Genomic DNA, 72,089 nt, shown 5'->3' with positions numbered 1-72,089 from the left:
GTCCCAGAGCACCACTCCAGCACCTCTCCGGGCCGGCATCTCATCAGGCCACACCAGGCCAGCATTTTATTGGGCCACTTCGGGGCTGCAGCCAATTCAGGGCCATTCCAGCACCTTGCAGCAGTTCAATGTGGGATCAATGGACAAAATGGCCAACTTCCTTACCCATAATCCCCTCCAGCTGGAACCAGTCTGTTAGTGCCAGCACCAGGGAAACACAGAGTGGTGTGGTGTGATTCACAATTGAGAGTTCTGTTAGTGTGGTGGGGGGGGGGGGGGGGGGGAATGAGAAGAGGTGGGGCCTTTTGCTTACTCAGCTCAGCCTAGCACCCAGGTGGGAGTTAATCACTTGTAATAAATTACAACGCAACATGAGAAATGTACAAGGATATGTCTGGCGGCATGGTTGGTGTAGCAGTTAGCGCCAGCCCAATTATGTGTGAAAATTGCCCAACTGTCAACTTTGTGAGATTTTTTTTTATAAACGGGAGGGGGATGGGGGAAGAGGGGTGTGCAATTTCAGTGATTTCCATAGGCACTATTTTACCTATGTCAAGAAGGCCTGCAACTGAGGTAGTGGGAGGGGAAGAGAATATCAAGCAGAATCACCAGTTGGATAAAAAGATTACGAACCATTGTGGGGTTAAACGGTGCTTGGAGAGGGCTTGTTGGGCGTGCACAGCATAGAATTGGGACGCCATTGGGCAGAAAAATAAAGAAAGGCCGTTTGGTGTGGTTGGAGAGTTGGACATTGGCAGTGAGGGAAGGAGTGAAAAGGGCACTTACTACTGGAGGAGGAGCAACCAGCTAAAAACTACACTGGAATTATGGGGCTGGGATGAGGGCAAGTTGGCCAAAAGCATTAGACTTATCGGTACCTTTCCCGTTTAGATGCTGTATTGGCAAAAGTGGTAATTTCTGGGGCAACATAATCAACCTTCCTTTGAAATGCTCCAAATGGGATGTTGCACAGGAAATAATGTCATCCCATGTGCCGCAAATAAGGAAATTATAATTTGTCCACGAGGACAGTTGATGCCAGGAAAGATCCAGTCAAAGTTTCCAGAATAACAAGAAACTATCAGCAAATTATTCTTATCATGTTTCATTCTGCAGAAAAATATAGCAGTTTGATTTCTGGGTGCATTTTCTGAAAAAGTGCTCCTAATTATTAAAATTGAAAACTATTAAAAATATAGTAAAACCCCTGGTATGCAGAATTCAAGCAACTGGCCGGAAAAAAAAATCAAGGAAAATAAATAAAGCAACTTAAGATCAATGAGAATAAAATAATATGTAAAAAAACACATCAGTTTAAAATTGTAAAAGTTAATATTATCTGAAGTAACACAAACTTTGGTGAAGATGGGAACAAATATTCAGCCAGCGAAGGGCCTTGGCCGTGTTTTGCCATAGCAGTTGTTTGAATAAAGTTATGTGAAACAGCAATGGTGCCGCCCAGGATGAAGAGCCAGTTGATGCCGCTCGCCGCTGGGGTGACTCTCTTAAAGTTTCTCCTTATCCCTGCTGAGTAAGAGTTGCCCTAGACAGAGGCTTTATCTGTGAACTCTGGGGAGGGGGGGAAACCTGCAGATGCAATGACAATTAAACGTTTTCAAAGAATATGACTGAAAATAAGGTAAAAAGCTTTAAGGTTTATATATTCATGCAAGTGAAGTTTATTCGGTGCAAGTACAGTCTACTATTTTTGTCTTTTAAACTGTTTATTCTTAATGCAAGTAACCAGCATCTACCAATCCCCACAGGTGCCTGATACCAGGGGTTTTTTACTGTAGTCCTATTCAATGCTGAGATTTTTAAAAATTTATTATGTAGACATTAATGTCAATTTTTCTAAATTAATTCACAATGGAGTGTCATTGGCATTGCTTATACCAATTAGTCCGGAACTCAGAAATTTGTCAGGCTACTTCAAAGGGCAATTAAGAGTCAATCACATTGATACAGAGCTTGGGTAATATAAAAGCAGGCTGCAAAAGGGTTTCCTTCCATAAAGGACAGTCATGAACGTGATCCAACAAAAAAAGAGAAACAGAAGAAATGCATATTCTGGAATCGAGATCAATCAATAAGAAGCAAATGACTGAATATCAACAGGCTAAGTTGAAATTAGACATAAGCCAGAAAGAGTCTGTGGGCATTAGAGATAACAATATTTCAGATAGAAATATCTTTTGTCAGATAAAGCAGTGAATTTCCAATTTATTGTTTCATTTACAGTTCCCAAACTTCCCAGCTTATAACTGAAATGCTGTCAAGCCTTTTAATTAGGGGCAACGCCACCTATTTCAATCTCATCTCGACTGATGTCCAGATATGTACATTCATGCTGTGTGGGTGTCAGATGTCAGCCAGAAGAGCTAATTGCAGTTGCTGATCAAGCCTTGAGCCCAAGTAGGTAATTTATAAATGCCGAGGTAGGTGTTATGCTGGCACGTCCCCCTAAATGGATTCACTCCCCTTCCCCCATATTCAGCGATCCATGACCCTTCCCTTCCCATGTGGATTGTGGAGTGGATGACAACTGGGCAGTGCAGTCAGTCCACAGGCCCTGTGCCTGAATGATTTAGATAGCCCTCGACAACTGGCAAAGCCTGAGACGAGCCTTTGACAGGTGTAAAACCTGCAGGTGAACTTAATATTTCTTAAATGTCTTTCACATTTAAGGGCACATAACATGATTAAAATTGACAATTTTAAAAAAAAAATCTTATTATTTTTCAAATCATGTCAAATACAAATACATAAATGGACAGCCATTAAGTCATGACCTTTTCGCTTCACTGCATATGTAGCTTAATAATAACAATGAATGTGAACAAGATGTGTATCTTCATTACCAGTAGAAACATTGCACATACATAATACCAAAGTTAAACAAGGTTATCTCTCACAAATAAGCTTTCTGAACATTTATTTTGACTTAACTTCCAACCACATTTCAATTTATCTTGATTGGTTTAATATTCCACGTTAAGGGACCATCATTATTGTGTTTTGTATGTTCATGTAGGTAATGTCAGTCTGTGTTGTGAAGATCTGAATTGCCAAACGAGAGAGCAAAAATTGGTTTGAATAGAGTCATTTATTATTACAATATGACACAGTTTTCTATTCAATACTGTTAATAGCTTTCTAAGATTAGCAATTCGATTTTACTGTTTTTGTCTCTTCTGGGGAGGTGAAAGATCAATTTAGATCTTTGTTTTTATCACACAGCAGTCTTTCATCTGAAAATGCTGCTGTTCTGTACAAAGGTTTGTCCCAAAAGAGTTATTATCAGAGTTTGTTTTATTTATGTCAAGCAATGTATCTAATCCAAAGAATTAACATCCTATTTCAATAAAGCTGGTGTTCAATTCAATAATTAATCACTATTTTTAATTAACAATATGGATAACAACTTGATTAGCTCACAGCCATCAGGATTCTACTTTTTTTTCCCAGTCTCTGCAGATAGGTCTAACCAAATCCATTATGCATACGTTTCACAAATTTGATGATCTTTTGTAAAATAATTGTACAACTCCAGTAAAACTATTACAGCCAAAAATTAATTGAATCAAAAAAGCTATTTGAAGCGAAGTAAGGTATCATTAGCACGAATGGAGACTTATTTAGCTCGAATGGAGACTTATATAGGAGTGATGACAACACTAATTTCGTGTATCATTAATCGGTCAATATAACAGGGAAGCTGATCAAAGACCTCATACTAGTCATTAATTAATCAGCATTAATAATTACAGATAGATTCTCTTTGAGGAAAATAGGAAGATTTTGTGAGTTCTACGTTTCTGTCAGAAGTCCCACCTCATGGATGATTAAATGGATGGCTTCATCTAATGTGGAGTCTCTCAAAAGAAAGGGTCGCACATATTTAACAGCATCGAGAACTTTATGATGCCCAATATTTCTTCAGAACTAATGATTCAATTTACATTCAAGCCACTCTTCAGCGCAGCTTATTTGTGCACAAAAGACTCCTACAAATCACAATGGTATAAATATCTAGACATTCATTATTTTTGTTCAGAAAAATCTCCAGATTTTCTCCAATTTGTGCTATGGAATTTATGATGTTCAACCAAAAGGGAAGCGGGATCCTGGTTTAATATCTTATCCAAGGGACGTTGGCATGGGCAGATCTACGCATGGGCAGTTCTACATAAGAGTATTTAGCAAATGATGCACTGAAATCTCAGGAGCGACACTTACAACCAGGAAATGCTCACTTAATCTCAAGATTATGAATGTCCAGATTTGATTTCTGGTTCTAAGGATGTTGCAAAGATGAGAATGATGGACCAGATTGTGCTGCCCTTTGCTGGTGGCTCAATTCAAAACCAAATGGCGTTCAGCTTCTGAAGCTAACCCAGAATTTGCCTATCCATCCAGAGATTGGATTGAAGCTTTGGCACAAATAACACAAAATTTCATTTGACCCAAAGCAATTCATGCTAGTCATTATTTCCAAGTGAATCCATGCTGATTTTGAAATTAAGCCAGGCCCTTTATTGATATGCCCCATCTTTTCTTGAGATCAGGCAGGTAGCTGGATGATTCCACTGGTTGCACATTTCCACCGATAGATTTGGAACAGGAAGTTTGTATGTTCACCCCGTGTCTGTGTGGGTTTCCTCCGGGTGCTCCTGTTTCCTCCCACCTTTCAAAACATACGGGTGTTGTAGTTAATTGGGGTATTTGGGCAGCACCGGGGCCTGTTATCGGGCAGTATGTCCAAGTTAAATTAAAATTTCAACAGCAAAATAAGCTTAACATAATGGATGATTTTAATATGTCTTTCTCAATCACCTTAAACCATGTAACTTCCGACCTTTGACAGAAAAACATCTCTAGTTACGTTGTCATACAAAATTTACCTTGAAGATAGCTACTTGAACAGAAAGCAGATTTGTTGCAGAAATGAAAGCCTATCTAATCTCTTACATAGGAGAGTGTGATATTAACTTGTTTAGTCAATATGCTTATCAGTATGTTGTCATGAGTATGTCGATTGGAAAGCATCCTTTCACAATTATTGGGAGTTTTCAAAGGTTGATAGTTTTCACAAAAAAAATTTCCATTTGTCAGCAATTTCAACTTTTCCTTCACTCAGCAAGAGAACAAATTAAAAGAAAAGAAAATTGCTGGAAATATCTGTCACAAATCACTTAATAGTTCTTGCCCATTGGACATTATTTTGTTCTGCACCTTGCTGTAAGTGTAAGGTGGAAATTCCAAGGAGTGAAATGCACAGCCCAAAGTCATTGCAAAAAATTAATATAAATTAGATGTAACATTTTTTCCTATTCTCTTCACATTCTCATCGACTCCCCTTAGATTCCACCACTCATCTACACATCGGGAGCCACAGGGCAGTGGCCAATTAACCTAGTGAGCCATACATCTTCAGGAAGTTGGAGGAAGGTAGAGCACCCGGAGGAAATTCTGTGCTCACAGGCAGGAGGTATACACTTCACAAAGACAGTACCCGAGGTCAGAATTAAACCAGAGAATCTGGCACTGTGAGGTAGCATCTCCCTTGTCAGTGTCGCTGCTGCGCCCACTTCTCTTTACCAACCTGCTGGTGAGAAACGTCTGTGGGTAGGTGTTATGAAATTCAAACCTAACCTATTGATATTACTCTCCCTAGGCTTCCAATATCACAGCAATCGTGACCTTGGATCTCTGCCAGATGTCAGGCATTAACTCCCTTCCTTCAGCTGGTTGTCCCTCCCCATTCTACGAGGCCCTGATCATCCTGTCCTCCATTCCTATGCCTCTCTCTCGCAGGCATCCAAACATCGCACCATGTGATTGAAAACTGAGCTCACCACCCATTTCAATACACTGGAGAAACTCACCAGGTCATGCAGCAATACTTTATGTAGCAAAGATAATTTTTTTAAAAACATACATCACGATAACAGGCCATTTCTGCCCACGTGCCCATGCCGCCCAATTTACACCCAAATAACCTACAACCCTGGTACGTTTTTGAAGGGTGGGAGCCCTCAGTGAAAACACACTCAGTGAAAACTCCTAACACACAGCATGGGATTTGAATCCCATGCCCGACCACTGGTGCTGCAAAGACATTGTGCTTACCACTACGCCAACTGTGCCTCCCCAATAAATCACCAATGTTTCGGACCTGAGCTCTTCATCAAGGTATAAGCAGAAAGTCGACAGGCACTTAAATAAAATACCTCCTCCCCTCAAGATCCCCGCCCCCTTTCCTCTCCATTCAGAGAACTACCTCCTCCCCTTTCACTTCCCAGCTTTTCTGCCCTCCCACCCATATCAATCTATGACCTCTTGCCTGGGCTCCTCTCCATGCCCTTGCCCCACCATTTTATTCAGGCACCTTCCTGATTTTTGCTCACACCTTGATGAAGGGCTCAGGCCCGAAACTTTGGTTACATATCTTTGCTACATAAAGAGCGTTGCACGACCTGCTGAGGTTCTCCAGCATGTTTGGGCATTGAAGTCCAATCACGGTGTTTGCAGACTTTCTTATTTAACTCTCACAACCCATTTCCCTTTCCCAAAGGTGTGCAGGTTGGCTGGTTAACTGGCCATTACAAATCGCTCCTGGTGTGTTCATGAACAGTAGATCCTGGTGTATTCATAGAATATAGAAAGAATAGGATGAATGTCAGATTAGCATAAATGTGTGGATGATGGTTGGTGTAGACTTGATGGGCCAGAGTGCCTTTTTCCATATTGTATCTCTCTATGAATTATCGGTGCGGAGGTCAGGTGGAGAGAATCACAAGTGTGGAAGTGGTGAAGGTGAGGAGAAGGAGCTGGGGGTGTAAAATGAGAGAGAAGAAACAGTACCTGAATTTGGGGGAAGAGCATATTCAAGGTACAAAGAGCGAGGGTTTTGCAGCATTTGGTTGTTGGGTGCAGTCTAGGGGCCAGCTGAACACTGGGAAGGAAGGGAGAAATAGCTGACTGTGGGAACGAAAGGTTCAGAGCAGTGAGAAGGTGGAGGGAGTCACGTTATATGCAAGTTGATTACAGTTATTTGGATCCCAGGTAACCACTGAGGGATGAAGACCATGTTTTCCCGCTTGTGCTCAATGAAATGCTGCCTCGGTGCAATGTGGTCCATGTCGCCCAGCATAGCTCCAATGAGTAATGTCCAGGGAACGGCATCACACTTATTCCTAGAAAAGAAATTGCTTATGGATTGCAAAGGAGAAGCAACACTAAATACCCTGGTTGAATTTCAGAACTGGTGCAATTTGTCCCAGAAATTAGTTCAAACCTGATTTACTCTGTGTTAAATTAATTTTCAATCACCTGTCACTGAAAAAAAAAGAGCAGTCGTATCTGAACTGATGAGAGTAGTTTTTAAATCAAATGTATTTTATGATGCAATCCAAATTTATTTTTCATAGATCATCCAGTGCTCAAGATACTTTAAAAGCATTGGAAATCGAATCACAGAGAATAATAATGATTTTTATAGAAATAGATTTCATGGAATATTAATGTCAGAAAAATAAATACCTGTGAATAAGAATCAATACAAACCATAAAGGTAAAAATGCCAACTTACATAACACATTTTAGCAGAAGAATATTTGTTAATATATTTAAATAAGATATTGCTTCTATTTTTTTTAAAAAAAGCTGAATAGATGCTTTTCAAAGGAGCTAACACTTAAATATCAGTTTTCACAGTCCACCTACTGTCATTGAAAAAGTATTTCACTGGAATATGCGACATGCATAGAATCGTAATTGATCTTGAATCGGTTACGTGGTAACCACAGTGCCTTGATACTGTTGAAAATATAATGCAGTGGAAGATCATATTACTGCACTTGTCCAGCTGCTTTTATATTTATTTATGGTGTGTGCACATTTTTATATGTTGAATTTTCTCACACTTTCAATAGTCGGTGGTTGTATTCAATTCCCATTCTTTGTATGTTGAATTCTTTTAACCATTGTGAATAATATTGCATTCTGGATCACTTGTGGTCAGCAAATCATACATCTGGAGGGATTCACTGGCTATCCAATAGCAAAAAATCTTAACATTTACCTTCAATTCACAGGGTCAAACCCTCCATCTCCACAGTCTCTCTTTTTCTTTTCTGCAATCCCTCAGGGGATTCACTGAAACCAAGACTTCAACACGCAAGTCACTCTATCAACCTTTCTCAATATTAAATGCGTTAGCTATTTTTTAATTATGTAAAGTGGTATTGAAGACCTGAGTTTTATCTGTTAGGGCAGGCAACATCAGCAATTGTGACTCTTCACAGTTTCTACATCATAGGAGGTAATGTTGTAACAGATCCCAAGCCAAATGTCTTTGCCTTGCATTATCTAATTTCAGTAACAGTTAGCAAAGTAGGAAAGCTTTTCACCGTGTAACACAGAAATTGCATCGAACATTTTCAGATACTCACACCAACACTTTGAAAATGTGCAGTTCTGAGAAATATTGATACAAGGTTTCTAAAAGCCTTTTAGGAAAATGTTATTATATGCGGGATAAAGATTGCCAACAGCACTAATGAGATAACAAGCAAATGCCAGATGTCTAATTGCCTTTCAAGCTGGCTGTAAGTTGGATTAGAGCTACTTGAAGCAATAAGTCTCAGAGAGAAAAAAACTTTCACAATCAAACACTTGATCAACCTAATCCAGTTGGTTTGAATGAAGTATGACCTCTAAAGTGCCAAAGGTCAGTTGCGATTAGAAAGGCACATCTGTTCAGTTTTACTCCTTGCAGTGACCATTTAATTTTAACCCCCAGACTGATATTTCACTTCATTTAGTCATATTGAGGAAATGACTGCAAGACAGATAGCCACACAAACAACAAGGAATAAAAGAGGGGCATCAACTCATTTGTCAAATTAATGGCAACTCATCAAACAGTGGTTTCAGCTTTCACCTCAGGTCACCAGTAACAACCCTGTCCTCTGTAGGCAATCCCCTGTTGTCACTAACACCACCAAGATCACAAGCTGTTGTAGCGTTCATTTATCACATAAAGTCTGAACATGTGTTAATAACAGTATGAGACAAGACTATCAAATCTCCCAGATCTCCACCTCAAAATTAAGTATCTTCACACCTACAAAGTGGTGAGGTTAATAAAAATTAGAGTGTTGAGGCATTGAGAAGGCACTGAGATGAAAATCCATTACCAACTATATTTTCCTTCACCACCAGGAAAAATCCACAGCAAAGTTCAATGGAGCAATTGGCTCTATGATGCGCGACAAACACTCGTTACGGGAGACCAATGTCCCAAATCAATCTACACCTATAGTTAATTTGTGGCTGAGAATGGTGAGAATCAAATAGCACAATTTTGGCAGTAAATTGTCAGGATTAGCGATGCAAGCAAATCAGTAGGTTGTCAGGAAATCATGCCAAGAATTAACTCAAATGCCTCAATATCAAGACCAGTTGACCATGCTGTACTTGGTTGTCTCTGTCATTGACTATTGAACCAATAGAGTGTAATTTGTACCCCCCCCCCCCATCCCCACCCCGATCATGTCTGCTGTATTTTCCTTTGTGCACCTAGCGCTGGTTCAGTGGCGCTACTGAAGTGTGCAACAGTAAGTCACCAGCCATAGGAGGATTTGGAAACAAACCTACAGTCTGCTTTAGTTGGGGTACTGTAACCTCTAGTCCCACCTTAATTTAATTCAATGACTGATTTAACTTGTCACAGCCAAGGTTGGCATCAGTGGAATTAATCTTATTGAGAAGGATAGTGGCATCTGATAAGTGGTTGTCCAATAAAGCAATCTCAAGTCTGTTTTGCCTTGAGGATCTGACAGATAAAGCATTACAAGTTACATTTCATTCACAAGAGATTGATTCTTCCATTTTCTGTTTGGTGAGATAGCAACAACTGACATGTGTGGCTCAAATGGGATTAATCACAACCCTGAACCCTTTCTTTAATTAATTATTTTCTCTGGACATTGTAGGCAAGCCAGTTTTCATACTGTTAGTAGCCGTCATCCATTCCTGGTCCCAGCCAGGAACATTTGCAGTGGTTTCTCTTTCCATACTCACACCCATAGTTCTGGTATTTCTTGATGATCTATCCTTATCCTCTTCTTATTTTAAATTCTTCAACATCATTAACCAAAAGATGCATTAATATGTAAATATATTTCAATGAAATCCTGCTCCAACTCAATCCCTTTCCATGCCATCTCCATTGTTTCATTCCCACAGGTGTGCAGGATGAATGGGCATCCCCTTGGCACCTGTTTGAAAATGCAGGAAATTGTTGGCAACTTTGGTGCTCTGCATTAAGATGAGCTTCACAACGTACATGGCGCTTTCAGTTTTGTCTCCATATCATTGTCCCAGTTCATTTCTGCTTCAACAGAACTGCTGCTAAATGGTTCAATGCCAGACTGAGACCATCCACAAATTGGAGAAACAACACCTAATCTTCTGTCTGAGCACGCTTGAATTAGACGGCATTAACATCATCTTCTCCAGTTTCTGTTAAACACCACCTGCCCTTTCTTCCCCCTGTCGCCTTTCCCTCAGCTCCCTCTCTTTTTCTTTCTCTCTCCTTTCATGAAGCCACAATCAATTCTCACCTTATATCCAATTACAGCTTTTGCTGGTCTGGACTCCTCTTTAGTCTTTATCCTGATATTTTCCTGTTCTTGTACTCTGAAGAAGGGCTCTGGCCTGAAACATTGGTAATATATCTTCACCTCCTCTGGATGCTGTGAGAACGGCTGAGTTCCTCCTGCATTTTCTATGTGTGTTTGGTACTAAAACTGCCACCCTATTGCTTTTGTTTGAATCCTTTGAACAAAGTCAGATCAGAAGCAGAGAATAAAGCTAATTTTAACTTCCGGCGAACCTCCAAATCAGGTTGGTGGACTTCACACCCTACTAGTAAGAATAATAACCATCTTGCCACTTTGATTAAAGCTTAATATAGGACAACCAGAGCACTAGTTTGCTTCAGGCAGTGAAGATTATGGAAACCCGATTATCACTGCAAGCCTGAAGTGGTCAGAGGTGTCCCTAACATTCAAACACCACTCCTGCCAGAATGAATGGGCTTCCCAAGCATTACTCTCAGATTTTAGGTTCACATTTCATATTTATTCTCAGAGTACATACACGGCATCACATATAACACTGAAATTCTTTTCCTGAGGGCGAGGCAGGATTACCACTTATTGGTACTACAAAAATAAAAGATATACTCAGCGTGCTCATAAAAAAAATGTAAACAAACTGACTGTGCAGTACAGAGAGAAAAAAAAATCATTAAGGTGTAAAAGTACGAGCCCTTAAATGAGTCCCTGATTGAGTTTGTTGTTGAGGAGTCTATTGGTGGTGGTGCGGCAGGGGAGGGGGGGAAGAGTAGCAGCTGTTTTTTTAATCTGGTGATGCGAGTCTTCTAGCATCTATACCTCTTCCCTGATGGTAGCAGTGAGGACGGAGAGGGTGCTGGGTCATCAGCATCCTTGTCCATAGGCTCCACACTGTTGGACAACAAGTGAGTACAGCAAGAGCAAGATGGCTAAAGTAGCAGCTACAGCAGTGAATGGGGCAGCAGAGAAGGCTACATCGGAGGAGGAAGTGTGATCTCTCTCTCTCTGAAGGGATTTTCATTCTTCCTTTTCCACTTTTCTTTTTGTACAAGATATCCCCAAGTTTATCATCATCTGATTGTACATGTACGACCCGAAGAAACAGAGTTCTCCAGTCCTAAGTGCAAAGCACACAGATGCACAACAGGCAACAATACACAGGCAGACAAGAATTCATATGTACAGTATATAAAAAAATATTGTTTCATGAATATGAGTCTCTCATGGTTAGTGTGAAAGGTTCCTTTGGTCGTTCAGCATTCTCACGGCTCATGGGAAGAAGCCGTTCCTCAGCCTGGTGGTGCTGGCTCTGATCCTTTCTTGATGGGAGCAGCTAAATGATGCTGTGTGCAAGGTGGAAGATGGCAAAAAGGGAGGTCTGGTGATTCTTGGCTAGCATTTTTAAAAAAAGATTTTTACTGTATTTATATGACAATAATAATTAAATATTAATCAACAAGTAACACAGCAATATTTAATATTAACTGGGTTAATATTTTTCCCCTGCTCAGTGTTCTGGTTATCATTTTACAACATACTGGCCTTAATGGGAATACACACTGTTGGACAACAAGTGAGTACAGCAAGAGCAAGATGGCTAAAGTAGCAGCTACAGCAGTGAATGGGGCAGCAGAGAAGGCTACATCGGAGGAGGAAGTGTGATCTCTCTCTCTCTGAAGGGATTTTCATTCTTCCTTTTCCACTTTTCTTTTTGTACAAGATATCCCCAAGTTTATCATCATCTGATTGTACATGTACGACCCGAATACAGTTCATGAATACATTCATAATAGAAACAAAATGCACATATTTATTCCGCCAACAGGTAAATGTTTATAGTCTATATCAAAGCTTGTTGCCTATTTGCATGAATCATGTTTGTTTTTACTCTCATCTTATGTTCCATTTTATTGTTTGAGATATTACAATTTTTGTTAATACACTGAATATGATAAAAAAATCTTCACATCTGTAGTTTTGTGGAAATCTTGCTGGCAAAACTGGATTTCTATTAATGTGTGATCTCATTCAAATTTACTAATCCCGCCCTCCCCCCCCCCCCCACCCCCCGCCCGATAAACTGGCATGTTGAATGTTCCAGCTGTGATTAACCAAAATATTCTACAGGGAATTTAATAAAGAGAGCAGTCGAACCAAAGGTTCCTGTGTGTGATTCTATTGTACTTCTCTGGAATGAATCCTGCAGTGCAAATTTTAAGCCTCAAAAGACATTATCTTGAGTAATAATTTCCATTTAGAAGGTACATATGAGCTAATAAATAGCTTCATGATGCAGCCTTGACATTTGGTTAGAAGAGCCATACATTGCTGAGAACACTTAACAGATTAAAAAAATTATTACCATTGCACAGTATGTTGGAGATAACTTCAGATGTTTCAGTGTTAACCAGTATTGAGCAGGTTCTGGGTGTAATCAGGAGTCTTGGAAATTTATTACACAGGAGGAGGTCATTTGGCACATTGTATATATGTGTTAGACAAAAAAAAATAGTCTATTCCATTATTTCAGCTCTGAATATAACATTTCATTGTTTATGGCACTTTAATTGTTCATCAGGTATGGTTTAAAGCAGGGACGTAGTGCAAGGGCATGAAAGCAGTCTTTGAATGTTGACAATGAGACAATGCAGGCAATTCCTTTCATCTGTTTTGCCAGTTTCCGTCAGATGAAGGAAAAGAAATATGGAAGTTATATTTGAGGCGGGGAAGGGGGAAAGAGCATCAGATCAGAAGGGAAGAGAATGAGAATGGGAGGCAAAGGAGAGAGGAAGGGAGCGAGGTGGAGGGGCTGGAGAAAGCAGGTGAGGAAAAGAGGAGGAGGACTTGAGTGAAGAAAATGAAACGGAGGCGGTGGAGGGTATGGGTGTGTAAGTGGTAGTGAGAGATGGAGGGAGCTGAGGAGGGGTTGAGGAGACTGGCGGTGGAGGGTATGGGTGTGTAAGTGTAGTGAGAGATGGAGGGAGCTGAGGAGGGGTTGAGGAGACTGAAGGATTAGGGTGAGGTGAGAAAAAGTTTATGGGAGAGAAATGGTGTGTCGAGTAATACCAAATCCAGTGACTGATTCAACTATTCCCTCTAAACACATGGGTTTTCTTTGTTTCTTGTTAGCATAATTAGCAAATAATTAGTAAATTTCCCCAAGGGAGTTAGTAGGCAGAGTGTAATAGGTTAATGGACATGTGAGAAAGAATTGGCTGCAGAGAAATAAGTGGGTGAATTGTGTTGAAAAGATTGCTCCGAGAACATTTTATTAAAACAAAATGAAGCATAGGAAATGTAATATGATGATGTCGGATCCCAAATCTCAGAAGTACATCAGAGGGCATATTGGAGGGTAGGGATCACTGTTGCCTGGTTGACCATGAATCCTGAGCCACTTTTAAGCTCTTGGCCATCAAACACAGAATAGCCTACCAAAGACTTTGCTGATGTTGGATGCTTTATCTTGTACGAGAGAGAATGAGGCATTCCCTTAACATCCTTACGACAAATGCCCTCCACCATCTTGAACAGGTGTATAATGCTCTCTATTTATATCCTGTCAATAATAACAACTCAGATTATTGTATAATTTTCTACTGAATGATAATTGTGTTGTATCTACCCGCAATATATTTCCAGACTGAAGCAAGCGATGCCGGCATTTTTCAATCATGGCTTCGATGTTGGAACCTGTTCCTATCTGCCTTTCAGAGCTTGTCAAAGGTAGGACACTTCCAACTGAGCAATGTCAGGCAATTTCTTGAATATTAGCCAGATTAGCTTATTCTTGTTGAGAGGCAAATTTCCACAGATGTATGGTGGAAAGTGTGTTGCACCATGGTCTGGTAGGGAGCGCAAAGCCATGCAAAAGGTAGCGGACACAGCCCAGGACAACGCAGGCAAAACCCTCCCCACTCTCGAGAACATCTACAAAGAACGACACTGTCAGATATCAGCAGAAATCATCAAGGATCCACGTCTCCTGGCACACACTCTGTTCTCGCTACTACCATCGAGAAAGAGGTAGAGGTGCCACAAAGACATGCACCACCAAACTCCTCAACAATGAACCCAATCAGGGACTCATTTAAGGACTCTTACTTCTGCATTTTATTGATTTTTTTTTCCTCTCTATATTGCACAGTTTGTTTACATTTATTTGTTTACATGTGTACAGTTTTCTTTGCACTACTGCAGGAAAAAGAATCTCAGGGTTGTATGTGCTGTCATGTATGGACTAACAATAAATATGAAAGCTGAGTGTCTGGCCATATAGCCAGATTCATGGACACAATTTCCTGTTGAGTGCCAATAGCGAATGCCCAGCATTATTATCTGTGCAAACACTTCATGGATAAGATGCTTTGTTGTTTCAACAAAATCGTGCACTATTATAAAGTGCATTTTTAAACTTAGAAACAAAAATACGATAATATAATTGCCACTGAGCTATGAGAAGCAAAGCTGGATGATTTATTTTTAACATCACATTCCATATTATAATGGAATACAATTTTATAACAGTGGCATTTAACTACTGACATTAAACTCAGGTCTAATCTACATGTAAGATACTTTGAGATAAATATGTCATGAAGGGAAACAATCTCATTACTTATAGTGAAGTTATAAACATGCATGAAGAATGTAGTTGTAATATTGTAATTAATAATGAACAACAAGTCTTCTCCATAATCATGCATTACAGAATTTAATAAGAACCAGTCATCACTCCACTTGCCCATTAATGATTGGCTTAATTGGTGTTTTAGTGCTCCAGCATAAAAGATTCACCACCTTATTAAACTGATATTGTCAATCGTGAACCACCTTTACAAGCATGCAAATACACCCTTTCATTTGGTCAGCAATTTACTTCACAAGCAAAATGATTGAAAGTGAACCACGCAATTATTGAAAAGTTTTTTTTTTATGGTTGTACGATGATATGCTCCTTTTTACAGGGCAAAATGCTTCCCCAGAACAATGGCTCAGTGCTTTCGCCTTATCACGCATTCCTCAATGTATGTAAACTTAAAAACATTCCATGTAAAATGGCCGCAACACCTCTGTTTATAATTGGGATGCTCCGTGCCTTTTTAAATTATAAAGGCTGAATTTACAGTGTAGCGTGCTTATTCACATTCAGAAATAAGATATAGTAGATAGCGTTCAGATGGTTGACCAGATCTCTGTGGCATTGTAAGTAGTTTCAGAACAGATGTGAAAATGAATGACCTATTTCCTGTTTTGTACATCCCTCTGAGACCTACATAGAATATTGATAGAAGCTTATGTTAAATTAGCAACCAATTAACAAATTAAATTAGCAACCATCTTTTTTTTTCATTTTTAGAAGTAGATTTTATTTTTATTCTCAGAAGGCTTACAACAAAAAAATCATCTGTGGGAAAGATAAGCTTCGTGAATGAATTCTGTCTTTCAAATATCCAGCTCAAACAAGGATGGTTGGTGAAAGCATCATTATCCCACACAGGTTTTCACCTGCAATCCAGAATGTTCTCCACCTGAAACATTCTCAGAACTTTTAAACGTCACCAGAGAATTGATGCAACTCTACCTTCCTGTATCTGCAAATCTGGTACTGCATTCCGTCTGTATCAGGCATTTATTGACATAAATCCAGCATATGCAAAAATGGCTTATGTATTCACGCTACTGAAGGTTTACATCCCTAAATGTAGATGTAACACATCTAAAGTCATTTATTAGCCGACTGAGTGGTGGTGCTCGGGACTTATACTCACTAGCTTTTTGGGAGGGGGGGCAGGGGGAACATATGTCACAATATTTACATGCACATGCATACCCAAAATATTACTCCATAGATAATTTTTATAAAGATTATGGATGTAATGTTCCTCATACCCTCATTTGCCTATCCACTCCCACCCTCCCTGTGATAAATGAGTCATATGGGTTTCAAGAATTTAAATACAAGAACAGAAAATAACAATAGAAACACTCAGCGTTATGGAAAAAAAAACACCCGTAAATCCTCATTACATTGAATTCAAGCAACCGGCAGCTTCAATCAACTGGCAAAAAAAATTGCCAAAATAGGTTAAAAATAAGAACGTTTAAAATGAGCTGCCATAGAAATCAGTTTGGAAATCACAATCTCAAGCAACCAGAATATTTACTTATCCGGCATCTACAAATCCCATAGATGCCAGATACTGGGGATTTTACTGTACTTAGGATTCTGTTTCCACTGATTCCTGACCTGCTCAGTGATTGCAACATCTTTTTTCAGTTTTTATTTTAGATTTCCTGCATCTGCAGTTTTTTTAAAATTTTCATTTTGGCAATTTAACTATGGTTTCCTTTGTAATTCTAAAATATACCATTTTCTTACTGAAAGCATCCAAATATTTTACCCTGCTCCCAAAGAGAAATGCATTAAAATAAACATACCACAATAGCATATTTAAATTAAACTGGCCAGCAGGACTGAGGACAGCAATCCTCTCACTCACATTAATATTTGTCTTTAATGCCAAAATTTTAGGATCCAATGTGCATTTTATGGATTTTGGGCTACTGATAACGAAAATCACCTTAAAACTTTCTGATCATGTACTTTTTTTATAAGCTATAATTAATTTTTGTGATTTACTGTCATATTTTAAGTCTACTTCAAGCTCTCAAAACCATGAAGTGCATCATGTCATTGAAAATAAATTTTCTACATTCGCACTTGGATCTCTTCCGTACTGATCTTGGTGCAGTCATTGATGAACATGATAAAGGTGTCACCAGGACATTGTGACCATGGAAAAGCGGTATCAGGGCAACTGGAATCCATCAATGCTGGCTGACTATTGTTAAACATTGACATGAGAGGCATCAGATGCTGAGTACAAATTAAAATCAGCAGTAAAACATTTTTAGGTCAGTTGAATATGTCAGCATCATTATGCAATTAAACATGCTAATTTCAATAAAAGATAATTTAATGTTTTTCCAACTTCCTATGTGATACAGCAAATCTGAAAAAATCTGTGTCAGCTTGAAATTGTCTATCATAATCCCATTTTTTTCAGGTAGCAAACCATTGGTGAAAAAAAAATGTTGTCCAGTGTAATCTGGCACAAATTCTGAAACCAAACTGGAAAGTATTGAGGTAGTCGTAAAATTAATTCTGCAGTTCAAAAGGATTCACTTATTCCACTTCAATAAAGTTATTTTATCATTTCTTCTTGAAATATAAATGTGCAGATATTAACAATGAATGGAGCCATTTGCAGAGAATAGTGATTTAGTGCATCAGCAAGTGATTTGTGGCTTTTAGTCCCTTAGCACTTAATCGCTGAAAGTCTCATTCATCTTGACGTGCATTTGCTGTCATTCTATACCATTTCATCTTTTGGTTTCTATTTATCTTCACTGCCCAACACAATGCAGTGATCAGTTCCAAACATAATGCATAATGTGCAAAGTTATTTGGAGGCCGAGATCGCGATTGAAATCAGATTTATTATAAAGTGGTATAAATATCATGTGTAACTTCGGTTTATGGGATACAATTCTTAAAGAGCATCAAAGTTTTATGCTAATACATCAACTTATCAGCAGACCTAAAGATTCCAATAAGGAACAGAAATTCATATTCTTGTCTATAATTAAAGATTGTGAAACAGATACACACTGAATAAAATAAAGGAAAATAAGAGGAGAATTAGAAAAGCAAGGGCATTCCAGCTAAAAGAGTGAAAATTATAACTTTGATATATTTTCAGATAATAGTTCAAGGAGGACAAAAATTGACACCCAGGTATTGATTAATGCTTGCACCACATTGAATTTGCTTCACCCCAAAATTACGCCTCGACTATCAAAAGGCATAATTATCAAATTGCTTAATTTAGATCTACCACATTACCTGCAGTAACAGTTTAACTGGGTGCTTACAATGGATCTCAGCAGATGGTTTTACATTCACAGTGGCCGTGCAGTGAATGTTGATCCAAATTATTTACTGTAATATCAATGTAATCGCAGGAGTGCAGAATGACCTGAGAAAACCAAAGTAAAGAGGGTAGTGAATGTCGGAAGAACACAGATGATTCAGCTGCCAAAAGACGCCGTTGGCTGTCATATGCAGACCTCCAAACAGTAACTGGGACGTGGACAACGAATTACAGCAGCAGATAGAAAAGGCATGTCTGAAGGGCCTACTGTTATGGAAGTCATGAGGGATTTTAACATGCAAGTAGAGTGGGAAAACTAGGTTGGGACCTGGATCTCAAGAGCGAGATTTTGTTCAAAGTCTATGAGATGGCTTTTTAGAGCAGATGGTTGATGAGTCCATGAGGGGATCGGCTGTACTGGATTGGGTGTTGGGTAATGTACCCGAGGTGAATAGAGAGCTGAGAGTAAAGGAACCATTAGGGGGCAGTGATCACAATATAATTGAGTTAAATTTGATATTTAACAAGAATGTAAGCTCACACCAAGACACAAGAGCAACTTGTCCGTGAACTACTCTTTACAGACGATGCCACTTTAGTTGCCCATTCAGAGCCAGCTCTTCAGCGCTTGACGTTCTGTTTTGCGGAAACTTCAGGCCTGGAAGTCAGCCTGAAGAAAACTAAAGTCCTCCATCAGCCAGCTCCCCACCATGACTACCAGCTCCCCCACATCTCCATCAGGCACACAAAACTCAAAACGGTCAACCAGTTTACCTATCTCGGCTGCACCATTTCATTGGATGCAAGGATCGACAATGAGATAGACAACAGACTCGCCAAGGCAAATAGCGCCTTTGGAAGACTACACAAAAGTGTCTGGAAAAACAACCAACTGAAAAACCTCACAAAGATTAGCGTATACAGAGCCGTTGTCATACCTGTTCGGCTCCGAATCATGGGTCCCCTACCGGCATCACCTACGGCTCCTAGAACGCTTCCACCAGCGTTGTCTCCGCTCCATCCTCAACATTCATTGGAGCGACTTCATCCCTAACATCGAAGTACTCGAGATGGCAGAGGCCGACAGCATCCAATCCACGCTGCTGAAGATCCAACTGCGCTGGGCAGGTCACGTCTCCAGAATGGAGGTCCATCGCCTTCCCAAGATCGTGTTATATGGCGAGCTCTCCACTGGCCACTGTGACAGAGGCGCACCAAAGAAGAGGTACAAGGACTGCCTAAAGAAATCTCTTGGTGCCTGCCACATTGACCACCGCCAGTGGGCTGATATCGCCTCAAACCATGCATCTTGACGCCTCACAGTTCAGCGGGCAGCAACCTCCTTTGAAGAAGACCGCAGAGCCCACCTCACTGACAAAAGGCAAAGGAGGAAAAACCCAACACCCAACCCCAACCAACCAATCTTCCCCTGCAGCCGCTGCAACCGTGTCTGCCTGTCCCGCATCGGACTTGTCAGCCACAAACGAGCCTGCAGCTGACGTGGACTTTTTACCCCCTCCATAAATCTTCGTCCGCGAAGCCAAGCCAAAGAAAAAAGTCAGATGTGTCAGTATTCCAGCGGATAAAGGAATTACAGTGGCATGAGAGACAAACTGGCCAAAGTAGATTGGATGGTGACATTAGTAGGAAAGAAAGCAGAGCAGCAATGGATGAAGTTTTTGCAAGAAATGGGTAAGGTGCAAGATCAATACATAGCAAAAAAAAACAGAAAATATTTGAATGGAAATGTCATCACTGTGGCTGACAAGGGAAATTAATGCCTACATGAAAGCAAAATAGAGGGCATACAAGGAAGCAAAAATTAGTGGAGAGATAAAGGATTGGGAAGTTTTTTTTTTAACTTACAGAAGGTAATCAAAAAAATCATAAGGAGGGAAAAGATTAACTATGAATATAGACTAGCAAATAATATCAAAGAGGGCCCAACAAGGTTCTTCAAGGGTGGCACAGTTAGTGTAGCAATTAGCACAACACATTTACAATGCTAACATTCGGGACTGGGGTTTGAATCCTGCTCTGTCTGTAAGGAGTTTGTACGTTCTCCCCATATCCTGGGTGCTTTGGTTTCCTCCCACCATTCGAAACATACCAGAGGTGTAGGTTACTTGAGTGTAAATTGAGTGGTGTGGACTTATGGGCTGAAATGGCCTGTTTCCTTGATGTGTGTCTTTAAAAAAATATATAAAGAGCAAAAAAAAAAGGTGAGAGTAGATATAGGTCTGTAGAAAATGACAATGGAGAAATAATAATGGGAAATAAGGGAGTTAGCAGAGGAGCTAAATGAGTAATTTGCATCAGTCTTCACTGTGGAAGACACTAGCACTGTGCCAGATGTCTTTCACACCAGATGGATTGCACCCTTGGGTCCTGCAAGAGGTAGCAGTAGAGTTTGTGGAAGCATTGGTAATGATCTTTTAGGAATCAATCAATTCTGGCACAGTCCTGGAGGGCTGAAAAATTGCAAATGTCACCCCATTATTCAAGAAGGGAGGGAGGCAGCAGAAAGAAAATTGTAGGCCGGTTAGCCTGACGTCAGTGGTTGCGAAGATGTTGGAGTCAATTGTAAAGGATGACGTTACAGAATATTTGGAGGACAAAGCCAGCATGGTTTCCTTCAGGGAAAATGTTAGCTGACAAACCTATTGGAATTCTTGAGGAAGTGACAAGCAGGCTGGATTAGGGAGATGCAGTGCATGTTGTGTATTTGGATTTTCAGAAGGCATTGGACAAGGTGCCGCACATGAGGCTACTTAATAAGAGCTCATATAACAGGAAACATGCTAGCATGGGTAGAGCATTGGCTGATTGGCAGGAAGCAGAGACTTGACAAGACTATGACTCAGTGGTTCTCAACCTTTTTCTTTCCACTCAGTGATTAGTAAGGGATTGCTTAAGGTGGTATGGGAGTGGAAAGAAAAAGGTTGAAAACCACTGTGTAAATCATACCTCATTGACTTGTTATGTGCATGGTTTCAGAGCTCCAAAGGAAATGAGCCAATGACAATTTTTCTCAAGCAAAATATTTCAGTAACAATTGGGTCTAGAGCAGTGGTTCTTAACCTTCCCTTCCCGCTCATCTACCACCCTAAGCAATCCTTTACTAATCACAGAACACCTATGGCATTGGGATTACTCGAAGTGGTAGGTGAGTGGAAAGAAAAAGGTTGAGAACCACTGGGCTAGAGTTTGCTCACATGATTGCCACATGTAATCTACTAACATCACTGCTACAGTTGAGACATCTTATATCCTATTTCTTCACATTTCCTCTTTGCCCTGCTGCCTCCTCAAGTAGCAACAACCCAAAAACATTGCCTTTATATTGTCTGCTGGCTGTCTTTTTCAACTCCTTACAAAGGGAATTAACAGCTAAGGCCACTGATCGAACGCCCTTTCCATCAACTATGTTTTGAAGCCCAAACGATACAGAACACTCAGCTCTTATACAACACTTATATATATCTGCATATATTGCATGATGTTTCAAAAAATTTCAATGCCTGAATAGTTTTGTTTAACTTCATTACCACTTGTATGTTGAAACATTGTTTAACAGTTTAAAATTGATAACAAATTGCACTATTTTGGTCCATACAGTTGATATTCTTCTGACATTTATTAATAGCAGGATTGATTTTACTAAAGCACTGATGTCACGGGGGAGGGGGGGGTGAAGGGGTGCAGACTGCACGGGGTGACAACACCAAAATGACTCTCTATAAAATTTTTGTGCAGCATTTTAGCAGAAATTATTTTTTTTAATAAAAATATCCCTGTAGTTAGTTGTAAGAAAAAAAACATTTTTTTGTAAGCCCAGCTTACATGTATTAATATACCTACAAGGCTAAAAGTCTCGGCTAATTGACTTTTTGAACCTTCTAATTTGCTCCGGTCAGAACTGTCATCATTACCCAATTACAATGGCACTTTGAATCACGTGATTTCATCTGCACGTGGTTCAAGCAAACTCATTGCTGGTGGTGTTTTTATAGACCCTGCTCTTGTCAAATCTGGTGTTTGAGCTACAATATTGCAGAAATTAGTATTTGTGAACTTATAATCAATAACTTTTTTGTGAATGAACAATAATTAAAAGGAAAAGGAGAAAAATCAAAAAAAGGCTTCAGCTCAGTTACTAACAATGTTGTAACTAATAATGTAATTCAATGTAGAGAGATTTTACAAATGTTGTTAGTGTTCATATAATCTAAGAAATATTTAAGCAATTTACAGCTATTTATCACATATAACCATTTACGGTGCGGGAACAGGCCATGTCGGCCTTTCGAGTCTTAACCTTCCATTTTTGTCTCACTTCCCATATTTTATTTTTATTTCAAATTCTATTGTTTTCTTAACAAATTTTCACTTTAACCACATGAAACTATGTAAATATATTTAGGCTGTGTGTGCGATGGTGTAATTTTAATTTTGCCAGTTGTTTATTTCACTGCCATTGCCATTACATTCAGTGATCTACGGGAATTACGATTTACGAGTGTAACCTCAGTACAAAAAAACACTACTAAGGATTCTCTGCATGGTCTGGTACAGGAGGAGGTCCATGGTGGTTGGGGGGTGACCCCATGAGTTACCGCACTGGGTGACCCCAGTGGTCTTATATCCCATGTTATCAACATCCTGTGTAATTAGCCCTACATATACAAAAACATGGTGATTGTGCATTTTGAATGATTTTTATAGAATCTATGCTTGGATGCAGTGCAGAGCAGGCAGCAACGCTGGATGACCATATACAAATGTCTTCCTCCATGTGCAGTAACATGAAGCTATCTCATTTCTGTTTCAATACCTTTGGTTTAGTGCACAACACATCGATAGGTCATGGTCACGACTGTCTGCTCGACTGTTCTTTACTGATTGCTGTTCATTCCTAAATATGTGCTGTTATTGAGGAGGTGGGGAAATGGCTGGGAGCTTAAAGGCAAGCCAAAGAATTAACATTTAATGAACACCGTATTTATTAAAGGAACAGGTGGTAAATTGACATGAAAAGCACGAATCAAAAATGATAAAAAAAAACAGTAACACTGCATGAGTAATAAGTAACATTTATAAATAAAATAACAGCCTGCTTTTATATACCAACTATAATGCAAAATAATTCACCGAGTACTCTGTAGAGGCATATTCAAAAATAATTATCACACGAAGGAAAGGTGGCTTGGTAAAATAACTGGCTTCAGTGGATCTTACAGTCAGAAAGGATAATGACTAAAGCCTCTACTGGATTAGAACCACCAAGTGCATTTTCTCTGCATCAAAGGTAGTTCCAATATATCTGAATTGTTCCATTCTCTAATGAAACAATATCAATCGAGGATCAATATTCATGTACTTCTTAGTCAACATGAAAGATCACTCGTCACTACAGAAACAAAATAATCATCACTTTTCAATTCTATTCCCCCTGTGAAATGCACGTCCATGGCATCAGTACAAGGGGAGGTTGTCATGGCTCAGGCAGTCTCAAGAGCCCTGTGGTTGACAAGTTTTTGGTGTTCAGCCAATAGCACCTTGGGATCTGTGTAGCCCAGCTGCCTCTCTGCGGTGGGTGATGGTGTGTGTGCAGCACAAAGGTTTAGGAGGGACAATAACTATGGTGAAGACATGGGCGATTTACAGCCCTATTACAAGCCATCCACCAATAGAACAGAGGTCTGAACTTCCTCTATGGCAAATAGGTTTCAACAAATGAAACAGTGTCTTACCACATCCACTGTCAGATCAGATTGAACACTGATTCCTCAGCTCTTGAGTTCATTGTTTGAAAGGTCATTGGCAGTAGTTACCATTGTTTGAGCAGGTGAAACACAAGGTTAAAACATCACCAAACAACATACCATATATTTTGGGGTATAAGCCTTCTGACAGATAGGTCAACCCCACCCCCCACCCACATTTTTTTTAGCCTAATTTTAATGGTTTTAGGTTATATCCAGCATATAAGTTGACCATTTTTCAGGATGTCCGGGCCCTCATGAACAACCCAAAAATATTCTTAAACCACCCCCCCCCCCCATCGCAAGTAACCAAACCGTAAAAAAAGTAGGTGGGAAAAAAACCTCAGCCTACCAGGCTGCAGCAGTGACGGTCCACGGAGCTGCGATATCGTGCTCTCGGTGGGAGCAGGACACTCGGCCTACCAGGCAGGAGTGGTGACGGCGACCTCAGGGTCCCAGATAGAGGCGGTTATGGCAGCGCCTGGCGGTGGAGACTTGCCAGAAATGGCAGTGCCCGGCAATGGGGAGGTACTTCCAGCATCGACTTAGATGCCAAATCGACGCCAATCTGGTTTTCTTGGTGAAGTTAAGGACTCAAAAGTATATCCAGCGTATAAAGTCGACCCACCCCCCCTGAGAATTTTTTTAGCGTTTCACGACTCGACTTATACGCCGAAATATATGGCATATCAATTAAATAAAATATGGCGAACTTCAGTAAATTAAACATTTTGATTGGAGCCGTATCCATTTCTTCAGTGCATGCATAAAAGTGCTGGAGAAGCTCAGTAGCTCATGTAAATGTTCTTGTTTAACTCTTCATTTTATCAGTTATTCTCCCACACTTAGATATCCACGCTGCTCAGTGGAAAGCAACAAGAAATGTACAGTTCATCAGTGTTATTGATTATAAATGCTTAAGAAATGTAATTTAATTATGCACAGAAATTATGCATTCATATACAATATTATGTATTCAAGCTGCCAAACAAGAAATGTTCTCCAAACACAACTCAATGATGAAGATTGCAAGTACACTACAAGGATGTAAAGATGGAACTCGCTTCATTTCAAAGAAAATGGCGGTAATGGTTGCTCCTTTTAGTACAGATTCAAACAATTGACTCTTCAGGAATTGGAGGTTTCTGAGAACAAATCTTACGCAATATTAATAGAGAATGCAAGCAATATATTCCTATTAATTGGGACAGGCTTCACAAGAAATATTTGCTGAGATATCCATTAATATGCCTTACATTCCACACTGCTTGCCTAATAGGAATGATTGGATAAATAGATTGTTTTGCTTGCCATGGAGGTGTTTTCATTAAGATGTTTCGAAGGAATAGCATTTTTCACATTTTAATTACATAGTAGACAGGACAATTGCTTGAAACTCATTACTATATGCTTCTTTTTTCATCTTTTTGATGTTTGATCACAAACGATTGATGAAGGCACAGGTTCTTTTTTATATCTTCCACCATGCATCTTGTTTTGAGCATAACAGATACTGTTCATGTGATTTACTTAATTTTAGACTACTCTGTGAGATCCTTGTTCCTTACAAATATTTACACCAACAAGAATGAAACATTGAAACACAACTTGTTTTAGCCAATAATAATGCTTAATCCACTGTTCTTTTTTTTATGCTGAGGCATCTCTGTCACACATGAACATTCTCTGAATACCGATAAAGAGGTGGTAAAAAAAAAGGTGATTACCCTTCCAGATGAGTCCCAGAAGACCAGAATCCTCTTATCCTATTAAACATCTGATGACTTCCAACAATTGCAGTTAAAAGTCACAAATAATTTTGTTTGTTTAATTAAAACTAAAGAACAACAGAATATTTGGTTAAACAATAGTATATGTGAACAAAATCTCATTCTGGAAATAATTTATTTAGTATATTCTCCATGGTTCATCTACTGGTTAAGCGTTTCTGCATTGATTGGATTGAAATCCTGCCTTTGGAGGCAGTTACATTCTGTGTACACTTGTTATTTTTCACATAACATCTGAAGGAAAGCTGCAATTATGCAAAATATGAGTTAATTAATCTTTAATGATTGATTTTTTTTTAAACTGATCAATTGTTGCTCATGCAAACTTGTGGGGATTTTTTTGTGACCTCCTTTCCAAAAGCAATCGGAACAATTCTCCACGAGTTCACGGTTAGAGATAGACATTTGACATTGTCACTCCCCATTGAATTCGTTTAGCAATGGAAATCCACAGTAATGATCTCAATTGGTATTTTTGTAATCAATATTTTTGTTTTAGCCATAATTGATTCTTTCTATATTGGATGTATAATAGGAATAACCAATATCTGGAGTTGTTTCCATTCACACTTGGGCAGAAAATGGTACAATTCCATTTTATGGAATCTCTATCTCACATCAAACAGCAAGTGATTGGAGACGGAGTAATTTTAATTTCATTTTTAAAAAATATATACTGTATTTTCCTTCATGGATATATTTTGCCAACAGATTACTTGTTTTAAAAAGTATTACAGAATCAGACCTTCCAAAATACCAGTTGATATAATACAGTAGATGATAGAGCAGAGGGTGGATAAAAAAAGTTACTCTCCCCATTACATTTCATTCAGCGCCCTCACCTCTTCTTCGAAACTGCCTCTAGCACCAAAATCCTGATGTTCCAACAGACTACACGCTTCGTTTGCCTCCTGAAAGCAGTTTTATAGAAAACTCATTCTTCAGATTTCTCCCCAATCTTCCCCATTCTGCCCCTGCCCCTCTCTCACCCATTACCAGAGAGGCAATCAAGTAATATTACCCATCCATCTCACTGGTGAGCCTTGATGGCTGGTTCAATGCACAAAACAGCTATTTTTCAGTTTATTTGATTCACTAAAGTTTTGTTATGAATGACATTAGTTTAAACCAGGTTGTGGACAGCGTACAATATAATCAAATCTATGAATAGCTTCCTCATCCTTTTCAGTCAATCCTGTAAATAATTGTAATATAATCCTTTACTTGCAAAAATCAAGTATCTTATAACAGAACAGCAGTTGCATTCCATACAAATTACATACTTTTAATTTTATTTAAATTAATAATGAAATATCAAAGTGTGTCAAGCCTATTTCATATATTGAACATGAGGTAGAAATGATGCAATATTTGTTCATGTGACATGATAGAATTCTTCCCAAAAAAAATCAATCACAATGCGCAGTGGAGTTTCTTCTTTGCAATCTGCGACCTCCATTGTCACGGTAAATTTATTTAATGGATTCAAGCAGTGACATCCAAAAGCAGAGAAGGCTTTCATTCATGCAAAATTCATTGGTGCATCCATGGGTCATAGACCATGCAGACCACTTGCATCGAAACAAGAATTCACGATGCACATCTCTGGACAGAACTTTGAACCAGTTTCAGGGAGGTGAAGTGTAAGTAAAATCAATCTGCCCCTCTCAGCAGTTTTCCTTCAGGGACCACCAAGTACCATCGAAAACCTTTTTTTGTAAACACTACCAAACCCAACCTCATTGCAAACAGTCAGGTTCCCTCTGGAGTGCCCAATGAGAGTACCCACAACTAACTCTCCATCTGCAAAACAAGAGCAGAGGACAGATCTGACAGCACATTAAATATTCAAGTCTTTTGCCAAAATGCATCTCTTATGCACCTTTCAGGTGCTGAAGAATTTCTCAGGCTGTAACATTGCTCCTTCTGTGTAACATATAGCTAGTGTTGTACAAGATGACTATTTCATCTTAATTTGGATATGTCTCGTTGATGGTTTTGGAATTCCGCACATAATGTTTTGTGTCAGACTTGAGTCACCAGTAAATGTTGTCTGCTGAACAGAAATGTCTCTCATTTCCTACCAACTTCAACAGACCTGGAATGTTCCATTTTCCTGATGTTGAGTCTCAGGCTATAGAGACAAAGTGGAGCCTTCAGTTCAATCTGGAATCTTTATTTATGCTGTGACATGCAAGCTGGAAAAATGCCTGACTTTAGCTTTTTTATTATGTTTGTGTTTTTATAACAAATATTTTCAGATTTTGTTCATTCCTTTCAGAATTCAGAAGACAGTGAGACTACTATATGTGGCCACACCCAAGAGGCCAGTGTTGCTCAATACATTCAGCTAAAGCATATAATATCCAAAAGGATGAGTGGCTAAAGCTAGATTTTGCTTAAAAATATCTGTAAAGAGGCAGACTACATCCCTCATTGGCAAGCTATGGCACAATTTTAGAAATCAACATCAATATTTCTTTCAACAGTATGACATTATGGCACAATAAGGTTCTAGATTTACAGACTATAAGTCATTTCATTCTTGACCTGGCCAGCCTTCCTATATTGTTTCCAGATATGCAAGTCTTGATGTCTTGTCTTCCCTACTCCACACACACCAGAGGCAACGTGAAGTCTGCCCTGAAGTTCCATCCCCCAGAATGTCTTGACAGCCAGGAATTTAGAAGAATAAGAGGGAAGCTTGTAGAAGCATACAAAATTCTGAAAGGCATAGATAAGATAGAGGTAGGTAAGATGTTTCCATTGGTGGGAAATACCAAAACAAGGGGGCATAGAAACAGAGATGAGGAGGAACAGCTTTTCCCAGAGGGTGCTGAATCTGTGGATTTCTCCGCCTATTGGTATTTAAGACAAGGTTGGATAGATTTTTGCATTGTCAGGGATATGGGGAAAAGGCAGGTAGGTGGAGATAACCCTCTCATCAGATCAGCTATGATCTCATTGAATGGCAGAGCAGGATTGATAGGCCAAATGGCCTACTCCTTCTTCTATTTCATATGTGACAATAATCCTTTGGATTTGTTCGGTTTCTTGTCGATAAGACCTATCTGGAAATTTTCCACATCTTGAGTGATTGCCAGTACTGGTTCACTCACCTCCTGCTATATGCTCATTATGCCAGACAATTGTTGGACCATCTCATTCTCCAGAGATTCTTCCATGCCAATCATGTCAGTCAGTCATGATCAGCTTTTACATATGCAAAATTACCTCCCCATTAATTTATCTTCATCTATACAGAAGAGGATGTTTCTGCTTCCACTTAAAGATCTGCATTCATGCTGTAGAAAAAAGCTGAAATGGAATTGTATTTGAACTTGTGATTCAAAGCCAGATGGGTCAAGAGAAAGCCATGCTACCAACAGTATTATCTGTCACAGAGCAGAGCGCTGAGCCCGCAGGGGGTGTCATTAAAATAGATTGAAGTTGTCAAATGGAATCTACAGTTCTGTATGTATTAGCATTACACTTGAGTGAATCTGATAGCAACCAGGTAAATTGTATTTACTTTATCATTATGTCAATCACTTTACCTTCTCCAAGTTATTTTCCTTTCCAATCTTTTATTGGCCCAGCTTTATTTTTAGTTTACAATGGTAAAAGGCTCTGACAAGATGGTTCAATTTCTAAGATGCAATACATTAGAAAGACGATGTACTTTTTTAAAAAATCCACACTTGGCTGTCACTCTTGATTCACCTTTGAAATATTCCATCGATTTGTAACAAAACACGAAAAGATTCCCCGCAGTATCTAACTAAATTCACCAGAGGATCTGTAGATAAACCAGATTTTCTAGTCTTCCAAGCCTAGCTGGCCCATTACATTAAACAGTTTTACTATTGGGAAAGAAGCATATGGAACTAGGATAAGAAGTAAGCTCTGAACCCCCGGAACCATCTCACAGGGTAAATCATTTCAGAGCATAAAGTTAAAAAATATAGACACAAGTTCACCAGACCAAAAATCTTCACAGAACATCAAGCACCTATCTCCACTAATACCCCATTTCCTCTCACTTTTCTATCAATTCTACAGCCCCTTGAGTTTCCTGTCACTCACCGTACACTAGGTATAATTTGCAGACCCGGTTTAACCTAATAACCAGCATATGAGAGGAAACCAAAGTCCCCAGAGGAAACACTCACAAAAAACTACCAAAAAAACCCACACAGACAGCAGCCAAAGTCAAGATCAACCTTGGATAAGGTATGACCTCTGACCACTGCACCAGTGCATCGGATACTTACTGTGTTACTGGGTTGTAAGTCTAAATTTAAACCATTAAAAATTTGCATTTAAATGTAAATTTAGCAAAGTAATGGATCCCTCACAATATGTTTACTCCAGCAATTCACCATTCAAAGTTCAGATTCCGACAATAAATCTGAAATCGATAGTCAGAGTACATACATGACATCACATACTACCCTGAGATCCTTCTCCTGCAGGCAAGCCATGAGTTCTACTTATTGGTAGTTCTAAAAACAATACTCAAGAAAAGATACCTATAAAAAAGAGAAAAATGGTATCATCAGTAAATTTGTGTTGTTGTCGTACTTAGCCACACAGACCTAGGTGTAACACTAATAGACTAAGGGGGTAGGTATGTAGCCCTGTGACGCTGCAGTAATGATGTAGATTGTGATGTTCTTACCAATCTGCACTGATTAAGGTTTAGAGGTGAGAAAATCCAGGATCCCATCATATAGTGGGGTATTGAGGCCCAGAAAGTTTGTGGATCAGTTTTAAGGAAATGATGATGTTGAATGCCAAAGTGCATCCTGAAGTATGCATCTTTGCTGTCCATGTGTTTCTGTACTTTGCGTAGAGTCAATGAGAAGCCATCTGCCTTCGACTTGTTGTAGCTTGGAATGATCCATATCACCACTCAAACAGGAGCTGATATGTTTCAACACCAGTACGCCATCCGGACCAGATGCTTTCCTTGGATTCATTCTCCTGAAGGCAGCATGCACATCATCCTCAGATACAGACAGTAGAGGATTAACATTTGACACATGTTGAAATAATTTGTGTTTCAGCCAGAGAACCCAGGCCTTTACTTGTTGGCAAGTCATAATCAGAAATTGCTGATTTTAACCAGACAAGTCGTCATGTCTCCCCTCATCTAATTTAATTCTGACAATTATGCCTGGAAAGTGCATAAATAATTTTCTATGAAATTTTGACAATTTGACAGTGACATCACAAATTATCACCAATAAAAAAGACTGCATCACAAACTAATCAAAGAAAAGAATTTTATGTGCTCTATACATTGTTCATCTATGATTGTTAAAAAGGACTTGAAAATGTTCAAAAAGAGAAATAGCCAACAATTCAACAAGGAGAAAATATTTAATTATTTTTTCCTCTTTAATTATTTTTTAACTGGATTAATCTAAGTTTCCAAGAATCTTTTCAAGTGAATAATTAAAATTGATTTCATACATGCAAGTGATTATTCTACTAATGCTCAAGGTTCTACCTCATCATTCCAGCGTGCTAACCTCATGGTGCCCATATGCCATCTTAAATGAACCTTGCAGTCCAATTTCAATCATTCTTCATGACAGCCTGTTCTACCTAAAGACCATACTTTGTATAAATAATTTACAGATAAACAGCTGCCAATTGAAAAGGTCAGTGTGTTTTATTTTAGAATGAAACAATTTATTAAAGTAAATCTAACTTATTTTGAAATTTAAAGACAAAGCATCTGACAAAGAAAGATTTCCATCACAGATGTAATTTTCAGAAGACCGCACCATCTCAAAGACCTGCAGCTTATTGGCATTTCTCCTAATATTGTGGGACAATAAAAGATCGCAGATGGAATTCTAGTGCATATTCTAAGGATCTGACCTGCTCTTTTCAGATAAACGACTTCCCACAGCACATAAATATGGTCCTGATCATTTGAATGAAGGATGATTGGACTGTCTGACGATTTTACAAATTGATTCCAGCGTGCGCAACCCCTCAGACAAAGGCAAACTATAAACTTGTTGACTGGGTAGAATTAAAGCAACAGAAATGGTAGAGGGCAGCTTATTTAATGGCATTGAACTTCCCCAACAACTAATGGGAAGCAATTTATGAAACCTTAACCAAAGTAGGTATTTGAGTTTGAGTTTCTGCCAAAGAATTATCTCAACACTAGTATTAGAGAACAGAGCAAAACTAATTGGCATCATTTATCAGTCAGTCTTCTGCAAATAGTGATTCTGTGGTCACATTGTTCAGATGCTCACTTTCATTATATTACTGGGATTGCCTTAAGGCATATGTAGGGGTCTGATTAATGCATTTGGTCCCAAATGAGTTTTCTCTCAGACTCTACTAATGCATCTCTTACAGTATATTCAGCTCATCTTCAGGATGTTCGCTAAAGTGATTTTCAGGCTTTTCAAAACTGACAAGATGCTCATGCTCTTTGTGGAAGATAACATGGTGACATTTCGGAGATTCCATTGTCTTTGTTCCAATGACGGAGTTGGCTTAACAAGGACAAAACCAACAGTGGAACGCGTACATAAAGAAACCTATGCTTCACCAGTGGTAACACGTTGCTCTAAGATTCAGAAGCAAACAGGACGAGAAAGAGGTTCTGGAGGGGACAGTAACACAAATAACCATTGCACAAGTGAGGGAAGACTGTAATCCCAGGCAGGGTCACAGCCTTGGATCCACATCATTTCAGAACGTTGTGCCATTTGCTCCTTCAATCTTGCCATGCTCAGAGTTTATTGTACCTATGTGATTTATATCAACTTGTGTTCATTGATTTCAGGTGCTGTGAACCAGCCATGGCTCAGGAGTGTCTTTGTAGGTGGGCTAATGATCGTGGTTGTCTATACTTTGTGACTGGCCTATTTAACTTTAGAGCTTTCTGTATCTCAATGCTTCATTCTTGATCATTTTATGCTAAACAAGGTTCTATGAAACATGCCAGGAACAATCTGGTCTGAATTTCCAACGTCAAGCCCTTTTGACATGATATGTTTGTACACACAGATGTGTACCAGATCATCCAGCTTCAGAAGTTGGAGAAGGGAGCAAAGTGGTTCTCAGGATATTTGTGCTCTTGAACCTCCATTCCCCCCCCAGACTCATGCTGAATGATGGACCACAGTCCTTTGATAAATATACTTTGCGCTGATACTGGTGGTAAATGCATACATTTACAGCACAGTAACAGGCCATTCTGGCCCACAAGCCCCTGGCATGTTTTCAACAGTGGAAGGAAACCGGAGTGCCCAGAAGAAACCTACGCAGACAAGGGGAGAGCGTACAAACTCCTTGCAGACAGCGCGGGATTTGAACCCTGGTCCCGATTGCTAGTGTTGTCGCAGGATTGCACTAACCACTACCCTAAACGTGCTGCCCCAAATGGAGAGAGTGATGCACTTTTTTTTAAAAATCAAGATATGTTTTCGTATGGATACAGAATTGTGATCTGAAAAATGAAAGAATAATTAACAATCACTTATTATTTTCTAATTTTAGTTTCAATTTGAAAATTAAAAGGAAAAAAATGGAATTTAAAATAAAGGGTTTGCTGTGGAAATCAACCAATTTGATTGGTAGTAAATGGAAATTATTCTAGATTGATTGGTAAGAGAAAACAAATGAAAACATTAAAGACTAAATCTGCTCAAGGAGTTATTTAATTATTGGTTGGATAGAGAACAAGTTAAAATCAGCTTAGCTGGAAATTAAATTAATCTGTCAAAACAGGATTTATCGTAATGGAGGAAAAAATGGGCTTAAAATGGGATAAGAGATAATACAAGGGAAAACTGCAGAAGTAAATTGAGAAAACTCAAAAATAATGCAAGAGTAATGTTCGGTACTGAAAGGAAACACCAAATGTAATCTTTATAGAAATCTAAGATTAGATTTCACACAGCTGAGAAGTAATGTATCTCAGAAATGTTTACCTGCGGGGGGGGGGGGGGGGGGGGGTAGTGAAGAAGCCTCTCCACATGAGCAAGGAATTCGCAGGAGCACATCCTTCAGAATCAGTAAGCTATCACTGAGTGAGAATTAGATGCTAAGAGGATATTTAAAATCATTATGAAGAAAAAACTGAGATTTATATTTCACCTTGCACAAACTTAAATCCTTGCAAGAATAGTCACTCAGTCACTGCAGTAGTTCAGGAAATGCAACAATTTGTGCACAGCAAACTCTTACAAACAATAAAATGATCACTGGCAGTCTGTTTAGCGGTATTAATGTTATGATGAATTTTGACCAGGACCCTGCGAATAATTCTCTGTTCTTAATGCAAAGGTGCCATTGTATCTGACAGAGAAGAGAGGCTCCCAGTTTAATATTTCAGCCAAAAGACAGTACCTCCAACACTGAGGCACCTTGGTGCTATATATGCTAGCATGTTAGCATAGATGCTTTTGTGCTTAAGACTCTAGAGTGCAAATTAAATGTGAATCGGTGTCTTTAGAGCTGCCAATTCTTCCCAGTTGTCAATGAAACTAAACTGAGCATGGAAACAGATAAACACATGAACGGACAGACACAAATCGCTCCTCATTATTCCTACCACCAAATGTGGCAGAAGCGGAATACATCCTGCTTATATTTATTTTAAAATAAAATTCTGACAGCTTTTCAGAAATCGGACCTTTTGATGTCATGCTGTTTCTTCATCTCTGACCCTAACTCATCAAATATTGTCATCGAAATTAATTAACTCAGAAGACAATTTAGTTAGCATGGCTAGTACCCTGGCAGGTGTCACCAAAGCTGGTGCTATAGTGGATAATGAAGAAGGATATCAGAGGCTACAACAGGGACCAGATGAAATGGGAAGGTGGACCATGGAATGGCAGGCAGAGATTTGCGCAGACAACCGTGAGCAGAGCATGCACGGTAAATGGCAAGGCCCTGAAGAGTGCTAGAAGACAGAGAGACCTTACCAGATTATTGTTATTCTCATGTTTGTCTTGTAGTGAGGGCAAGGGTGCATGTGTGTGAACCAGCAATTCCTAATTCTACTGGATTTCAGCAACTCTACTGAAGCTTACAAGCTTCCCAGATCCGGATATAGCTTGGAGAAGGCTATTACCCTCCAGAAACAGTGGAACATGCACAACTCAGACTCCATGTCACCACTGTCAGACTACAAGGTATGTCCAATACAGATATCAATATCCTTGCTAATATTACCTGTCTACTCTTTAAAATTCACTGAAAACACTGCCATAAGAGATAACTAATAGGAATGACATTTTTCTATTTATTAATGCTGAATAAGTGCATAACATTGAGAAATAAGACCACAAATTCAATACTGCAGAACAAAGATTGGAAAATGAACTCACGAATATACCTTTTGTTCCTTTTTTGCATCAAACTAGAAATCCATAGCAATCTGCAGTCAATCAAGTTCTGATATATATCATATTCTCCCATTTTAGCTTATAAGGAAGTTCATGAATACTGAACTTAGCCTCTATCTGGATTTAGCTTGGTATCTATTAGACATCAGTCCAGTCAATTCTGCCCTCTTTTTTCCTGGTCCACTGGAATCCTCATGTTACACCAAACAATCTTTATTGAGTCGAGATTATTTTATACATAGACATATGCACATTTAAGCATTATTCACCTGGTTGGCGATAGGGGGGAGGGGGTGGGGTGGCACGGGGAAGCATTGGCTTTTTGAATCAGATACTTATGGGTTCAAACCCCATTCTGCCTGATCTGAGTTCGCATTTCTTTTTTTTAATTTATTATTATTTTTCACACTATGAACCATATTAACCAAAATACACACAAACTTTTCCCTCTTGAATATACACAGTGTCATTTTCTCCCCTTTTTCCCTTTCCCTTCCCTCCCTCCTTCCGACCCCCTCCCTACCCATTAAACATTCAACATATACAATACAATAATGTCATCACACAATGAAAATAAATAAGAAAATTGTATCATCTACTTTTACACACTGGGTCAGTTAATTTTATCTTCTGCTCATTCTATCATTTTAGGGGGGTGGAGGTGCGCGGTAGGCCCTCTCTGTTGTGTTCCGTGTACGGTTCCAAAATTTGTTCAAATAATGTGACTTTATTTTTTAAATTATATATTATTTTTTCCAATGGAATATATTTATTCATTTCTATGTACCATTGCTGTTCTGCAGCATAGGTTTTCCCATTTTTCATTTTTTATCTTTATGTTTAGATCTTGTTCCCACTTTTGTTTGGGTTGACAGCTTATTTCCTCATTCTCTTTCTCTTGCAGCTTGATGTACATGTTTGTTATAAATCTTTTAATTATCATTGTGTCTGTAATCAAATATTCAAAGCTGCTTCCTTCTAGTAACCTCAGCCTGCTTCCCAATTTGTCCCTTAAGTAGGTTTTCAGTTGGTGGTATGCAAACATTGTACCGTGAGTTATTCCATATTTGTACTTCATTTGTTTAAAAGATAATAAATTATTTCCCAAAAAAAACAATTTTCTATTCTTTTGATCTCTTTTCTCTCCCATTCTCTAAAGGAAAGGTTATCTATTGTGTCAATAATAATTTTGGTAGTTGGTAATTTGTTTTTTTTCCTTTCTACGTGAATCTTCGAAACGTTGAGCAGATGGTCCAGTACTGGTGAACTTCTGGGTTCGCATTTCAATGCAGTTTTAAGAATGTGTTGAACTGTCAGCATCTTTCGTACTTAATTGACTCATTATGTGCACAGTTTCATTACTCCAAAGGAAATGGGCAATGACAATTTTTCTCAAGCTAAATATTTCAATGACAATTGAGCAGTGATTCTCAACCTTCCCTTATGGTATAGGGATTGCTGAAGGTAGAATGTGAGATTAGTGGGGGGGGGGGGGCAGTTTGAAAACCACAGCATGCACAAAATAAGATTTTTTTCCATTTCCTCCCCACCATTACATCCATTCAAGTGGCCCCTTCCTTTTAAGGACAGAATGGCCTTTAAATTGCTGCAGCTTCATTCATATCTTATGTCTCCATCCACAAGCTCCCAGCAAATTCCAGGCTAGCTGTCTCATTTCAACCAACCCCCAGAAGAATATTTAAAGTTGACCATTCAAGCAAATGTAATGATCCAGGTTCAGTCATGATTCTTGGCTTCAAATCTGTCCCTGCGACGTTAAAATTCAAAATCTCCTGATATCAAATAAATACAGAATTTGGAAGTGGTGAAGTCTCTAAAAACAACTAAGCAAATTCAGATCGGTCCATAGTTCACTTAAGATTTACATTGATCCTCATTTGAGACTACATATACAAAATGGAATTCTTCCACATAACTTAATGTAGCAATTTAAATGATCTCACAGACGCACTACTTCCTGGGTAAGTGTCTGAAGTTATCTGGACTATCTATAAGTACTTTCAAGGCACTTCACAGCATTACTTTTTCAAGGAGGATTGAAAATACATTACTCATCCCATTATTACCCATCAGTTAGTGAAGACAGATGTTTTGTTGCAATGGATTATACTTGGATTAAAGCAATGTTTTCACCGTCTCAAATGAAACGTGGAGGGAAAGATAGATTGCAAGATCAATGTAACAAAGAGAGGACTCTGATAATGCTTCCATCATATCTTAGCAGGTGTACTTTAATTAACTAAAGACAGTTTAAATGTAGGCCTGACATCCAGCATATTTAACATTGTATAACTCACTCTTGATATTAGAATATCAAAACGTCTATTACCTTAACTCTCTGATATCAAAGAATGGACCATGAGAAAGAAGCCCAGGTATTAAAGTTGATTTCTGCCATCCCACTTCTGAAATGTGACCTTATCAACACAACATTACATGGTGAAAAGTGAAAAATAATGATAACCATTTAAATGGAGCACCAAGCTCTCCCATTGGTACAAGACTCCAATGGGTGTTGCAAGAGTGGAGTCATGTAACAGTCCTATGAATGAGCTGGTAGGAACTGTAGAGAATTGGAGAGCATTGCACTGTTCAAAACTGAGCAGGTGTAGAGAGGAGTGCCAGCTGTGAAGAAACGTGGGCTCTGAGGTGAGGGAAGTTGGGAATAAATGACCTTCATGGAGCAGATGACACAGTGCTGGAACCTCACCTCAGCCAATGAACAGCCACTGGAAAGAGGCCATGGAGAACAGATAGAATCGACATTAAACAAGAAAGCCTGCAGATGCTGGGGCCATGAGCTGGAGAAACTCACAGTTGGCAGAACAACACCTTATATTCCATATCAGCAGTCTCCAGCCAGAGGGCATCAATATGGACTTTTCCAGTTTCTGTTAAACTCCTTTCCCTTTCCCCCTTTGTCTTCCTTCTCCTATCAGAGACTTACCCTTCTTAGCCCCTTGCCCCCTTTCCCCCATCACTACTCACTTTCTCTTCTACCCTCCCATCTACTGTACATCCACCTCTTTTTCCTCCCCTTCTCACTTCCTTTTCTCCCTTTGTCTCCCCCCCCCCCCCCCCTACCCCCAAGCATCTTTGTATTCATGCCTCTATCTGTTTGACCAGATTCTCAACAGAGGGTTCAGGCCTGGAATGTCAACTGCATTTTGTATCACTCGCTGAGCTTCTCCAGCACCCTTGTGCGTTCCAGATAGAATTGGCGGCCACATCACTTGAGTTTTTTTTGTGCTGGTGTCTGAAAATAGTGGCTTGTGCCCTTGCATTTATGTAACTGGAGGAAATTATAGATCATCAACAAATGCAAATCAAGTAAGCAATCTGAATAGAAGAGGCAGCAAAGGATGAAGGGAAGTGAAACAGTATGCCAATAATGTACACTGATAACTTCCATATCTGCAAATGGTGTTAACAAAATACATTTTACACCAGAAATGAGGAACTATTCCTTAGAGGAATTTTGGAGTCAGTAGCACTCAATTTTAACACACCAAGTCACTGAAAATAACCAAATCGGTACCTGAAGCTTTTAGCTTCTTCACTGTGCAAAGCTTACGGAGCAGCAGTAATCTGATGTATTATCTCCGCAATGAAGGGTCCACTGAGTTCAATTATTTCAGTGGGCTTTCCATTTTCATTTATTTCATACTACGGTTACATGAGGACCGAATATTCCCATCTCCTATGAATTCCGACATAATTTTAAAAGAACAAGAAAAAGTCAGCAGGATTTTCAATTCGATTGCTAACCACAGACTACAATGACAGCAACTTGTACTTACATGCCAAATTTAATGCAGTGAAGTCTGGCACAGTCCCGTTTAGTATGAGCTGTGTATCATCATTGCTGCACTGTCCTGCCGAAGAAAATCCAAAGGTAGTCCATTCAGTAACAGTAGTAATTAGTTCTGCACTTCATCAAGTGCCTGCCCATTATTCTGTTTGCCATCCTCTCAAAAAACATTGCTGACTCTGAAGGCACTTTTTAGAACCTCGTCTTTGAGAAAGCATTTGGTCAGCAGCCTCTGAAGGGTCAGATTGTGCAGATGACAAGAGCTTCATAAAGAAACGTCAGATGGCCGCAGAGCCCTCTGGACCTGTCGACTGTAGCACAGAAGTAGGGATGGTGGTCAGATGCTGGAATTTCCTCGTCTGTTATACTTATCCTAACAATGAAGATAAAAGTCATGTGGTCCCAATGGGTCTCTAAGATCTCAGAGCAATCCCATCTATCTCATTCCCCTACTCATTTCAAAAAACCCCATTCGCTTACAAGTGCCCATTAACACCCTACTGAATCTCCCACCACCCATGTTTTTGGAGTCATTAGCCCCTTTTATACAGAGCTTTCAAGTGCTGGGTGAAAGAATTGCAAGGTGGATTGGGGGCAGGGGTGCCACCACCATGTTTTTGGAGTCATTAGCCCCTTTTATACAGAGCTTTCAAGTGCTGGGTGGAAGAATTGCAAGGTGGATTGGGGGAAGGGGTGGGGTCTAGACTTACCCATCTTCGAACCAGCTAGGTAGGGGTGCATTGACTTTTTTTTTTTGGTTCTGTGTGAACACGCAAACCAGCTTTCTAACATGGGACGTGCCTACGGGAATACCATGGCTTTGCAGTATTAAAGGAGCATTGAGAGTCATGTGACCCTTTTACACCGCCTTTAAAAGACAGAATTAACTGCCCTTTAACCACTTCACCTACCTGTGAGAATGAAACAAACACGGGAAGGGGGGGGGGTCATTTTCATCCCGGTATTTGCTCGGCAAGGTAGGTAGCATCCCAGCCAATGCTTTTCGCATTGGGTCCTTACCCTCCTTCCCGGGGCACCAGCACTGTAATGCTGCTGGTCCCGCCTCCTTTTGCACCGTGGTGCCGGGTTCCTATGTCAAAGGTTCAGTGTAAGTGACCCGAGCTGGCTTTAAACATGGGTCGTTCACATGCCAATTAAATGGGATTGCAGTGTAAAAGGGGTAATGAAGCCACACAGCACAGAACAGGCCCTTTAGTCCTGTTCATTCATGCCAACAAAGTCAGTATTCTGGGCTGGTACCATTTGCCCTGATTTGGTCTATATCTAAACCCTTTCTATCCATATACAGTATCCATCCAAATGTCCAGTTGCTTCTTCTATAGCTTCCTCTGGCACATTATTCCAGATATGAACTAAGTTAAAAGGTTTTCCCCTCAGATCCCCCTTCAATCTCTTCCCTCACCTTAAACCTATGCTTCTAATTCTAGAATTGTCCACCCCAGGAAATTGTCTACCCCTGTGAGCATTCACCTCATGATTTTATACACACAAGCTGCTTTCAGGTGGAATAGCTGAGAGAATGCGGCAGCGGGTGTGTGCAAAGCGACAGTCAGGTGGCAGCGCTGAAGGCGCTGTTCTGGCACCTGAAAGTTCCGCAGCATGGTGAGGTGCTGCAGAGCAAATGCCGGCTCCTGTCGACTGTGGCCGTAGTCCCGCCTGCTTTCAGGTGCCTAAGGGGGAGCGCTCAGAAGCGGAGAATACACATACCCAAAGAGGGTTGAGTAAATACACTTTGGGTCAGGGTTCTCCGCTTTCAGGTGGCCTCCCAACGGCCGCATTCGGGTTTTTTAGGCGGCTTTACGTTGGGGCATTCTGGCCATCTAAAAGTGGCTACAGTCTCCTCTGTCTCAGAGGTCTGTCCAGACCTGGCAACATCCTGCTGAATCTCTCCTGCACCCTTTCCAAGTTACTGACATTCCACTTACATGAAGGACAATCCGTCGAACCAGATATAGGATCCCAGCGATGACCACAAAGAGAACACATAATCTCTGGACAAGTAATATCAGGGGTCTGAATTGACCTGGGCTAATGGAGCTGTGGGACGGGGGCATAACCCACATCTCCCCTTCTGCTCCATCCCTTGACACAGCACTAAATCATGATCAAAGGAGTCATAACGTTCATTTAAAAGGTTACTGCAAGTATGTGGTTTATTTTACATGCAGCATTTTAATTAGCTTTAAAGTTTTCAACTAATTTATGCATTTTAAAATGAGCCTTTCATTTTCTAAATATTTATTTTTTTTAATATTGATATATTTCCATGATTTTAAAATTTCACGGATTATTGGAGCCATGGAGGAACAGTGGTGCCAGCATTCTGACTATGCTGTCAGCAGCCTGTCGGGATGAGGCCACATTTTGCGATGCCTGGTGGCCATTCATTATGTACAGCGATGACAATCTGGCCTCAATGAGGTTAGGAGCCAGAAAACCACCTCGGGGTAGTTGCACCCATAGGGATCCTGTGGAAAATCAACACTGGGCACAGGCAAGGAGCAGCATTTCTCAGTCCAAGACTTCCTTCTATGGCTTGGTAATATCCCTGTGATCCTTTTATAACATCTTACCATATCAAAGGCACCCGGAGTTTGAATCTCGTCATGACAGCTGGCAAGTTTTAAGTTCTGATATTTATTACTTCAACAAATCTGAAATTAAAAAGCTAGTATCAATGATAAAAACAGTGAAACAACCTTTATGGTATGAAAATGGTTGGATCATGGAAGGAAATCTGTAACCTATCTTTTTCTTTTTTTCTTTGGCCTGGCTTCGCGGACGAAGATTTATGGAGAGGTACGTCCACATCTGCTGCAGGTACAATACTGGAAAGGACCATACAGACCAGGGGACCCATGCAGGCCTCATAACAGGCCTGAGGTGCTGGAGACTGGCTTCAGCAAACCAGGTAATCGGACCTGGATGCATCAATAGGCTTTTTAATTCCAGATTTATTGAAATAATAAATATCAGACCTTAAACTTGCCAACTGCCATGACGAGATTCAATCTCAGCACAGGGATGTTACCAAGCCGTAGAAGGAAGTCTTGGACTGAGTGCTTCGCGCAAACAGCTTCCTAATTGCTTTGGATGTTTGGAACCATGGGACAAGGAGGTTGACTGGGATACCCTGGGCTCAGGTTCACCAATGGACCGGACAGGGGGCTATATAGATTACAGGGACGCAGGAGGCATCAGTAACAACGCAATGCTGGAGAAGCTCAGTAGATCAAACAGTGTACGTTTTGGGTTTGAGTCCTTCATTAAGGTATGAACAAAATATAGACAGGTGCCCAAACAAAATGGTGAGGGGGAGGAGCACAGTCCCACAAGAAGGAGGCAATAGGTGGATAAGGGAGGGAGGGCACCTTCCTCCACTGATGAAGGGCTCAAGCCTGAATGGCTGATTTTGTCTCTTTATCTTAGCTATATAAAGTACAATAATAAAAATTGGGATTCACAATAATACTTGCAGCCCATGAACAAATTAGTTTTTTAAAAAAAAATGAAGTTGTGTATCTTTCTCTCAGGTACACCGTAACCAAGAGTAAACTGAAAGCATCTTGAATAGAAATTATTCTTGGTATCAACAATGAGGTGGTTTGAAGTTTTTTTCTTCTCTGGCTCATTTACAACACTTGAGGCCTTTGCCATAATTCCATTGAGATAGTCTTCACAGTGACAAGTTTAAGTATTGGTTTTTGTGCCAAGTGAAGCGTAAAAGCATCATCTCGCGGAAGAATCTCACCATTCCCCTGGCGCTCCACTCAACAGACTACGATGCTTGCGATCTGCATTTTTGTCTTCTGAGTTGTTAAATACAATTTTAAAACTCTTCTAATTATGCATGACCCACTCACACTAAATTAAACTGACAGGTAAAATGCCACTTTAGTAATGCACAGTACTCAAAGGCCAATTATCCTGACAACTGATATAATTTGACAACGAAATGGAAAAGCAATTCGGCTCATCATACAGCTGATTAATACTCAGCACTCACTTCCTTAAGCTATGCATTCTAATTTTGTAAAGCTTGAAAACAACTTCTCTCCCTCCTTCAGGAGAGTGAAATTGTACATCAGTTCCCACCATCTAATGGACAGCGACGGTTACACACTTCAAATTGTATTTACCGTATTTGACGGCATATATGGTCCACTTTTTCCCCCACAATTGGCTCAAAAATACTGTCCAACTGGCCCTGGTATTGGGGGGGAGGGAGAAAATCCCCCACTGACCACCCAGTATGCTGCCTGGCCCTGGTAACAGGGAGGGAGCTGTCCAATGGGCATTGCTGCGATGGCAGCTGAACAGGTCGCCAGCTACTCATCCAGCTTCAAGGAGCCCGCGGAGTTGCTGCGGCTGTCCAGGAAGTGGGCCTGCAGTTTTGCGGGCCACCTTCCCCTCAGGTGGCCCATGTTTTCTGGAGCCGCTGCTGCCACTCACTTGCCGCCTGGTCCCAGTGTCAGGGAGGGAGGGATCCCCCGTTATCCAATTGCCAGCTACTCACCCAGCTTCAAGAAGCCCACAGAGGTGCTGCAGCTGTCCAGGTGGTGGGCCCGTATCTTTGCTGCCCGTGTTTTCCGGAACCTCCGCTGCCACCGCTCACTTCCCCTAGTGAGAAGGCCAACCACGGCGGACCCCACCAGCAGCACAAGAGGTGCAGGAGGAACCCATTTTCCAATATTGCCAACACCCGTAGGTTGCCAGTGGGGACCCCTGGCCCTGGGGTTGGGCGGCTGGCCGAGGTGATGCCGCACACCAAAGTGAAGTGAGAACTGAATTAAAAGCATTCTTCTTACACTAAATACACTAAAAATATTCATAAAATTCCCTCATGAAATAGGGCGGGGGTTATATGCCCATGTGTCTTGTATGCCATCAGTTACAGTACTTTGCAGCTTTTGTTCAGATTAATCAATGGTGGGTGATGAGGAGGGCGATTCTCATGAGGACAGATTTGAAGAACCAGGAGTTCTGAAGGAATGCAATTTTGGGAGAAAAGTATGTGCGAGGCCATGAAAGACTTAAATACATGTTGTACATTTTAAACGAGATGCATTGAGAAATTGGGAAAGATATAAGCCAATAAAACTGAAGGTAATTGATAAATGGGGCTTATTCAGAATCAGGTTTATTGTCATGAATACTGTTGTTTTGCAGCAGTAGTATTGTGCATTACAGGTGCAAAATTGCTGGAAATTTCCAAGATAGAATTGAAGTAAAATGATTTTGAATGAGCTGGACTATTCAGGCCTGGACTAAGCAAAGATATCACCAAGGGATATGGATGTGCAAAAGAAAATGGGAGTAAGAAAGTAAGGAATCTTTGTGAGGAAGATTACACGACTTGGCATTAAGCAGGCCACAAAAGTTTCATAGCCTGGCTCATCTTGAAATAGTGACGAGGAGGGGAGAGGACACTGATGCGAGCTTAGATAAATGAAACCAAGTGGATTAACTTCAAGCCTAGTTTATTAACTATATACATCGAAGATGCAAAGTTACAGAACATGGCCACTGGAGTGCGCCAGCATAAAGAATCCCCTGGAACCCCAGTAACCTGGATATACAGGATAATGAACACAGTGATCTACAGATGCAGAAAAAGCATGTGCTAAAGGCCCTTTGTCTTCCCAACACTTAATTGGAAAATACTGTGGACTACTATAAAAGCAGCTATTTCTTTCTACATTTTAAACAATGTACTTTGAAGCCTATAAGTAATATTGCTTAAGAATACCATGCAAAACAAAAGACTTAGGGGAACACTAGGGTTAATGGTGTGGGAGTAAAAAGAGAATTAATTGGAACTCCGTGGGTGAATCCAAGCAAAAACAATGTCTCTGAACTGAGCAGAGGAGGAACACAAGGTGATCAGTCTTGTCAAAACTAAAAGACGAGTAGGAGAGAGAAGGAAATCAGGTGTTATATCCCTTTACTGTCGAAACATGATTCAAGCAATTTCCTTTATTCATTCTAAATGTATTCATCAATGAAGAACCTACACACTCAACAAGTTTGGAAAGATAAAACAGCTTGAAGCTGGACAATTGTTGGCAAGTATGGAAATGTCAAGGGCCTGAAGAGGGCAATGATGACAGAGGTTTGAAAAGGGCATGATTTACAAGGTCAGCTAGCATTGGGGGCCAGACAGGGAAGCTGGGTGGTCTACATATTACTGGAAATTAAATAATGGGAACAAAAGGTTGGTTTCATGTGTAAGATGAATTTAGAGAGGAGAAATGCAAAAAAAAGATAGAGCGCCATAAAATAATGATTTATACCCATCCCTAAGTGTAGCTAAAGAAGCTGCAATTTAACGTACACAAACGCGTGAGAAATGCCAGCAGTTTGATTGAGCACCAGAATCATAAAAAGTGAGGCTTTAATTTCAGATTCAGAGAATTCAAATTCATTAAAGTCCAATGTACTCTATCATTTATCTCTTATTTTGACACTTGATCTGATTATTATTTAACCATAGTTGTTTCCATTAGTTGAATAAAATTTCTAAATATCCAGGAATGCTGAAACTTGCAATCTACATGGAATTCTAATGGTCATGCTGCTTGGATATGCGTAAAAGCTGTATCTATCACTTTGCATTTAGATCTATCTATCTGATAACAGCGGTTAGAGCACTGGTCTTGTAAACCACAGGTCATGAGTTCGATCCTCGCTGGGGCTTCATTTCTGTAAGGGGCACTGAACAAAGTGGCAGACTCTCTGATTACCATAAGGCAAGAACTTCATGTATGTTAAATCCTAAATTTAGTATTATGGGACAACAATGGAACCTTTATCTATTTCCTTTCTACCTATCAATCTATTATCTCTGTGCGTGCGTATGTTTGTAGTTGTAGTATTATTTAAGTTTATTTTTATTTGAGTGATAAAGCTTTGATAAGACAGACCTTGCCTCTGCAAGTTTTTTTTGCCCCAATCATCAATCATTATTCTGCAGTCCTTTAATTCCTGCTTTCTGAGTCCTTCTCCAATCTTCTGTCCATGCCTCTTTCCCTCTTCTAACTATCTTGATTCTGGCCTTTGTAGTTCTATCCCAAGTCCTTCATAGTTCTGTTAATTTCCGAAATCCTTTTCCATCATTTCAATCATTTCAACTCTATGAAAAGCAAGTTAGCAACATTGGAACAGAAACATACCCTTCAACAACTTAAGGATCATCTCACTACTTCTCTTGGAACACAGTTGTACTGCAAATTGACTCTCTCTCTCTCCCTCTCTTTTATTGTTCAATAACAATTAATAGCTATCTTCTCCAGTTTTGAAATTTACAATTAAAGCCTCAATTTTCACAACCTTTTGTATTGAGGAGGGATTGTTGGTTGGAAAGGCTAGGAAATCCAAATTCTCATTATCCTTTCTGCAAACAAGTATTTTTAGACATCACTCATAATTTTAGCACAGTGTTCTTGTTCTGTAATCTCGCCAAAATGAATAGTTTCTCTCTTTGGCCATCACACTGAATCTTTACACATTTTGAAACACCACAGTGAGATCACCCCAGAATATTTTATGCTCAAAGGAATAACGGACTAGGCAATAAATTCCATTTTCATACTTTAACCCTTATTTTTAGGTATTTATTATTCAGGCAACGCTGCACTGCACCTCAGCCATACATGCACTACATAGGCGCATGGCGGTGACTGGTTGAGGTCTGAGTGAGTCGTCTTGTTTTATGTGTTGGGAGGGTAGAGGGGCTGGTAGAGACATGGGCTTGCATATATAATCATAGAGAAAATTAATATAAGGCTGTTTCTATTCATTTTAAAAAAATCTTCGTCAGGATATGGTGATCAGAGCTAAATGTAGTATTCTGGATAAATTGCAGAAGGTATCGAAAAGCTGGAACATAATTTCCAACTCTGCACACCAAGTCCAGACTATATGGTTACAGAAAACATGAAGAAATAAAAGTTAGATCTACTTTAAAACATCAATTAATGTAATTTATATCAATTGCCATATAAACAACAGGTTTAGATCCCAACATTGCTCAGATAAACTCAGGGAATGATGTGATCAGATTTCATATGCAATGGTGTTTGGAAATTATCCACACAAAGGTCATATACAGGTAAAACTCCCATTACATCTTCCACAGATTAAATGATGTGTTGAGACCATTGACTTGCACGCACATGATGTGCACTCACTAAGATATTGATGTCACTCGTCCGAAAGGATCATTTAATAGGCTTTCAGCCTAAAGTAATAAGTATAATGATAATCCATTGTACTAGACCTAAATTCATCAGCTTCACAAGCTTGCAACAAACTGGCATTGTTTTTGCCACACCTATTTGTTCACCTTTTATTGATGTACCTAAATGGAATCAGGTCGAAGTATCTCGCTGCACTGCTTTCTTCATGTGTTAACATCTGTTCTCAAACCTCAGGATTTGCTTGCTGCAGAAAATGCCTCAAGCATTTTCTTCGCCAATAACAATGTCTATACATCAACGTCACATATTTTCTTTACAACATTTGACTGGATCAACAAGAGATATAATGGATAATCTTGGTATTAGCCAATCAATCATAGAAAACTACCCTGATAAGCCATCTTCTCTCTGCCTAACAATTTCACAGGATTTCACTTGTTATTAAGTTATTGCTTCATTTTTAACATTTATTATAATTCCTATATTCTAGTCATTTGTCCTCCTTGCTTCGGTTGTAACATCCACAAGGCCTGCTGATTTTTATTTTGCCCCTCAATAGCAATCCTTCGAGCAGCTTACCAGAGTAATGGGAAAGAATTTACTTTAGCCTTGTGACACTTGGAATATAGCATTCAGGAGAAGAAGATTGCCTTAAGGCCTTTGACTGTTCAGCCACTCTTCAAGATTTTAGGTGATCTACCTCAGCTGCATCTTTCTGCACTCAGACAAAACTCCCTTAACATCAAGAAATGTATCCATTCCTGTTTGAATTAATTCAATGATAGAGTCTTCTCGGCATTACAGAGCAGAGGATTCTGAAGACTTACTGTCATAAGAATCAAGATTATTTTCTCTTTACGCAGCAGTAAATGGTTCCTATTCTGAGCCTGTGGCCCTTGATTCTAGACTTCTCAGCGAGTGGAAATATTTTCCTTCCATGCACCCTGCCACTCCCTGTAAGAATTTTTAATGAAATCGACTCATTCTCGGAAAATCCAGAAAAAAATGCCCTCGTCCAGGAGTGAGGAAATGTTTTTTAAAACTCACATTCCACCTTAAATATTCCTGATGCTATGTGTTGTGATTAGTAAGGGATTGCTTAAGGTGGGATGTGAGTGAGAAGGGAAGGTTGAGAATCACTGGCCTAGTCCTAATTGTTACTGAAATATTTTGCTTGAGAAAAATTGTCATTGGCCCATTTCCTTGGAAGTTCTGAAACCGTGCACATAACGAGTCAACGAGGTGCAATTAAACCAGTGGTTTTCAAACATTTTCTTTCCACTCACATCCCACCTTAAGCAGAGCATAGGGAAAACTTAAGGTGGAATGTGAGTTTTCAAAAAAAAAAAGTTGCCCACCCCTGTCCTAGTCTATGCAGCTCCCATTGTACGACACATTTATGCTTTTCTGATGAAGACAAAAAAAATGTGTAAAATACGAGGTCTCACCAAAACCTCACATAGTCGCAGAGAGACTCCCACATTCCTAATATTAAATAATGTTTTCTAATGGTTTACATGGCAACATGAGTATACTGAGGAATTCCTTAGCTGTTATTTCCTCAGAGGTTAACTACCGCCTCCTATAACAAATGGAAATGTCAAACGGTTATCGCAAACTAAACTGATTTGATAATTTCACATTAATGTTCTACACACCATTCATAACAGCCAATGTATTACATTAGGAGTCAGAGAAGACTGTGCAGGTCATTATAATGCATTGCTACAGTAATTAGTGGAAGCAGTTTGAAAAGTTACTCTCATACATGATCACCATTAATTTAGTAGTGCTTTCTATCATACATTTTAAAAGTACTTCTCAACACTAAAGAATGCCTATATATTCATTATAATCAGTTCTTTAAGAAATACAGCAAGGGCGGAAGCTCTCAAGTGATTTTACGTGCCATTAGCATGTTTCTGAATTCCACTATCACAGATGCCCAACTGCAATGAATTCTGTTAAGGAAACACTGCAACATGAAGTGCTCCATAATTTGGCAATGATCTGTTCATCAAGTAGTTTCAGATTTCTGTCTGCTGAATATTAATATTTTATTTTATAACTTTGGGAATCCCCTACAGAGAAGTTGCTGACCAATACATTTCCCATCTGTGTCTCGATATGCAAGGAGGTGGCTTTCATCTGTAGTTACCAGTGGAAGTAGATTGCAGGCTATAGATGACCAGAAATGATAAATACTGGACAAGCATAGTATTAGGAATCTCCTCCTGAGTTTTAATTGGATCCCGAAGTGGAAAAGTTTCAGATCAATTGTCCCATCAACCTCATCCCCAATCTCAATAAAAGTAGAAGGACCCCATTCACAAGTTGCTGCAAAAATTGAGGAAAAAAATCATTATTTCATTCCGCAGTAAATTGTTTTACAATGACACAAGTATGAGCCTTTAATTAGCATCTACACATTTAGATATTGTCCCAGAATTTCCTTGGAGTGTCCTTTTGTCCAATTTTATTTGCTAGATTGAATGAATGATGTAAATTCCCTCAGGACTCTTCAATCCATTACAACTGCTTATATTTTGAGCGATGCTCTCGAAGAAACATCCCCAAACAAGTGTGCTACATATTCACTGTTGAAGTCATTCAAGGGGACATTGTGCAAGATAAAGCTTCATACCTCAAGAAATCATTGCAGATATCTACATTAGTAGCCTTGATAGCCAAGCCTTTTTTTTCCCCACAACAGGTCAATGAAGCATCTTAATATCATCATCTAGATGTGTTTTTAGGCAACAAAATAGAGCACGTACCTTCTCCCTGTGATAGCAAACACTCCTCCAAAATTTAGGGTGGCACGGTGGGCGTAGTGGTTACCACAACACCTCTACAGCGCCAGCGATCAGGACCAAACCTGCATTTAAGTCACACGCTGTCTGTAAGAAGTTTGTATGTTCTCCCCGTGTCTGCGTGAGTTCTCTCTGGGGGCTACGGTTTCCTCCCACCTTTCAAAATGTACCAGGGGTGTTGGTTGATGGGATGTAAATTGGGCCACACGGACATACCTTGCTGTATGTCTAAATTTAAAAAACATTTAAAGTCCAACGAAGTGTAGCTTGGTAGGTTAAATGACTGCTGTAAATTTCCCCTCGTGGTAGGATCTAGGGTAGCTGATGAGTGTAAATGTGTGGTTTATAGTGGCTGCGGACTTGGTAGTGGTGGCGGTGAAGGGTCTGTTTCTGTGCTGTGCTTGATTTTCTGACTCTCTGTGACTGAACGAGTTTCACCTTCTCTTCTCATGTATCACCTAATTGAGAATCTTGCAACCAATGTCTTCGGCAAGGAGTTTCAACAGAGCAAAGAAAGGCATTGCATTTACAGAACACATTTTACAGCCTCTCGGCATCTTAATGCATCCAGTGAAGTACTTTTCAAGCATTGTTACAGTAAAGGAAAGTTGTGGTGTGACAGAGGTTTGCAAAGGAAAGGAGAAATAACTGTAGCCTGATACTTAGCCTTTTAAAAAGTTGGATTAGATAAGTGGGAGACTGACAATTCTGATTCCTGAAGGGTTGGTCAGCCCAGCACTGAGATAAAGCAGTGAACTTTGATCTAAGCCAATGGCTGTAATCGACTTCTGACATCAACATAATGCTTAAGTGGACCTGATAGGAAGATAGCAGCACAGTACTCAAACAGGCCTGATAGGGTAAAGCAGTGGCAGGCCGAGTATTGAGGAAACTAATCAAGGAGTGCGCAATGGCAATGGTTGGCAGGTGAAGCAGGGTGTTTGGGAGTGGAGATGTGCTCGGTGAGCCAGTGTACCAGGTGATGTGAAGCATATGTAGATTTAAAGGAGTGCAAAGAACAGCGTGCAAATAAGTGCATGGAACATAAGTGGACCTGAAAGGAATGTGGCAACCTGGGGAATTATCAGACCTGGAAGGATGACAGCAGCATATTTGGCCCATAATCTTTCCTATCCCTGTATCAGTCCAAATGTCAAGCAACAACTAGACTGATCAAGAAAAGCTTCTTGCAGGTTATCCACAAATCCATCTTCCAGCTAAATCATAAAAAGTAAATGATCTGATTCATGGTGAGAGACCATACAAGGCCAAGTGGAGCAATGGGGGGGGGGGGGGGGCGGGGAGGTGAGTGGGGCAGAGGAGGGCTGTGGGTTTATTATAGGCCAGAGAATTTAAGTTATAAAATTAATTATGGAATTAATCCAGTCAGGGTAACAGTTATTGCATCAATCAAGGTAGATTTTTACCCTATAGATCAGATCATTTATTTTTTGAATATTTTGTTTTGATCTTTATCAACAAACAGCACCAAAATTTCCATCACAAATAGATAAAATAAATGTGAATTAATCATTGATACAAGTTTCCAAATATAATCCCCATCTCCCCTCCCCGCAAACGAAACACTGAATGAGAAAGAAGAAAAAGGAAAGAAAAAAAGGATGGAAAAGAGAAAAGGAAAAAGAGAGGAGCTGCTGAGATCTGGAATCCAATTCAGAAAAGCCCAATTATTTGTGTCCAAATCACAATAAAAGGAAGAAAAATAAATGTCTTATTTATTAAGTATTCAACCCTACACTTTGTAGCTAAGGTTTCCATACCGGCAGAAACATGTACTTATTCCTTAAATTGTAAGTAAATTTTCTCCAGGGGAACACAACCATACACTTCAGTATTCCAACGGGCTATCTCCAAAAGAGAATCAGATTTCCAGGTAACCACAGTACGTTTTGTTGCCATGGCCAATGCGATTTTAAGAAATTCTAATTGGTACTTAAACATCCTCATTTTAGGTCTTAAGAGAAACAATTCTGGACTTAGTGCCAATTGTTTCCCAATAATGTGATTTAGTAAAACTCTAAATGTTCCCAAAAGGGTTTCAATTTGGAACAGGACCAGGTAGAATGGAAGAAAGCACCTGTTTCTTCCCCGCATCTTGATCAGATCATTTACTTTTCATGATGAGCTGGAGGATGGATTTGTGGAATACCTCCAATAAGCTTTTCTCGATCAGTCTTGTTGCATCTTAAAAGACATTTGGACAGATACAGGGATAGGAAAGGTTAGATCGAGATGGGCCAAATGGGACTAGTCCTGAAGGGCCACTTTGTTGGCACAAGCAAGTTGAACCAAAGGGCCCATTTCCATGCTGTATGGCTCGATGTCGAAGTTGAGGCCACCATCACAATGGCAGGACAGTAGGGGCAGTTTTCTCTTCCACAATGCCACCGATTCTAGAAGAAGCCTCAGAGTGACCTTTGCAAGGGAACAGCCATTGAGGAATTGTGATAGTACAGATTCTATCACTGATGTATATATGTGTATATTGTAGTATAGGGTGGCTGTGATTGGCTGAGAGTGTAGCCAGGCCTACTGGTTGCTCCTAGCCAGAACCAGTTCATTCTGGAATGGTCGACCTACATGTGATATGCCGCAATCTTTTGTTAATAAAAGCCTTGGTTCAGATCAACAAGTCTTTGATTCTTTCGATGTGCACTACAGGAATACAGATCATCTTGGGCAATTACACCAGTATCACATCCTGACAATATAAATAAGTGGATGTTTATTTGCTTAATATGTTTCTATTTTTGATAACGCGACATTTTGCCCTCATTTCTAAATTTACAAAGGGCTGAACCACAATTTGAATCAAAGATCAACGTCTAATTTATAGAAAACAATTCAATTAACTAATCACTTTGACTGATACTGATTCCTGAAGCAGCAACATTTTGATTTATAAATTAACTTTTTCAAATGCCTACTTTTTTTTTCTTTAACCCTGTCTCTGTATTCATGTCCAGCCCAATAACCTTTGACCCTCCTTCAGGTCTGGCATTACAGTTATCCCTGAATGTGATCATTTGGCCTTCAGGTTCCAAAACAGATAGCCAATAGCTTCTCTCACAAAAAATCTCTTCACCTCAGTCTCTTCAACTCCAACCCTCTGGGCCCAGTCCATATAAATCTGCCCTAATTGTCATGATAATGAATATGTATGAGATATACCGGAAGTCACGTGGTATGAGAGAGAGATAAGAACACAAGCAGGAGAACAAAGGAAACCGGAGAATAAAAAGACACTAAGAAGTTTACCTGATAAACTTGTGTTTAATGTTTTATTAACTTCACATTTCGGGCCACAAATGTGACACTAATCTCTCCTGGTTTTACGTTTGGTTTGAAAATGCCCGCATAAAACACCCTGACGTGTTATTGCTAAAGTAAAGGCATTGTGGAGATGGAAGTTGTTGCTGGTATTAAATCCATGAGAGCCTTCAGATAAAATATATTCCCTGGTGTTAAAAAAGAATCGAAGTGTTCAAAGCTCAGAAGAATCTAAAGTATAACTGTTTGATTTTGCCTTGGCTTGTGATTCCAAGTTATGCAAGCCAATAAAACATGTTTTATAATAATAGAAAATTATAGCTGAAGAAATGCTGAAGAGCAAAGGGCAATTGTTGAGCAGCACTGGTCTAGATTTATAAATATCAATGTTTAAATGGCACAAATAGTCAAGCTGTTCATGAATGGGCTGATACAAGTTTAAAAACCACAGCTCTGAGATTTTTAGGAAGCTGTGTCATGATGAGGTTTAAAATGGAGACGCGGTGTCTCCACTGAATCCCTGAGGTAAGGGTATTCCCCTCCCCTCCACCCCCAATGTGGAGAGAGGAGTGCCTCACTTCACAGCAGTTCCTAGTGTAGAATACAAAGAGTAGCCAAAGCCTTGATTTCAGTCTGACTTGGAGATCGTGAAACCTTATTCTAAGTCGCCACGCTTCTGACAAGGCTACCTTTCACCATGCAGATTTAATGTTAAGGCTTTTAAGAAAGGTGGATATCATTTATTCTTGGGGAAAAAGATAAACAAGGTATGCATTGTTAACTACCAAAACAGCAGTACTTTGATGAATGGACATTCAAGTGTTAAAATAATAAATGTTCTGATCATATATAACTGCCTTTCAGGAGTTCTTTGACGCCATTGTTTTTACAACTCCAAGGCTAGAAGAAGCAATCCTGCCGTATAGTAAAAATTAGGTTGAATTCTACAAAATGTAAAAAGTCGTACAGTCCATATTCTTCTGGAGAACTTTGCAGTTATTAAATATAGTGATGGTTGCTGCAATGTACATAATCTGCTTGCATATAGGAAAGTTTGAATTCAAAACTGGAGAGTTTTTCCAAGGTAGTGTTGAGAATTACTTATTTTCAAGCTCTGTCACCCTAGTAAGGAGATAATCACATCTCCGATGAAAGGTAAAACCTCTAGGAAAGCAGCCTTCCTCCAATACTGTACTGTTGCTCAGTGAGTTTATTCCCCAAATCTCTTTTTCTTTAGATTGTTCCTTAAAAACTGCCTCTTTAAATTAATCTATCATCATATGAGACTTAATCCTGACTCAGGAAGCAAGAATCGGCTATCACCCAAGCAAAGTCATGATGTAATGGCCATTAAGCAGTATGACCAAAGATTTGTTAGCTCTATAGAATGTTTTCACGAACTAATGCTCCATAATCTGATTAACTGGAGGGAAAACACCACATTTGATAAACTGGATAAATATTTGAACCAGAGGATGATACAAGACAACATTGAATGAGGTTTGGATTGTATTAGGAAAGAGTTGGGGTTTGTCTGTGCTTTCAACCTTTATGAATGACATTAGTTAAGCAATTGAAAGCTCAAGAAATATTCCTATAAATGGTAAAATAACTTGCAACCCATATGATTTTTGTGTTACCATGATGATGTTCCATTATGTGGAAGAAGTTTTTTTTTTGATTAGACATACAGCACAGTAACAGGCCAATTTGGCCCTACAAGTCCAGCTTGGGATTTGAATCCACGTCTGGCACTGTAAGAAGCATTGCGCTAACCGCTACTGCCCACTTTTGTGCTTAGTACCATAGAACATTACAGCACAGAAACAAGCCCCTTTGGCCTGTCTAGTCTGCGCCAAACCATTTTTTTTGGCCTAGTACCACTGTCCTGCACCATTTGCACCAAAGCATAGCCTTCTATACTTCTCCCATCCATGTATCTGTCTAAATTCTTCTTAAATTTTTTAATTGAGCCCACATTCACCATTTCAATTGGCAGCTCATTCCATATTCCCATCTCACTTTGTGAATGAAGAAGTTCCCCCTTATGTTTCCCCTAAATTTTTCCCCTTTCACTCTTAATCCACATCCATGTCCTCTGGTTTGTATCCCACCTACCCTCAGTGGAAAAAGGCTATCTACATTTATTCCATCTACTCCATCTAATAATTTTAGATCACACAAGACTTTTCCTGTGATGTCCTGGGCTGCGTGCAGTACATTTTGGAGGGCTTTACCCTCAGGGGTATTGGTATTCCCATACCAGACCATGAAGTGGTCAGTCCACCACTGTAGAAATTTCCCAGGGTTTCTGGTGTCGTACCAAACCTCCGCAAACTCCTGAGGAAGTAGAGGCACTGATGTGCTTTCTTCACGATGCCATTGGTGTGTTGGGTCCAGAAAATATTCACTGAGAAAGTGACTCCCAAGGACTTAAATTTGCTCACCCTCTCCACTTCTGATCCTTCAATGATCACTGGATTCTATACCTCGGCCAGTGCCGGATTTAGGTATTGTGGTGCCTCTAGCATATATTTTAAAGGGACCCTAAATTATGCCGCTGGCACAGCATGGTCCTGAATGTTAACTGGTACATGCGCAGTGAGGGAGAAGGGTGACTGTAGCGCAAAGACAAGGTTGGAGGAATCGTTTTTGGGCCATTACTATTATTTTTGTACTGTAAAATTAAGCTGAAGATTAGAATCCTTTAAAGCAACATCATTTCCGGCATACAACATGTTTAGATATTCATTTATTGTCACCTGCAGGCCGATTCTCCTTACATGGAATATTTTTTATTTTTAAAATGGATATCGTCATTACTCATGACAACTCTCTCTCTCTCTCTCTCAATGTTCTACTTCGACTGTGTAAATAAACAGAAAATGCAAGTTTTAAATAATTAGCCATCTATGCGCTTCTGTGGGCATGCCACTGAAAGTCAGGAATAGATGGAAAAACGTCTGGAGATTAACTAAGGATTGCATGGCATTTTCAAACTGGCTCACTTGCTGCCTGCCTTGCTGCACCTTTACAAAGTTACTCTGTTTCGTTGCTACTGATTCTCTTGGCATTTTTGTGGCACCACATCGATTAAGCGATCCAGATTAGCTCTGTGGTCACAGTCGTCATGGACTCATCTTTGGACCAATCTGACCTTATTGGCTCCAGTAGGAAAAAATAAAAGCTGTTCACATTTCCAAGCATATTATTGCACCTAATAATTAAGTAATCATGACTTCAATGAGCTTGCGTCTCTTTGTGTAAAATATTGGGCGGTCATGTTATTTGTTTTCTGTCTTTTTATCTATCTCATAGCTGCTAGCCACTGCACAAAGATGAAATCAAAATTGTTTAAGTTCATAATTCATCATATTGTCATAAACAGCGGAAGTCCTTTCAAATGCGGGGCCCGTGGCATATGCTCCTTTGGCTACTATGTTAATTTGGCCCCGCCTATGGCTTTCCTTTCCTGAAGTCAACAATCAGCTCCTTAGTTTTGGGGATATTGAGTTGTTGTCAGTACACCATCCAATATGATGACTCATCCCCTTCCTTTACACAACACACTACTGTGCCATCACCAGCAAATAATTAGATGATGTTGTTGTTGTACCGAGCTGCATGGTCGTAGGTGTAAAGTGAGTAGGGCAGGGGGCTAAGAACACAGCCCTGTGGTGCTCTGGTACTGATGGAGATTGTGGAGGAGATGTTCTGACCAACCTTCACTGATTGTAGTCTGAAGATGATGAAATTCATGATCCAGTTACACAGTGGGTGTTAACTCCCAGTCTTTGATTTTGCTGTGTTACAAGATCAAACCAGCAACCACAAAGAAGGCATATCACATAGGGATAAAGATGAACAATTACATTATTAACAAAAATTCACCTTTTAAACTTTAATTCAAAAATCCCCCCTTTTATAACAATGCCCACTGGTTACTATGCAAATTTCTATAACAGTGTAAAACTAATAAATTCCCCAGCCTAAAAATAAGATATGTAATTAAAGTCTAAGTTATATTTCCAACCAGCCCACAGAAAAACTTAGACACAAAACAAACACAAAACACACAAGACTCACAAAACTTCGATCTCAACCAAAGCAAAGATCAGAAACAAAATTCAGTTTGTTTGGTAAACTGACGCCAAAAGATCTTTGTGTGAGAGAGAGAGAGAGCACAAAATTCGAAGTGGTCTTCTTGTGTTGCTTGCAGAGAGAGGAATAGTGGCTTGGTCTGGATCCTTATGGCCGCCTTTGGAATGTTCATCCCTTTTAAAATGCCCAACATTCTAAACTGTCTTCCAGACAATGACTCGTGTTTTGGGCCTTCTTCCTCCACTCCACAGCACACCCAGTGGTGGTTTGTCATCCAAGTCCAGAAGTTTTTAGATCATTTTCTGCACATGCCCAGTCCATCTCCCACTCTCTCAGCAGTCCACCTTTGTCTTGGTTCTCTTAGGCAAACTGCCACTTTTCAACACAAAACCACACAACACATAGGCCAAAACACAACACAGAACTCTATAACTGCTGATCCATTTTGAGGGGATGATGGTGTTAAATGCTGAACTGTAGTCAACAAGGAGCATCCCAATGTATGCATCTTTGCTGTCCAGGTGTTACAAGGCTTTGTGTTGAGCCAGTGAGAGGGCATCAGCTGTAGACCTGTTATTACAAACTGGAATAGATCCATGTCACCGCTCAGACAGAAGCTGATCTGCTTCATCACCAGCCTTTCAAAACACCTCAACACTGTTGATGCAAGTGCTGCTGGTTAATAGTCATTAAGGCAGGTTACTACATTCTGTACTTCAAAAACCTGAAGTTGCTTTCACAGAGTAACTGCAGCAAATGATGGTAAATTTGTTTCCTATCATAAAACCCAGCCCAACAATTCTATTATTCTTAAACTGTGTTTAAAACCCACTGATTTAATTCCAAAGGACGCTTATGTTGGTAGAATAAGGGCTGAAAGCAGTCCTGTCCAAAGAGAGAGAATAGTAAAAAACCTGAATAAACAGGCTTTATTTTGCACCTTACCAGCTTGATTCCGTTTTTATTTCTACAAAATAACAGGTGAAACAACATCTGAGAAGCACTCAGTGAATTAAACACTCAAGAGATACCCCTGCCGGGGGAGCTCCAGTCTATTGGGTCATTCTCTTCATGTGCTAAGGCAGTCGTTCACGACCTCTTCTCATGCACAGACCACCTTTACTCACTGCAGATCACTAAAAATAGCCACAGACTACCAGTGGCAAGGTGAGGCGCTGGATGGCGAGGTCCAGCCATTGAAGACCATCAAGGGGATATTTGTTTTGTTTCAGTGGGAAAATCATTTTGAGAAATTTTGTTAATTTGGCTGTCAAATTTACAACCTTGCTTTATTATACCAGTCATATTTGCCTTATCGCCACAGGCTACATGCAACAAACGCACGGACCACTAGTGATCTGCGGACCTCAGGTTGAGAAATACCTGTGTTAGTGTAATCACAACGTGATTAGAAGTGTCACACATCATAATTAGAAACACCAAACACAGCAACCCTTGAAGAAAGGCCTTGACTATAAAGAGCTCAACAAAGCCTTCCATGGATCCCACAGATATTCTTGGTACTTTACACCCAGAGTTGCACATTATTGATTTCTAGCTATTTGTTACCACACAAGCATAAATGCATCTGAGCTATTTTCATTTCAATGTCAGTTCAGGAAAACAAACTTCAAAATAAAATCACTCATTAAATGAAGGGCAAAAATGGTGCAGCCACTCTAACAGATAAAGAAGTTAGCTTACAGCATTCTGCTGTAAGGATTTCTCCCATTCTGTTCTCTAAAGTAATTAAACTATCACCTATAAGTGGATTAAAGGCCACAGTGCAGAGGGAACTGACTCTTTGTAAGCAGATGTTTTGGTGGAACCTGAATGGTTTTTCAATGCTCTCTGCTAATTTCTATAGTCCTATTCTGTCCGCCACTCTCCCTGTCAATAGGGCAGTGTGGCTATGGCTGCCATCTGTTCCAATTCTATCCTTTGGCCTTTTCAAGGCCTCTTAAGATTTAGTCTTTTCTTCATCTCCATAATGCAGCTCAAAGGCACATTGCTGGGTTGTTTCAGCCTTAATTGAAAGCAGTGGCACGTGCCAACCCCTTCAGGAAACAGCACGAGAGTTACTTGTAAATCAGACATGTGTTACTCAAACATGCTGATACTGCTGTGAACAGAGAAACTGATAGTTATTTCAGAACTGTGAAGTGTTCACTTAAAGTCATTTTAAAATCCACTGAGAAAAAAAATTAAGAATGAATGTAGAATCACAGAAAGGTTACAGTATGGATTGAGGCTATCCAACCCATCAGGTTGGTGTTAGTCCTCTGTGACATCAATCCATATGATCTTCCCTTGCAATCACTTATCTGATTCCTTTTTGGAATCTCCCCATCATTTCTCTTGTTCTCATCCCCCAACATCTTCAGTGTATGTCCTCTGCTCTTGACCCATTTTCTAATGGGAACAGTTTCTCTCTAATTACTCTGTCTGAACCTTGAAGGGAATCAAGGGATACGGGATTATACAGAGAGGTGGCGTTCAGTCACATCCTGCTCCTGCTTTCATTTCTCTGTTCTTCAGGAGTTCGTGATACAAAATACCTTTATCGAATCACTCTCCTATTCTCTGATATCCCAAGAAGATAACCCAATTTCTCCAAATTAATCCACATAATAATAAATCTCTGGAAACATTTTGCTGAATCTCTTCTGCATCTTTTCCAAAACCTTCACATCTTTCCTGAAGTATTATACAGAATATTCCAGTTGTGGCTGAACCAGTGTTTTATAAATATTTACTGTTGGAGTCTGGGCCTCTGTTTATAAAGCCCAAGATACTGTATGCTTTTGTAACTGCTTCTCTGTTCCTGTACCTTTCAGACGTATTCTCCAGTTTATTCTTCTGACTGAGAGGTGTTACATTTTTCTATATTAAATTTCATTGGGGCCCATTTCATCAGCCTCTCTGTATCCATTCAAAATCTTTCTGCAGCTCACTAAACTTCCAAGCCTTGTATTCACACAGAGAAGACTGCAAAGGTTGTGATTGTAGTGCAATACAATCCCGTGAGTGGCTGAGTTTCTCCACCACTTTGATGTATTTCACTCCAAGTCTTGTACTGCAATAATCTGTATAACAGTATTGTATAATCTACAAGTGTGGAATTTATACCATGTGCGCAGAAGTCCGAGTGATTTGTATATATTAGGAATATCAGTGATCTTGACACAAACCCCTGGTGATTGCCACTGTACACATCCTTACATTTCAATTAACCATAGAACATTACAGCACAGAAACAAGCCTCTTCGGCCCTTCTAGTTGGTCCCTATGATAGTACAGATTCTACCACCAATGTGTATATGTACATATGGTAGTGTAGGATGACTGCGATTGGCTGAGAGTGTAGCCACACCTACTGGCAGGTCTTAAAGGATTGCTCCCAGCCAAACCAGGTCATTCTGGACTGGTCAACCTACTTGTGATATGCTCCAGTCTTTTAGTTAATAAAAGCCTTGGTTTGGATCAACGTCTTTGGTTCTTTCAACGCGCATTACATTTTTTTTTGCCTATTCCATTGACCTACACCAAGTCCATAGCCCTTCATATCTCTCCCATCTGAGTACCTGTCCAAATTCTTCTTAAATGTTAAAACTGAGCCCACATTCATCGCTTCAACTGAAAGCTCGTTCCACACCCCAACCACTCTCTGTGTAAAGTTCCTCCTTGTGTTCCCCTGAAACTTTTCCCCTTTCACTCTTAACCATTTACTGTTGGTCTTTGTCATCTCTCACTGACCCAATTCTTTAAGAAATCTGATACAGCCCTTTACATTCCATGGACTTTAGTACTGGTAATGCCTATTAGAAGCAGTTTACCAATCTTTGACAATCAATGACAATTTCATTATCAACTCTATTATGTTAGTTAAAGATGATTTGCTTCGAACATATGCATATATCCAGCAACTTTCATGGCCTTAGGATATCCTAAATATTTTACAAAGAAACTTTTTTTAAACAATACTCATAGTTGCAATGTTTAATTTTCCAAGGTACACAAAGAACAGTAAGATCTGAAACATGTGATAGATAATTACCCAGAAATTTGTTCCTTGCTGGTGACACTAAATGTTCTAGTTGTATTCTGCCACTGAAATGCAGTCCTACTAAAAATTATTAGAATGAATTATGGAAATAGATTATAATGCACTAATATAACTATACAAGAAATTTATATCCTGCGTATTGTTTTAATGATGTTGATGAGAGGTAAATATTTCTGACATGGCCCAAGAGATTATCTGTGACCTTTTGAAAACTCATGCAGAACCTCCATTCGTGTAGGGATTAGGTCAGTAAACCGGGTTCGAATCTGGCGTTGTCTGGAAAGAGTTTCCCTGTGCCCGCGTGGGTTTCCTTAAGATGCTCCGATGTCCTTGCACATTCCAGGGTTAATTGGTCACAGGGATGTATTTGGGCAGGGCGGGCTCATAGGCTGGAAGGGCCTGTTGCCGTACTATCTCCAAGTGTAAAATTAAAATTAAAATATCAAATTAATTTATATAATTCAAAATAGCATAAGCTCCAACAGACTACTTATTACACATCAATAACTGATGCAATCCAGGTCAGCAGATGGGTTATTACAAATGAGCTCAGCATTAGCCTGGATTACTGAGCAATAATGTTGGTGTAATGTCGCCTAGTTACAGGCCCGGGCCAACAATCTCCAATACCTCTGACTTTGTCCATATGACTAATAGTCTGCAGTGACGCATGATACGAATAACCTCAGTAAGATGGCATCTGCTGAGCTACTCTTGCTCGAGAGGAGTGGATGGAAGAAAAGGCAAGACCAAAACAGAAGCAGTTATTAAAAGGCAACCCCATGACTGTCCTTAAAATGTCAGTCAGTCATTTGTTCTTCCTGATGTATTATAATGTGCATAATAACGCTTTGTTGAGTTATACAACTGCAATTGCATTTTAAAGCAAATGAATATTGTAAAGCACTTTGGAACACACTGAGCAGGAGGGAAAAAACAATAAATCAAGCTCTTTCTTTAAATAACAAAACTGGTTGTAATATTTCTTCACCAAATGGTTAAAATAGAGAGCAAAGTGAATCAAGATCGAGGGCAAAGCTCCCATCTTTTAAATAGAATAATATTTTTTGGGCCTTTCTTGCTTGCAATCGACAAATGACTGTGAATGCAGCAGGAGCAGCAGAGTATTAAGATGACGAATGTTCCACTGGTGCTATGTTTCTCGTAGAGTAATAGCTAGGTTTCATTTGGCAAAGTACTTCAGTAGATTATAGTGATACTAAAGATACAGATGAGAATGGTCAGATTCATTTGTTCAGTCAAAGTCTTTTGACAACTAAAAGCTTTCAAATTACTTTTGGAATATGGGGGAAGAAAAAGGCAAACATATCTATTTCTCGTGACTCAATGCTTTCCAGAGCCAACTCGTTTTTTTAAAGAAACCAGGCATTCGTAACCATGGTGACAGCTTGCACTGTAAACATTTACTATAAATCACTCTTTATATCACACGGGGAATATAGTACCTCTCATCAGTTCCACGTCCATCTGGAGAGAGTAAAATCCGTTTTATATTGTCTTCGTCAGAATATTACCTTCAGTAAAAATATCTGGCTGCTTTCAACAAATTTCAGGAAATGTCACTGTGTAATGGATGTTTTTGATTCCCTTTCTCATTCAGTAGATTTGTAGCATTTAATTGAAAAAAAAACTTCGCTGACACGACGATAATTGGAATGATTGTTTCAACAATCTCACCAGGCTCAAGTGGCATTCCTGTGCATTTCAATGATCGTAACATTAATTCTTCAAAATTAGTTTTAGTGTCGATACAAGTGCCCCAGACTGTGAAAGACAAATATTTGGGAAATTAATATGTTCCAAAATCAGGAGTTTATGCTATAGATACTTCCAAAAATACAGATTTTTTTTCACAATCATTTGTGGTTGAAGATTTTAATATAGTGAACTTTATTCCAACTCTCCATCGGAAAACGCAACAATATGACGAGAAAATATGACCCATTCATCTTAAATCAGTTTTTTCGTCGTCATTTGAAATTTATGTTACTTTTATCCTGGCACTGGATTGTGAGAGTCAGGAATCACAAGTTGACTCCTAAGAGTTATATTTACTAAATGTCCAGAGGGAGTCAAACAGGCTGCTGCTGGGAGACAGGAGTTGGATGCAGTTAGCTGGTTCAAGGGCGTCACTCTTGGGATCTGAGCCAAGCTAGTGGCAGTATAAGAGCAGCATTATATTTACACTTTCCATATATCATGTATTTCCTTGAAAGTGCTAGTTATTTACTGAAGATTCTCTTGATTTGTTTCAGAATATTGCTGAGGTCCAGAATTTGGGAATTAATAAAAAAACACGTAGCTTTACGCAGGAGAATGCATTCAGGCCAGTTGCTATCAGTGGCAAAGGTTAACTTGCACAGAAGATAGGACAGATGGTCACTTTGTGACCCATCTTCCCATTGCTTTGTGGCTGTATAGATCTATTTGCAATTCAGCCCTTCTGTGACAGAAGGTCCTAAGTTACTTAAATTGTGTCCATTTTGTATAACTGTGAAATATATTGAAAGCATCCACAAAACTTAACAGAAGTCATATTTACATTTACAAACATGATTTTGTAAAATCAACCTTAAATGAAGAACTCGTATATATGTGTTGGAATGGTGTGAAATCACAGCTGAATAGAGATAAACATCGAGTTCCCTTTATCCTCACATTGTTCTGTTTCCCTGTACGTGCGTAAGCACTCATACTTTATATTACGGTTTGATATTGTCATTCAGGATAGAAGCTAACTTCTTCATTCTGATGTTCTCAATTAATTGATGTCATATCTATCAATTGAGTTCAAAGACTTTAATAAAATAACAAGGTTTTTCAATGTCTCAGGTCAAAAAACATTTTTGATTATCACCTTGCAAAACAGTTTAATAGCTTTAAATTGGGTGTAATAGGGCGGTTATGGACTCCTGGAGTAATGCTTTTATGCAAGTCGCAGAGGACGTAAAATACCACGTCAATATCATGCATCTAAACTCTGACTACAAATCCCAATCAGAGGACTTGCTTTAACCTGCAGTCAACCAAAAAAAGCTGACAAGAGGTTTGTCATACTCAGTTCAGCACTAGAGTATTGTTTCCCTACATCCTCATTTTTAACTTCAAATTATAAAATCTTCTCATAATTTTTTTTTAGATAGGGACATTAATTTAGGGAGAGGGTACATGCAACAGGCCCAACTGAAAGACTGCGCAGAATTTCAAAGAGCAAACTTTTCGATGGCTGGCAAATGCTTTGCCTAGTTCTTCCTTTCGATTTTTTTTTGTGTGTGGTGCTGCTAGAAAGTTATCTTCTAGCAGCGAAAGCAATGAGAATTATTCCATTCATGCCACGGATTACCCAAGAGAACTTGACGGTAAAAAAAATATCAAGATGAGCAAGATGTGTGAAAGATGAAGAGGTGCAGACCAGATTGATTTTGAGGTTTAACCCCTGGCCTCAGGAAAAATCAGAAATTTTATTGAAACAGCTGTTATTTCAATAGGAGAAAAAGTGAGCCAATAAAGGCAAAGGTTAGACTCTATAATCAGACATTGAGATAAAGGTCACTGTTTGTTCAATCCCAAAGCTATCACAGTTCACGTCACTCTATTCTTGCCTCACATCTTTCTGATCATCTATCAATGTGGAGTCATCAATGCTAACATATTTTAAAGAACAGCTAAATACGGTTATGAACATTAAATGTAAATGTTTTATTCTAGTTTAAAATTAGAATCGCATATACCTCTCTTGAAAATAATTGGCCTGGTTGTCAATGGGTTCAATTTCTAAGCTTGATTTTTTTTTACCTCAGCCTTCTCTCGTAAGTGACCAACAACATAGATAGTAACCTAACCTAGCTAGGAATGGTTTTAAGTAGAAACCCCACAATATGGAAGTGAAATCTACATCAAGCATGTGATTAACATTTCTATGATCGAGAGCCTTTCAAAAAATTTTACGGCACTAATGATTCTAATGAGCTGTCCAGTTCTTCCCCACCCCCCACCCCCCCACCATAGTTATTCAAGTTAATTTGGAAGATAAATGGAAATAAATATTTCAAAAACTAAAAATATAGTACAATTTTTTCATCACCCAGCCTGCCCTAATATATTTCTCTGTTAGTTTCATTAATACAAATATAATGATTACAAATGAGTTCATATATTTAATGAAAACAGCACACTCTATAAACTAATCAGTGGTTAGCTTCAAATAGGAAGCAAAGACTTAAAATGCTTTTCAAGCTTGGATTACAGTTTTGGGCCAGATTTCCTTAGTAAAACAACCAACAGGCAGCCTGGAAATGTAGTTGGGTTCCTCACTGTGGTGGTGAGATACGACATTCACATCAGATCATGTGGTCCATATCAGAGCTTAAACCTGAACAGGAATGGAGGACTTTCACTCCCTGACCTTACAAATGCTTTGCAGCCACATTAAGATCATTGTTACAGTGATACTGAGCACCATACAGCCAGGAAACACATGGCAATTTAATCTACTGCCAGTCCATTAGTCTTGCCATGCACCAGTCACGTTGGTGGACAGCAGTCGGGCAATTCCTTGGATCCTTGTAACAGTGCTTGTTTTTGTAATTAATCAGTGTTCCATCAATCAAAAGCAAATGCTTTAGCAATAAGCATTTTCAACAAGAAAATTAGAATCTATTGTCATGAATAAGGCATGAAATTTGTTAATTTGCAGCCGCCATCATATTGCAAACATTCATATTATAACCATCTTACAACATTACTTTTTTTTAAAATAGTGCATGAAAATTAAAAGTAAGGCAATGTCTTTGATTCATTGGTTATTCAGGAATCTGATGGCAGCAGGGAAGAAGCTGTCCTGGCGCCATTGAGTGCTCGCCTTTAGGCTCCTGTATCGTTTCCCTGATGGTAGCAGAGTGAAAAGGGTATGGCCTGGGTGGTGGAGGGTCTTTGAGGCTTTTGTAAGTCACCATCTCATGTAGATGTCCTCGATGGAGTGAGTCTGGTGCCTGTGATGTCGTAATACTTCATGTCAATTATCTTCAACCAAAAAATTGCTGATTAAAAATTGTGAAGAATGAGTGATAATCTCTCACCATCTCCTGAACAAGCCTGCAATAATGTGGGCACAGCCTGTTCTATTGAAGTATTCATCAAGAGAGGTACAATATTTGACTCTAGGGTTAATGAATGCCAAGTAATTTTTGTGACACCAAGCATCTCATTATCAATAACTTGGTGATTACAACTGGCAGAAATTTCTCTGGCCCATTCATTTATTTCTGTGGTTGTTAATGTACTTCTGAGGCTTGGAATTCTGCAGTGAGAATGCAAATTCTCGCTTTTCCACCATTGAAAAGGAATAATGTGAATGCAATAAGATACTGTCTAAAGCACACATGTCAAACTCTGGCCCGCAATATAATTATATTTGGCCCGCAAGATCATATCAAAAATGTATTAGAGGTGGCCCGCTGGCCGCCGCGCCAGTATAGCGCATGCACAGTAACCGCTGTGTCCCAGGGTGAGAGAGAGAGAGAAAAATCCTGGTCCTTGAAAAGTAGTGGTGGGTGGTTTTATAAACATGCTGTCGTGTCCCCCTGCCCACCCCCCCCCCCCACCGCAGTGCTGCCTGGCCGGTGTCAGGGGAAGCCAAGGCCGCTTCCCAGGGCCCGGAACCCCAGTGGCACAGCGTTTCTTGGAGCTGCAGATGGAGTCGGGACACCGGAGGGAAGATTGGGGCTCCCCGCCGGGCGATAGGGGCGCCGGCCGCCCTGCGCCTTCCCACTGGACCAGTGGCGGGTGCCCGGAGTACACGTGGAGAGCGAGGCTGGTCGGGCAGGTAGGGTGGAACCCCCCGCCAATCTCGGGAGTGGCGTGGGCTGGATCGGGATTAGCCGCGCTCACCTGCTCCTCCACCGCTGACCGGGATCCCAGCGCGGTCCTGAGCGCGGAGACTGTCCTGGAACACCAGCACAGAAAGAAAAGGGGGTCCGGGAGAAACTCAGCAGGTCAAGGGGGGTCCGGCAGAAACTCAGGGGGAGCCTGACCTCGCCAGGACCATTGCCCACTTCCCCTCCCTGCCGCAGGCCGACCCGCGACTCACGGTGACGGGGCCGCTGATCCACCAAGATACCGCCCTGCAGCGAGAGCCGATGCCCCCGCACTGTCGTTGTCCAACCCGATCGCCCGCAAACCCCGCCCTCCCACACACAGGCCTGAGTAAGTATTATGAACTTTAATCCCAGGATAAAATCATCTTCCAATAGTTTCATGTCAAAGTGATAAATATATTCCTGGTTAAAAATGGTCCTGGACCTGGATACAAGCTCATTAGGCATAAAACTTGAAAAGTGTGTAAATCAAAGGATATCTGTACCAATGGAAAAAGGGCACGGCAAATAACCCTGCTAGAGTTCATGCCCACAATCAGTCACCCATTTGATTGTTTCAGGAATCATGTTATTCTCCCACATTCTCAATAGCCCTCAGATTTAACTATTCGACGGCACACTAGCAACATTTGACAAATCCTCTTTTGAGAAATATTATTTATTGAATATTTTATTTCTCATTTGTAAATGCTTCTGCATAGAGTTTATCCAAAACTATTATTAAACATTTATTTTAATAAGAAAAAGTTTAACATTACATATGTTGAAAGAAGAGTAAACATGCAGATGTTGTTGAAAATTTTCAATAAATATTTAGTTCGGCCCTCGACTTAGTCCAAGTTTTTAATTTTGGCCCTCCGTGAATTTGAGTTTGACACCCCCTGGTCTAAAGGAATGTAGCTCAAACAAAGCTAAGAATTTTGAAATGATCCAGAGCATTGCAACCTAGTTTGAATGGCACTTGATTAACTGCCCTGAACATTCACACCATCCACAATCGTTGCGGTGTATGTCTAGTACAGAATGGATGTAGCAATTCCCTAAGGATTCCTTAGTAACATCTGAGAAACCCACAAATTGTGTTGAAGGCTAAGAGAGTACGTCATCTCCAACATTCTGACTTCAAAACTCATCTGCCGATTCCCTTTGTCAGTGAATCAAGTCCGTCCACAGAGCACTTGTGGGAGTACCATCAACAAAGCACGGCAGCAAGTCCGAAGATGACACTCCACAACTTTCCAAGGATAAGTAAGAGCAAGCATCAGTCCTGACCTGCAATTTTTTTTTCACGTCCCAAGAAAGAATGAAAAGAAAAAAAGGATTTCCCTATTATATCACAGTTCCTCTCTGATCTTTCATCTGTGGCAGATCAAATTATGGTGAACAATTGCAATTGGCAAGTTACATTTTAAATTTAGGGTTACAGCACAGTAACAGGCCCTCCTGTGCTGCCCCAAATACACCAATTAACCTACAATCCCAGTACATTTTTGGAGGTTGGGAGGAAACTGGACCACCCAGGAAAAACTCAAGAGACATGGGGAGAATGCACAAATACCTTACAGACAGCACCAGATTCAAACCTGGGTCACTGGCACTGTAATAGCATTGCATTAACTGCTACACTAACCGTGCCACCCCAATTCCTGGCCAAATTATAGTCGTGAACCATATTTATAGTCCTAAACCAAGAGAGGATCAAAAATGCATCACTGTGCATTCCATCAGCATCTTATTTCTATGTGCCTTTGCCTGTCTGACTATTACACCACCATAGCCCCAGTCAAATTAGTGCTCAGTCTTTGGAGGAGACTGACAAAAGCTCCAGCAGTTGAGGGTCTGATGACTCAGCTTCAGATTGCACCATCTGGCCAGGAAGAGCAGCTGTTTCAATGTGAGTGGAGCAACAGCAATCATCAAGGATCCACATGCTCTGTTCTTGCTGCTCCAGTTATGAAAGAGATTTAAATGCCATAAGATTCCCACCACCAGGTTCACTTACAGCTACTCTCCCTCCACCATTGAATTCCTCAACCACAAACTCAATCAGGGACTCATTTCTTTTTTTTTTTCTTTGGCTTGGCTTCGCGGACGAAGATTTATGGAGGGGGTAAAAAGTCCACGTCAGCTGCAGGCTCGTTTGTGGCTGACCAGTCCGATGCGGGACAGGCAGACACGATTGCAGCGGTTGCAAGGGAAAATTGGTTGGTTGGGGTTGGGTGTTGGGTTTTTCCTCCTTTGCCTTTTGTCAGTGAGGTGGGCTCTGCGGTCTTCTTCAAAGGAGGCTGCTGCCCGCCAAACTGTGAGGCGCCAAGATGCACGGTTTGAGGCGTTATCAGCCCACTGGCGGTGGTCAATGTGGCAGGCACCAAGAGATTTCTTTAGGCAGTCCTTGTACCTTTTCTTTGGTGCACCTCTGTCACGGTGGCCAGTGGAGAGCTCGCCATATAATACGATCTTGGGAAGGCGATGGTCCTCCATTCTGGAGACGTGACCCATCCAGCGCAGCTGGATCTTCAGCAGCGTGGACTCGATGCTGTCGACCTCTGCCATCTCGAGTACCTCGACGTTAGGGGTGTGAGCGCTCCAATGGATGTTGAGGATGGAGCGGAGACAACGCTGGTGGAAGCGTTCTAGGAGCCGTAGGTGGTGCCGGTAGAGGACCCATGATTCGGAGCCGAACAGGAGTGTGGGTATGACAACGGCTCTGTATACGCTTATCTTTGTGAGGTTTTTCAGTTGGTTGTTTTTCCAGACTCTTTTGTGTAGTCTTCCAAAGGCGCTATTTGCCTTGGCGAGTCTGTTGTCTATCTCATTGTCGATCCTTGCATCTGATGAAATGGTGCAGCCGAGATAGGTAAACTGGTTGACCGTTTTGAGTTTTGTGTGCCCGATGGAGATGTGGGGGGGCTGGTAGTCATGGTGGGGAGCTGGCTGATGGAGGACCTCAGTTTTCTTCAGGCTGACTTCCAGGCCAAACATTTTGGCAGTTTCCGCAAAGCAGGACGTCAAGCGCTGAAGAGCTGGCTCTGAATGGGCAACTAAAGCGGCATCATCTGCAAAGAGTAGTTCACGGACAAGTTTCTCTTGTGTCTTGACTCATTTAAGGACTCTTATAATCTATTGATTTTTTTTTCCCCTCTGTATTGCAGTTCATTTACTTTTCTTCATTCAAAATGTGAATGTTGCGTACAGTTATTTTTGAACTACCAATAAGTGGCAATTCTGTTTTGCCTCTGACAATAAATCTGAGCTTCTAAAGGCATGCAGCTTGGAAGGTTAATTGGTTATCATAAATTACTGCTAGAATTTGGGAGGAGTCAACAGGAATCTGAGAAGAGTAAAAAATGAGATGATTGCAAGAACAGTGTGCAAGGGTGTTGATGGTTGGTGCAAGTTCAGTTTGCTAGTACACCTACCTCTATGCTGTGAATTTCTATTTCTCTAGCTGGTAGGATGGCAAGCATTGTTTTATTGAGACAGGACAGCCAATTGATGCCAATTTATTATTATTGCACCAGGGAAGTTCCTCAATTATCCTAGAAATATCTAAGAGGATAAGTTGCATGCCACTTTCTGAACACCTTTGAACGTCAGTTTCTTGCATCAACATGCTTACAAGTATGAGATCTGAGCTTGCTTTGAAGCCCTCATCTGTTGTGTGGCTATGTGTGAACATATAATTAATGTCTCAGCTACCAGGTTCAATGTGATAATTGTGCATCAGCTTTAATCACAACTATTAACCAGGATCTTCAAAAGCATGAATGAGATTGACACATGAATGAAAGGAGGGCTTTTCAAATAGCTTTCACTCTCAATCAGTTGATTTTATGACAGGCAGACATAGTTTCATGTCAAGGGTCCATCCATTAAAAAAGTACAGTAAAATCCCCGTTATCCAGAATTCATCCAACTGGCAGCCTCAAGCAACTGGCAAAAACATCTCTGAAAATAGAAAGTTTAAAATTGGCACAGTAAGTTTGCCAATCCAAGGAACATGCAAAATCACAGGCATATACTAATCCCCGTATGTCCTGGATACTGGGAGTTTTAGTGTACGTGGAAGCCTGTCCTTAAAATGGATAGTGAAACTCTGGAGAGTTGTGGAAGTGAGATCATTAAGTATTTAAAGTGAAGGTGGCCATTTTTTGAAAGATCAGGGCATCTGGAAAAGGAGTTGAAGACCAAGATAGTTCAACTGTGATCATATTTGAGGGGCCAGGTGGCCAATTCTTTTTCCTATTCTCTAATGTCAGAATCATTGTGTAATAGATTTCATATCACATACTTTCGCATCATCACACTGGACAACAATTTCTCTCTCTCTCTCTCTCTCT

General features: G+C 40.0%; 1 long non-coding RNA gene across 1 annotated transcript; it reads right to left on the bottom strand.

Moving 5' to 3' along the window:
• Positions 1-39,158: 39,158 nt before the first annotated feature.
• On the bottom strand, positions 39,159-57,916 carry LOC138748191 (uncharacterized). The gene is made up of 3 exons (XR_011347860.1): positions 57,772-57,916; positions 39,352-39,426; positions 39,159-39,251 (listed from the first exon to the last, which is right to left on the bottom strand). It is a non-coding gene; the product is annotated as an uncharacterized lncRNA (long non-coding RNA).
• Positions 57,917-72,089: the final 14,173 nt, after the last annotated feature.

Source organism: Narcine bancroftii, chromosome 13 (assembly GCF_036971445.1).
Source record: "Narcine bancroftii isolate sNarBan1 chromosome 13, sNarBan1.hap1, whole genome shotgun sequence".
Taxonomy (NCBI): Eukaryota; Metazoa; Chordata; class Chondrichthyes; order Torpediniformes; family Narcinidae; genus Narcine; species Narcine bancroftii.
Note: the sequence above shows the minus strand (reverse complement) of the source record. Positions and strands in the feature narration are given on the sequence as shown.